Here is a 72,089-nt window from a genome sequence, read left to right on the forward strand (position 1 = left end):
CTGCGTGCAGCAACGAAGACCCGATGCAGCCAAAAATAAATAAATGTATTTAAAATATATATATATATTAAAATGTTCATTCCTTTTGAAACAATAACTCCCCTTCTGGGAATCAAGCCTGTGGACAGAATCAGAACTGCCAGACCAAGATTTATGTAAGAAGATGTTCAGGAAATTATTATTTTTTTTTGCAGTACGCAGGCCTCTCACTGTTGTGGCCTCTCCCATTGCGGGGCACAGGTTCCGGATGCGCAGGCTCAGCGGCCATGGCTCATGGGCCCAGCTGCTTTGCGGCATGTGGGATCTTCCCGGACCGGGGCACAAACCCGCATCCCCTACATCGGCAGGCAGACTCTCAACCACTGCGCCACCAGGGAAGCCCCTATTTTTTATGATAGAGAGAATTCTGAGAGAGCCAGAATATTAAATGATGGTGGAAATTTTTAGAAAAGTATGGTATATCCATAAGACTAAATATTCTGACTCATCAAAATTGTATTTGAGAAGTTGTTATTGAAATAAAGAAATGATGTATGGTATAATGTTAATTTTTAAAAAAAGAAGTATGCCATATTCTATAAACTGTATACTAAATTGCATACATAGTATCATCTCAAATAAATTAATTCCCACCAGAGAAGCCCTGGGTTTTTTTTCTTTAGAATACTTTTCTGTATTTTCTCAGCTTTCTACATTGAGCACAGGTTACTTTTATAACCAGAAAAAATCTGAGTAGTTTCTTCAATAAATGGTGCTGGGAAGACTGGTCATTCACATGCCAAAGAATGAAATTGTACCCACATCTTATACCACTTACAAAAATTAACTTGAAATAGATTAAAGACTTAAATGTAAGACCTGAAACCATAAAACTCCTAGAAGAAAACAGGGGGAAATCTCCTTGAGATGGGTCTTGGCAATGACTTTTTGGTTATAACACTAAAAGCATAAGCAACAGAAGTGAAAATAAACAAGTGGGAATACATCAAACTACAAAGCTTCTCTACAGCAAAGAAAACAATCAACAAAATGAAAAGGCAACCTATGGAAGAGAGAAAATATTTGCAAACCATATATCTGATAAGGGGTTACTATCCAAAATATATAAGGAACTCATACAACTCAATAGCATAAAACACATATAATCCAATTTAAAAATGGGCAAAAGTCCTGAATAGACATTTTTCCAAAGAAGATATACAAATGGCCGTTAGGTACATGAAAAGTGCTCAACATCACTAATCATCTTGGAAATGCAAGTCAAAACCGCAATGAGATATCATCTCATACCGTTAGGATGCTTATTATCAAAAAGACAAGAGAAAACAGTGTGGGAAGGCTATGGAGAAAAGGGAACCTTTGTGCACTGTTGGTAGAGATGTAAATTGGTAAAGCCACTGTGGAAAACAATATGGAGGTTCCTCAAAAAAATTAAAAACAGAACTACCCTATGATCCAGCAATCTCACTTATGGGTATATACATCCACAGGAAACTGAATCACTATCTAGAAGAGATATGTGCACCCCCATGTTCACTGCAGCACTGTTTACAACAAACAAGACATGGAAACACCCTAAGCATCCATCAACAGATAAGTGGAGAAACAAGATGTGGTATATACAATGGAATACTACTCAGCCATAAAAGAGAAGGAAATCCTGCCATTCGTGACCACCTTGAGAGCATTATGCTAACTGAAATAAGTCAGATAAAGACAAATACTGTATGATATTACATGTAGAATCTTTAAAAAAAGCTGAAACCAAAGAAACAGAGAGTAGAATGGTGATTGCCAGGAGCGTCTGTGGGTCGATGGGGAGGCGGTGGCGGGAGGAGAAATAGGGAGATGTTGGTCAAAAGGTACAAACTTCCAGTTATAAGGTGAGTAAGTTCTGGGCATCTAATGTACAGCATGATGACTGTAGTTAACAATACTATATTATATACTTGAAAGTTACTAAGAGAGTAAATCTTAAATGTTCTCACCACACACACACACAAAAGGTAACTATCTGAGTTGATAGATGTGTTAACTAACCCTATTATGGTATTCATTTTACAATATCTACATTATCAAATCATCATGTTGTACACCTTAAATGTATACAATGCTATGTCAGTTATAGTTTAATAAAGCTGGGAAAAAAAGAGAAAAACACAAAAAGTACAATAAAACAAGCTTTAGATTATAAAATAATTTTTTTAAAAAAGAAAAACTTCTGAGTAGGAACAAATCATTCCACTCTGTGAAATCCTTAGTTATAGCCCCGTTTTATTAATCAGGATTCTTGGCACAGAAACTGCCGCTGGCCAGCTTGAGCAATAGTTAATTTGTTGCAAGGATTCAGGAGACAAAAAGGTTTGGAAAAGCCTGTTTAGCACTGGAGTGATGTGATAAATGACCTTTAACTAGTCTTCATATTCTTATATCACTCAGGCTTCAAAGACATGGGAGAGGGTATCCCATGGTCTAGCCTAGGTCACCTGCCCGCATCAGGGTGAGGGAGCTGGCCCATTAACTTCCACCGAAGGAGGCACATATCACCTCTCTCCAAGACAGGACAGAGTGGGAGAAAGGTGAGCACCCAAAACTAGTTAGGGTGCTATTAGGAAGGGAGATTAAATCCTGTTGACCTGAAATGTGACATCACCACTCTCTCTCCTGTTGATAACTTTGCTTCTGAAGTATCTTCTCCATCATTCCTCTCCTATTCATTTCTCATCTCCCTGAAATGAGGCCACTCTCCCCCCATTCCCAACTTTCTCACTCAAGTCACCAATAGAACTGTTAGATCCAATGGATGTTTCTCAGGCCTTATCTTTCTAGATATCTTAGTTTGGGTTCCCCTAAAAGTAGAACGTGGGGCTTCCCTGGTGGTGCAGTGGTTGAGAGTCCGCCTGCCAGTGCAGGGGACACGGGTTCGTGCCCCGGTCTGGGAAGATCCCACATGCTGTGGAGCGGCTAAGCCTGTGAGCCATGGCTGCTGAGCCTGCGCGTCCGGAGCCTGTGCTCCGCAACGGGAGAGGCCACAGCAGTGAGAGGCCCATGTACCGCAAAAAAAAAAAAAAAAAAAAAAAAAACGTAGAACGTGAGGCAAAAATTCCAGTGTAAGTGTTTTATTTGGGAGGGGATCCCCGGAAATGCAGGTAAAGGAGTGAAGAAATGGGAAGGAAAGGGAAGAAAGTCAACACAGTGTGTGTTATCAAACAAGTTACGGCTATGGGCGACCAGACCTTAATCCTGTTCCAGGGAACTCTGGGAAATAGCATAGAACATGCATCTCAGAGTTACATCACTCAAGGGGCAAGGGAGCTGGAGTAGTTGTACACCAGCTTCCGTCAATCATCAGCTGAAGGCTGTTTCAAGGGGAGTGGTATGCCTTAATTCCCTGGCATTTCCAGCCCCCCATATCCATGGACAGAGCAGGTTCTGGAAACCAGAGAAAGTCCAGAATCAAAGAGATGCAGGTTTTGGCAGTTGGAAATCTGGCTGCATACACTGGTAAGAGCTGAGGAAACACGGGCTTGGCACCAACAGCATTTGCTTTATTAGACATTTCTGTGTGCTGTTTCACATTGCTCATGAGCCTTCTTGAAATTCTTCCTTCCCTTGGATACTGGAACATACTACCCCACTGGTTTTCTGCCCTCTTCTCTTGCCACTTCCTTCCATTCTTTTTCAAAGGCTCCTTGTCTTTTTTCCTATACTTAGATATTGGTAATAAGCCAGCTGCTGTCTTCTCATCTCATACAATCTCCTCATCGACCTCAACATATCCTTGCCATGGAGCCCACCTATAGACTGACTGATCCAGATAAATATTTCTAGCCCTCCTCTCTTTTGTGGAGTCCACACTCAACAGCTTAAAAATATCTCCACTTGGATCTCCCATGAGCACCTTAACCCCAACAGGTCCAAAACATACCTCTCCAAATCTTATCTTCTCTCTAAATCTCTCTCTCCTGAGTGCCCTCTCTCAAAATGGCAGCACCATCCATCCAGTTTCCTTTTCACTTCAATTTGCTTCTCAAAAGAAAGGAAGGAAGGACAAAATGAAGGAAGGAAGGAAAAGGTTTCTCTTGTATGACCACAGCGCTGTTAACACAGTTAGAATTATTAACGATTCACAAACACCAGCTATCACGTAGTCCATATTTAAATTTTGAGACAATTGGGAAAACAGAGGAGTACTTTTTTTTTTTTTTTTTGCGGTACGTGGGCCTCTCACTGTTGTGGCCTCTCCCGCTCTGGAGCACAGGCTCCGGACGCGCAGGCTCAGCGGCCATGGCTCACGGGCCCAGCCGCTCCGCAGCATGTGGGATCTTCCCGGACCGGGGCACGAACCCATGTCCCCTGCATCGGCAGGCAGACTCTCAACCACTGCGCCACCAGGGAAGCCCCAGAGGAGTACTTTTTAAATGGTGGGACTTTTTTTTTCTTTTACAACATCAGAGCAGATAGAGTTATAGGAATAAATTAGGGGAGCAGAGATTGTACCCTGTTAGACCCTCTCCAAACATCCAGTTGACCCAAACTAAGGTGGTGGAGTCTTGTTAAGCTGAAAAGGCAAATTTTCTCCTTATACTTCTTCAGTCCAGAAAAAAGGAAAGGCGCTCTTCCCAGTTTTCGCCCCGTGCTCCTATTCACATGATTTTGTAAGGTACTGGGAGGTTACTTCTATCCACCTCCAAGGGCTCCTATCAGTCTCCCGCTAAAACAATGTGAATAAAAGACCCTGTTTACATTCTAAGGGGGAACATTATGGTGTCCACTTGTCGTTCTTTATATCAAAGACTCAGGGAAAAAATGATGAGGATTTGTACATTTGTATATTAGCCAGGAATTGTCCATTAACTTTCTAAATGATCCAGTCATAGTCTACTGAATTTGGAAGAACTGCCAAAGGTGAAACGGCTTTTCCTGCTCAACCGGAACTAAGGGAAAGTGGTTTGGGACAGAGAGTGACAAGTCAGGGAAAGACAAAACTCACCACAACTCCTACCAGCTTGCCTAGAAACAAGATGGCTTTAATTTTATCTGATAGCACTTCTCCTTGCTCGAAATGAGTGTTTTCTAGTTAGAGCTAACATTTAAAATTTTTCCTTAAGTCCCAGGCTCTATTCTCAGGACTCACTATATGAGCTCATGTCACCCTCACAACCCTCTGAAGTAGACCTAATTATTATTCTCACTTTTACAAATGAGAAAACAGAAGTGCAGAGAAGTTAAGAATAACCTGCACAAGATTACATAGCCAGTTATAATTGGAAGAGGTAGGCCTTGAACACAAGGCATCTATCTCTGGCCTGCTTTCATAACCACTATGTCGTATATACCACCTCAGGATGAAAAGCTGTGTTTTTTTGTACACATGGTCTCATCTGATATCATTGCTTAGTTCCATCCCAACACTTCTCACATTGTCCTATGTAATCTCTGCTTACTCTCCCGTTTTTCCCAATAAAGTTGTGAGCTCCTTGAAAGCAAGGGCTGCTGTCCTTAGTAAATGGCAGGCATCCATCAAATGTATGCAACAGGACCAGGACTCACCCCCAGTGCAAAATCTAAGAGAGCTCCAAAAAACTCAGCAATAACACGAGTAACGGTTTAATGAAATGTTTTTTGAAAAATCAGGGACTTCCCTGGCGGTCCAGTAGTTAGGACTCTGCACTTCCACTGCAGGGGGCACGGGTGCAATCCCTGGTTGGGGAACTAAGATCCCACATGCCGTGCAGCTCGGCCAAAAAAAAAAGGTTGGGGGGAAGGAAAATCAAAATCAGGATCAGTCACAGTGCCATGCTAAGCCATAACAGAACCTGAGGCCAAAGGAAAAATCAGCAACAGTGATCCCATCTTTTTTTAAAAAATTAATTTATTTATTTTAGGCTGACTTGGGTCTTCATTGCTGCCCCAGGGCTTTCTCTAGTTACAGCGAGCCAGGGCTACTCTACGTTGCAGTGCGTGGGCTTCTCATTGCGGTAGCTTCTCTTGTTGCAGAGCACGGGCTCTAGGCGCGCAGGCTTCAGTAGTTGTGGCATGCGGGCTCAGTAGTTGTGGCGCAGGGGCTTAGTTGCTCTGCGGCATGTGGGATCTTCCCAGACCAGGGCTTGAACCCATGTCCCCTGCATTGGCAGGCAGATTCTTAACCACTGCACCACCAGGGAAGTCCCTCCCAGTTTTAAAATACTGATGTTTTGGTCATAATAGGCTTTTTGCATTAATTTTGATTTCTTTAAAATATTGCATTAAAATATTACTTTTCTTGATAATTGAGGTTTTTTTGTGTCCTCACCCAACACCCCTTAAATTTTGTTCCCAAGGTGAGCGGCTCACTTGCCTTATCCTAGTTTAGGTCCTGGGTATAACTGAATAAATGGCTGAGTTCACACACCAGTGTCTACATTTTACAGATGGGAAAACTGAAACCAAAGTGCAGAGAAGTGGAACACTTTATTCAAGGCCACACGACTGATTGGTATCAATTCTTTTGGAATTGGAACACAGACTTTGTAACTTCTGGTATCTCAAACTTAGTATCTTAAAAATGGAATTTATGCTTTAGCTAAGAATGATGAATAGCAAAAATAAATGAAGTTCACAGGTAGGACAAAAATGTGAGCCAATGGTTTTAAAGGTTGCACTAAACTGCATTATCAGCTACTCACATATGGTAATATTGAAAAAACATGACTATTGCCATCATTTAAAAAGAATTTATAATCATTAATTCATTCAACAAACGTTTATTCAGTACCTACCATGGAGATTTCTCCTTTTTTATTTTTTATTATTTTTATTATTTTTATTTATTTATTTATGGGCTGGGGGCTACTCTTCTTTGCTGTGCGTGGGCTTCTCATTGCAGTGGCTTCTCTTGTTGTGGAGCACAGGCTCTAGGCGCATGGGCTTCAGCAGTTGCAGCACGTGGGCTCAGTAGTTGTGGCTCACGGGCTCTAGAGAGCAGGCTCAGTAGTTGTGGCACACAGGCTTAGTTGTTCCACGGCATGTGGGATCTTCATGGACAAGGGATTGAACCCGTGTCCCCTGCACTGGCAGGCAGATTCTTAACCACTGCGCCACCAAGGAAGTCCTCCTTTTTTATTTTTTTAAATTTTACTTATTTTTTTTTAAGATTTTTTTTTGATGTGGACCATTTTTAAAGTCTTTATTGAATTTGTTACAACATTGCTTCTGTTTTATGTTTTGGTTGTTTGGCCGCAAGGCATGTGGGATCTTGGCTCCCCGACCAGGGATCGAAACTGCACCCCCTGCATTTGAAGGTGAAGTCTTAATCACGGGACCACCAGGGAAGTCTCCCTTAATTTTCTTTTTAATTTTTTTAAATTGAAGTATAGTTGATTTACAATGCTGTGCCAATCTCTGCTGTACAGCAAAGTGACTCAGTTATACACATACAGACATTCTTTTTTTTAAATTCTTTTCCATTATGGTTTATCACAGGATATCAAATATCGTTCCCTGTGCTATATGGTAGGACCTTGTTGTTTCTTTTGCATTTTTTAATAGAATCCCTACTAGGCCATAAGACGACCCCAAAACACAGGTAATCAATTAATTTGTTAGATTAGCCTCTGGATAAACCAGCATTAATTGAAGTGAATATATATACATGTACATATATACAGTTGCTACTTTCAATGAATAATGGAAAAGACAAATATAGCAACATATGTTAAATCAATAAAGCTTAAAGTCGTAAGAGACATTGTTTCTAGGAAATTCTTTGCATTTGCCTGAGTCATCTGAGGTTGGTTATCTCAATTATTTCAAGCAGGTTGTTAATGAGGTCACGGCCATTGACCAACAGTCCTAAAAAGCCCCTCAAAGAGCATGTCCTGCTAACAATGACTCATTCATTAAACAAACATTCACTGAGCACCTACCATGTACCAGGTTGTGTGTTAGATGCTGGGGATGCAGCGATGTGGAGTCAAAGCCTGTTATGAAGTGGGGTGTAAGTGGGAGGTCAATAGGCAAGAGTTCAGAGGTCTATCAGGAGGGTTCTTGGAAGACTTCTCAGAAGGGCAAGGAGCATGCCAGTTTGGAGCTGGGGTGTTTGAAAGGGCCCAATAGATAACTCTCTCCGACCTGAAATCTGAATTACTTATAAAATAAAACAAAGAAGTTGGCAGGTAGAGACAAAAATATTAACTTTATCCCTGATATAGCGAATATTGGAGAACGTAGCTTATATCTGCTAACAAGAGAGCTTCCCAATCAGAATTAGACTGACCCACCCACCCAGCATTCCTGGACCAGGGCAGACCTTGCCCACTGCATGGAAGAGAATGGTGGCTCACTGGGGCAGCTTGTACCCAAAAAGTTGGGATTAGACAATGCTTGCCCATATATTGTGTGTATGGTATAAACTGTGATGTAAATGTGTAAACGTGTATAAATGAACTTTAATCTAATCCTTAGAGGTGGTTAGTTAGCATTTGAATCCATATTCCAGAGTGATTTAAGCACTACAGATGTCATTATTTAAATCTATACCCAGAGGATTTGTTAATAAATACGTTAGAAACAATTTTGCATTGGTGAAATGACTGGTAGTTGATATATATATGGCAGGCTAGAAAGATTATCCTGGCCCAACTGTCCTCGCATGACAGAAGAAGTGAGGGAGCTCTCTGGGGTCACTTTTATAAGGGCACCAATCCCATTCATGAGGGCTCTACCATCATGACCTAATCACCTCCCAAAGGCCCCACCTCCTAATACCATCACCTTGGGAGTTAGGTTTCAATACATGAATTTTGAGGGGGACACAAACATTCAGTCCATAGCAGGGACACAAGTTTGTAGCATCACCTCCAATTTCAAAGTACACAGGTAGGCACAATTCACAGAGAAGTATTCAATCTATAAATATTTATTGAGCCATTAATATATAAATAGCAAATTTATAGTAGTAACTCTAGGTGGGAGATTGTATTTCCAAAGATACCCACCACAAACACAAATTTCCAAGGGTAAAATCCTTTTCTGTATGCTATGTATATAGTGCCCAGAAATGAGGGGTTCCTTAACATATGTTTCTTATGTTTGGTAGATGATTAACCTCTGCTTAGGCAGTGCTTGGCATGTGGTAGTTTCTCAGTAAATACCTGTTGAATAAATGAGGGGATAAATCTAGAAGCGTAATACCCCCCGTGTGTTAGTAAGCCATTGCTGTGTAGCAAATTACGCCAAACGTTAGCATCTTAAAACAATAAACATTTCTTATTTCACAGTTTCTGCGAGTGAAGAATCAGGAAACAGCTTGGCTGGTTGGATCCGTCTCACAACGTTGCAATCGAGGTGTCAGCTGGGATTACAGCCATTCAAAGCCTGATGAGGCTAGAGGATCCTCTTCCAAAAATACTCACAATGTTGTTGGCCAGAGGCTTCAGTTCCTTATCATGTGGGCCTCTTCATAGGGCTGCTTACACAAGGCAGCTGGCTTGCCCCAGAACAGATGATGATGGTGCGAGAGGCCACACTGCCTTCTATGACTGAGTCTCCAATCACTGTCACCTGGGCCTTATTCTATGCATTAGAAGCAAGTCACTACTAAGTCCAGACCCCATTCCAGGGAAAAGGATTACACAATATCAGGGGATCACTGAGGACCATCCTGGTGGCTACCTACCACACCTTGTGAATTGTTAACTGACTGTGCAAATAGCAACCTCCAAATGCTCAGACAAATGTGTTCTTTGCTGTGAAAGTGGCTATAAATTGTTTATCAACTTTTCTCTCATGGTTCTGCAAACATGGTAACACTATGACCTCTTTTTTCTTCCAATGCAAAGGGCATTCCAGCAGGTACATGGAGAGTGGTAACGACGACATTTGCCCTGCAAAGATTCCAGGTAGGTTCAGATGAATTGCTTTGAGGCAGTTTTTGGTTCGTGTCTTTGAAGCACAAGATTGTTCCTTGACTAGAATGAAAGTTTAGTTTGTATTTCTCAAGCCCATCTTCACCAACCCAGCAAAGCTAGATACCAGTTTGAGCATTAAAGAAAAAGAACTATTGACTCTGATAATCCATTTTATTTAAACGCTTGGTGTAAGATGACCTGTAAAAACAAGCAAAGTATCGCTATAATCAGGAATTTCTGAGTGAAAGTGATCGGTGTTTGCCAAAGAATGAAATGTGGATTTGCTTCAGGGAAGGAGAAAAATTTTTTTTCTTGGTTCTAAAATACACACACTTTCTCATGAAAAAAATCAAAGTAAGAAAAACTAAATGCTTTTTGCTTGTTAGTGAGTTTGCTAAACAGAGATTTTGGCTGAGTTAGCTAGAGGCAAAAGTGGTCTCACGTGAATATTTTCTAGCTGGTAAGCCTATATGGCCATTTGATGGGTTACAGATATGGGCCTTTTGTCTATTTTTAGCCCATTACTTCTGCAGCCTCAGCCAGTGGCTGCGCAACTTCACTCTGTGATGAGTCTCTTCATGCCAGTTCCAGATAAAGCTTCAGAAGAAGCAATTAAATGTTCGTGGTCAGTATACATGGTAAAGTGGAAAAAACAATTTTCCTCTTACAGATCATTTGAATAAAACTTGATAACAAACAAACAAAGATGACTGAAAGGAAATGTTCCCAATTATGCTGTGGGTATGAACATTTTCACAGACTTTCCCTAAAAACAGTTTTGCATGGTGGCTGTCAAACCTGGCCCAGATGTTTCACATCAGATGGTATCTTCACCGAGGCCAGCAGAAACTCTAGCTGAATTTCCCTAAACTCTACACCTCCAAGATCAAATCAATCTTAGTCCTTAGAGTTTTGTACTACCTTGGCCAGTTCTGTGTGGCTGGTAACCTTAGCCACAAACAAAATGCTTTTAAATCATTTCTGTGTAATAATTAGATTAAGATTTGTCCTTTGAAGTCTGCTTCTAGTTGGCATTTTGGATATCACTTAACAAATTTAGATTCTGCTTTGGTGCTCATATGTTGGGCCATGTGGTCATAGGACCTATTAAATTTTTACTTCATTAGTGGATAGGAGCAAGTTTATTAACACCAGTACATCTATGGAGAAAGGTGCTTTTATTGGGTAGTATTTTCTCCTTCTCTTAACCAGCTCTCTTTTCTATCAAATGTTTAAATAACCATTCATGTTGGCCTACACTAGTACTTCTCAAACATTAATGTACATATGAATCATGAAACATCTTGTTAAAAACCAGATTCTGATTCAGTTAGGACTGCAGTGGGGCTGAAGAGTCTACATTTCTAATGTATGCCCAGATTATACTGATATTGCTAATTCCAAAGCTACTCTGAGTCTCAAGGGCTTAGAGGTAAACCAATTAAGGGCAAAAACTGCTTTGCTTTAATGGAAACCCAGTTCTTCTTCTTAGGTGAGGGGCCCTAGGATTGAAAAACAACAGCTTTTTACGTAAAGAATCTCTCTCTCTCTCTCTCTCTTTCTATCTCTGGCACAAGGCAAACTCTTGAATTTCCTTCCAGCTAAATCGGTTTGAACAAAGAAAATACTGTTTGAACCACTTTAGATCGATAAACACATTCCTTGTTTCTAATGACTGTAGTAAGTAATGGAAATTGGATGGACATTTTTAGCAATTGCCTTTTCTCTTTAAAACGTCAGCACATTAGCTGTGGTTTATTTCCTTCGTTTGAAGTGACCTCCAATTCTGCTCAGGAAACACTCTACAAGCTACTTTAAGGTATTAATCATATTGAATTTGTGACTGGTTTTTAAAAGGCTTTCTAAAGTCAGTACATTCTCAAGGACTTTCAGTGTCATTTCACCTCTTTCTCCATGTCTCTCTGTCTCCGTGTTTCTCCCCCCGCCCCGGCTGGTCTCTCTCTCTCTGTCTCTGTCTGTCTCTCCTAATTGGCCCACGACCTACAGACTCCACAAAGCTTCCCACACTACTAATAATATAAAATACACAGACAGAGGACGCCCATTTCTTTAAGGATGCTCCGCCTAGCTTCAAGAAGCAAACTAGCTACATAAGAGAGACAGGGGATGGCGCATCAGCTGTCAGAAGAACAGCAGGCTAGAGTAAAATTCCCTTTGCCTCTCACTGGAGAGTTTCAGGCAATTTCAGAGGAATGGCCACACTCTGTTTGAGACACACTATTTAATTTCACAGAATATGTTCCCTTTTAGGTCTTCCTTGAAGAATGTAGGATCTGCAGAGAGCGAAAAGCAAATGATTCCCACTGAATCTCTCCCTTGAATGGGATTTGTTTGCCAGGATCTTGCTGAGCAAATACCCAGGACAAAAATAATACAATTTCATAATTTCTATCTAAGTTACTCCAACGTCTTGGCAGGTCTAGAACATTTAATTTTTTCATTACTCTATTATTCTTTGAGTTGTAATTTCATGGTTGACTACTTCCCTTACTTAAAAAAAAAAAAAAAAGGTAGTAGCTACCTTTCTGCTACCTTACCCTAGACAGAGGAGCCTCAGGAACCACATTGCCAGGGATCAAACCCTAGCTCCTTCATCATTAACTATCTGACCTTAACTTCAGATGACTTAAGTTGCTTTACCTCAGTTTCCTCATCTGAAAAATGGGGATAATAAAAGTTCCTTCTCGGGCTTCCCTGGTGGCGCGGTGGTTAAGAATCTGCCTGGCAATGCTAATTCCAAAGCCATGGTCTGGGAAGATGCCACATGCCACGGAGCAACTAAGCCCGTGTGCCACAAGTACTGAGCCTGCGCTCTAGAGCTCGTGAGCCACAACTACTGAGCCTGCGTGCCACAACTACTGAAGCCCCCACACCTAGAGCCTGTGCTCCGCAACAAGAGAAGCCACCACAATGAGAAGCCCACGCACCACAACGAAGAGTAGCCCCCGCTCACTGCAAATAGAGAAAGCCTGCACGTAGCAACAAAGAACCAACACAGCCAAAAATAAATAATAAATTTTAAAAAAGAAACATGATACACTCTCTTTAAAAAAATAAATAAATAAAAAACAAAAGTTCCTTCTCTATGAGGAGCTCGAAGGAATACAACTGGCTCAGTAAAAATGCTCAATAAAAGTTACCTATTGGGCTTCCCTGGTGGCGCAGTGGTTGAGAATCTGCCTGCTAATTCAGGGGGCATGGGTTCGAGCCCTGGTCTGGGAAGATCCCACGTGCTGTGGAGCAACTAGGGCCGTGAACCACAACTACTGAGCCTGCGCATCTGGAGCCTGTGCTCCGCAACAAGAGAGGCCACGATAGTGAGTGGCCCCCGCTTGCCACAACTAGAGAAAGCCCTCGCACAGAAATGAAGACCCAACACAGCCAAAAATAAATAAATAAATAAAAGCCAAGCATTTGAAGCCCTTTAAAAAAAAAAGTTATCTATTATTTTAATTCCATTCAACACAATTAGCTGCAAAATGTCCAACATGGATCATCACAACATAACTAACTACCAGGTTCTGTCCAGGTAATTCTAAAAACAACTTGTCAATTGTCTGCATTAAGTCAATCCAATAGTTTGGTGGTATGATAAGGCAATCACATATACCCATAACATCAGATGATAGCAAATGGAGTGGTCTCTACCCACCCTCCCACCCATGAGAACATAAGTGATAAAAACGCTTTGAAAAGTTGAATTCCTTGCACTGAAAAAACACATACACAATAATAATTGCTATAAACTACTAATATATTACAACCCTGGATTTTATTTTTAGTTTCTGGTTTTCTAAAACCCTGTGTGGTACAGGTCAACCAATATGCAAGTATGTATTCGGTCCACTGCCCTGAATTAGGTACAACGAGAACTTCAAAGATGATATAAGACAAGGTTTCTGCCCTCAAAGGTTTGGCAATCTACACTGGAGAGATCAAGTTGTCTGCAGTTCACTGCAAGGACGGAGAGAGATGCTCCAGTACAGATTCAGAGAGCCATGGGGGGTTTCATAATAATCAAATGTCAGCTGAGGCATCCCTATTTAGAACTAAGCTTTACATCTTAAAAAATTCTCTCGTTCATCCCCACAATGGCCATAAAAGTGTGTGTGTGTGTGCGTGTGCACAAATTTGCTGCCATAGTCCAGTCTAAAGCCACTATTTTTCTTTTTTATATTCATTCAAAAAATATTGATTGAGAGCATATCACATGAGCTAAGAATTGTGCCCTATTTATTCTAGTCATAATTATACACACAAGTCCAGAGTCCTTTAGGCAGCGGCCTTTACAAAAATGAATAAACTGGGGTAAAAATCTTTCACTCTTCAATTACACAAAATATCCATGTAGGCCAATTTGAAGGTAGAGGATTTGTTTTAGAAACAGGCATGAAGACTCTGGCGGAGGGCTTCCTTGGTGGCGCAGTGGTTGAGAGTCCGCCTGCCGATGCAGGGGACACGGGTTCGTGCCCCGGTCCGGGAGGATCTCACATGCCGCGGAGCGGCTAGGCCCGTGAGCCATGGCCGCTAAGCCTGCGCTCCACAACGGGACAGGCCACAACAGTGAGAAGCCCGCATACCGCAAAAAAAAAAAAAAAAAAAAAAAAAGACTCTGGCAGAGAAATCCAAAGTTTCGTTATGAATAGATGTGAACCAAAACCAAGAAATGGGGACTTCCCTGGTGGCGCAGTGGTTAAGAATCTGTCTGCCAATGCAGGAGACACGGGTTCGAGCCCTGGTCCAGGAAGATCCCACATGCCGTGGAGCAACTAAGCCCGTGCGCCACAACTACTGAGCCTGCGCTCTAGAGCCCATGAGGCACAACTACTGAAGCCCACGTGCCTAGTGCCTGTGCTCCGTAACAAGAGAAGCCACCGCAATGAGAAGCCCGCGTACCGCAAGGAAAAGTAGCCCCCGCTCGCCGCAACTAGAGAAAGCCGGCACGCAGCAACAAAGACCCAATGCAGCCAAAATTAAAAAAAACAAAAACAAAAAACAAGAAATGATTACAGCAAAAGCAGAGTTGGTTGCCTATCTGAATGTTCCAATGTCATTCCATTGATATTCATTTCATTTTTTGAGTATGAATAGCTACTAAAAGTCAGGTTACAATGAGACCCTTAGTGCAGGAGCACTGTAATAATATCCCAATTTGCTGGATACTGTGAGTAAAACCACCAGGCAGCTGAAGAGATGGGGCCATTTTATGTTCAGCTATAGCACACTCAACCTTTGACATGAGATCTGTTTGTGAACAAAGAAATGTTAGCTTAAACCCCAGGGCCTCTTAAACCCTTGACCTCTCTCAAAAATGCTGCAGGATATATTGAGGCAAATAGTTAGGTAAGTTCAAAATAGAAATAAATGCTCCATGAATGCATTTGAACCCTTGACATTGCAGCGCTGTTGGTCAGGGAAGATCTTGTTATTTTCACAGGGAAATCCTTTCTCCCTTGAAATCACTTTGGAGGTAACATTTTTTCCTTGTCACTCAAAAATTTTTTTTACTTGTCACAAAATAAAGTGAAAAAACTCTGAGCCCTAGTACATAAAAGCCTTAAATGCATGAGCTTATCATTATCTTTCCTACCATAGTTGTTAGTCCTTAAATTTCATGGTGCTGAAAATATTCTTTTTGCAATTCTTTTCTGGATTGTTCCCCCTCTGAGCAATGGTTACCAGAATCTTTTAGAATGACATGTGTTTGCTAATTGGATTAAAGGTGAGATAATGGAAGAGATTTTTTTCAAATATAGCTGTGACATTCTTAATCTGGGACACAGATGTTCCCACATCTTTTTGCATCTTTGTGTTCAGTGATTACACTAAGAAAAGGTTTCAGAATCTTCCAAATTCTTCAAATTCATCTTCCACACAGTTGGAAGCAGGAAGCCATTAAGATGAAGGCTTTGAAACTTACATGTAATAAACAGGAGGTAAAGGAAGGTAGAAAAGGGAGGGAGGAGTCCAACTTGTTCTTAGTTGATGTTTTCTATATTTCAGCTCTCAAAATTGTCCTTTTGTTTAATTCATTTATTGAAGTAGTTAATGATTTTTATTATCCCATGCACACAGATAAAAATATTAAAATGCACTAAGTGGAAGATGAAAGATAATTCTCATTTAGGTGGTTACACTACCTTCACTGTAGGTAGTTCTTTTACCTAAAACACCATAAAAAGGCAGTTTATCCACTAGGGAAAAAATGTGCTAAATTTAAAACACAAATAAAACCTCCTGTGTCTCTTAACTTTCATCTTTCATCCAACAATGTTTATACACATTTTGTAGGCCATTGGCATTTGAGAAAATGGGAGGAAAATGGTTATTATCGAAATAGAGGTCTTAATGAAAAATATGGTTTCAAATGTTCAAATTATGTTAAAAAAAGGCAAAAAAAAAATCTTATTACATTAGCATCCTTGTTGCAAGTTTCAACAAATTTAGTCTTTAAAAAACCTTCAGTGGGCTTCCCTGGTGGTGCAGTGGTTGGGAGTTTGCCTGCCGATGCAGGGGACACGGGTTCGTGCCCCGGTCCGGGAGGATCCCACGTGCCGCGGAGCGGCTGGGCCCGTGAGCCATGGCCGCTGAGCCTGCGCGCCCGGAGCCTGTGCTCCGCAACGGGAGAGGCCACAGCAGTGAGAGGCCCGCGTACCACACAAAAAAAAAAACAACAAAACTTCAGTAATAATAACAAGAAAGATCCTTTGACTGCGTTTATCAGTGAGAGTGATTAATTTGGCGTTATAAAAACCTCACATTTTCCATAACTGTTACTTGGAATCAAAGATGTGCAGGACCTCTGTCTACATTTGAGGTTATACAAAAGCCTTGGTGTACATAAAAGTGGAAATTCTTGGGTCCTGCACCCAGAGATTCCAATGCATTAAGTCTGGGGGGTTTGCCTGTGAATCTGCATTTTTAACAAACAGCCCTAGGTGATTCTGATGTTGGTGGTCCTGGAGAAGGGCAGTTCTGTAGCTCTTTTGAGATTCTAACAATGAACACTGCAAAGCCCTGCCTGCCATCCTCTGCTTGCACAGCTGTTACTAAATATCCTTCAACAAAGATCTTTAGGGAGATGACTTTCATATAGTTTGATATCTTGAAATACATTCTGAATTATCCTCAGTTATGACAAACACCTTTGATTTATTCACTAAAATCCTCCTGAAATTAGTGAACATGCAAGGGCATATCTGGTAACTCTCTATAACCACACTGCACATTTGGCCAGAATCCTCTGGTTGGGTAACAGAGGTGGAGCTGCCTATTCACCCAGTTTTGAAATCCAAATGAAATGTTAGAATTCAAATGAAGGGCACTTAGCCTACCACCATTATATATTGGAGAAGAGATTACATCATTTAGAGCAAATCCTAAAAGACAGTGTCCATACCTTAAAAAGATGTGGAAGCGGTAAAGAGAAGGGGTTGAATTTAGACAAAGACCTGGTTATTTTGACAACTGGTATATAGCGTAATCTGTTTTGCTGAATTTCACCAGCTTCTGCTTCTGTTTATCTTTCTAAATAAATTTAGATGTGTTGATGCAAGCAGAATTTGAGACAGCTTCTGGTGAATTCTAGATTGCCTCTGAGAAGTTTATCCTTCATCACAAACACCTGGAGGTGGGGAAGGAGCCAGAATGCTGCCACACCCACAGAATGGCTTTTCTCTACCTGCATGAATGCTAGACCAGCTCTACAAAGGAGGCTAGACAAGCACTTACAAATGAGGCACAAGGCAGAGTTCCTATGGGAGCTAACTATTTATTTCCTCCCTCCTTACCCATCTTTCTTCTGTTGGCACCCTGCAGAAGGGAAGCTAAGTGTGGTAGAATGTATTGTTTGTTTACAATTCTTCCTTCTATTCCCTTTACTCTGCCATAGCTTCACGAGGCAGATTATGCTCCTCTGTCCCACTGACCTTGAGCTTGGCCATATGACATGCTCTGGCCAAGGGAAAATGGGCAGAAGTGATCGTGAATGTGTTCTGAGCTGAGATATTAAAAGGCACTGCAAATTTCTGCCAGGCTCTTCTTGTACTTGTCATCCACCATGAGAAGTGCATGCCCCAGGAAGCTGCTGATTGCAGAATGAGACACATATGGAAGAGATCTCAATCTGATTCACAGCCTTAAGCAGAGCTGCCCTAAGTGACCCATAGACACATGAGTGAGAACACAAATGATGTTTTAGTAAGCCACTAAGATTTGAGGGTGGGAGTGTTTCCTATGCAGCAGCATCATAGCCTTAACTGACTAATACAGGAAGGTAACTGCCATTTGCTCAGGACTCACTCCTTGCCAAGCACATTAGTTCCTTTAATCTACAAAATTTCCTGCTGAGATCTGCTAATGCTTCCATCTTTCATGAAACATCTGCCCAGAGAGGGCAAGGACTCACAACTAACAAGTGGATGAGTCAGAAATTCACATTCACATGTCCAAATGCAATGATTATTCCATGGCTTTTTCCTATCTTCCTGCAGTTTATACCACCAGTGATAGCAACGACAACATAAAAAATAATTTCACTCTTTTATGAAGGGCTTTACACTTCAATGCTCTTTCATGTATCTTTTTTCATCAATAAGAAAATGTCCAACTACTAATTGGGGTACTTTGTTCTGTTTAGTTCTGCTCTAGATTGAATCATAGCCCATGAGATTTCAAATGGCTAAGTCTTCAGTTCGGAAAGTATTGTGCTTTAGAAACCACAGGAAGACTTAAAATAGACTGGAATATTCTGAGGTTATAGGTATGAGAGAAAATGTACCAGATAAAAACCAGTTGAGCCAGTGTTTGGAGCTTTTCTTGACCAAAGCAGACAGACTCCATAGAAACTACTCAGGATCCTCCCTGTGAGGCCGCTGCAGGAGACAACCACTCAGAAAGCACCACCACTATTGTTGCTCTCCACACGCAGAAGGAATGGTATTTTCCAACTCTGGCTGCACATTAAAATCACTTGGAGAACTTAAGAAAAAAAAAAAATCTGGGCCCTGCTGACAAACTGAATCAGTATTTCTGGGTGAGAGGTTGGGCATGTGTTTTTTTGCTGGGGGGGGGCAGGGAATTCGTATTTTTTAAAGTTCCCCAGGTGATTCTAATTGGCAGCCAGAGCTGAATCCCACTAAGCTAGAAGATGGGACACAGGAAATGTATTTGCTGATTTTTTTTTTTTTTTTTTGGCAGCACGGCACAGCATGCTGGATCTTAGTTCCCCGACCAGGGATGGAACCGGAGTCCCCTGAAGTGGAAGCTCGGAGTCTTAACCACTGAACCACCATGGAAGTCCCTTTGCTGATAATTAACATTAAAAACCAAATCCATTCAATGGCTCACACCTGGAGGTTGGAGTGAGCCGTCAGCTTTGTCTTTGAACTAGCTACCCACTCCCCTATCATCATTCTTTACCATTTCTCTTTCCTCCGTTGAATATTTACTGAATGTATATTTATTTACTGAAATCCATATCTATGTCAATTCCTAAGGTGGTGTTTGACAAGGGTTAGACTGTAAAAGTCTATAGAGTTTGTTAAGGAATTCACTGTTATCGGTTAACAATAGGAGAGATGTCAGTGGCTTCACTAGCCAAATAAATAAATAAAAGCACAGACTGTCATTTGTATTGATTCTATATGTGGTTCACACTCTCCTATGAACATTGTGGAGCACTGACATTCTGGTTTAATTTGCACATTCAAGTTCCCAAGGATTAGCTGTGATTTGCATAGCCCCAGATTGAGACGGGTATGCTAACTTGCTCCTGCATACAGAGACCCCTTGTGGCACTTATCTGATTACCTCCCAGGTTATGTGGGAAACTTTCTATTTCTTTTACAGTAAGACACACAACTCCATTACTGCACTGGTGGCAACTGATTTCAATGCATTTGAATGAAAATAATATCTAAGATTTATGGAGTATTTTCTTTTTTTTAAGTTTTATTTGTCTTTTTATACAGCAGTTTCTTATTAGTTATCTATTTTATACATATTAGTGTATATATGTCAATCCCAATCTCCCAACCACCACCCCCCCGCCCCTTTCCTCTCTTGGTGTCCATAGGTTTGTTCTCTACACCTCTGTCTCTATTTCTGCCCTGCAAACGGGTTCATCTGTACCATTTTTCTAGGTTCCACATATATGTGTTAATATACAATATTTGTTTTTTTCTTTCTGACTTACTTCACTCAGTATGACAGTCTCTAGATCCATCCACGTCTCTACAAACGACCCAATTTTGTTCCTTTTTATGGCTGAGTAATATTCCATTGTATATATGTACCACATCTTCTTTATCCATTCATCTGTCGATGGGCATTGAGGTTGCTTCCATGACCTGGCTATTGTAAATAGTGCTGCAATGAACACTGGGGTGCATGTGTCTTTATGAATTATGGTTTTCTCTGGGTATATGTCCAGTAGTGGGATTGCTGGGTCATATGGTAATTCTATTTTTAGTTTTTTAAGGAACCTCCATACTATGGAGTATTTTCTATGTGCCAGGCACTCTTAGTGTTCTACATGCATTAACTCATATAATCCTTAACTCTATGAGGTAGATGATTTATTATTCCCATTTTACAGATGAAAAAACTGAGGCCCAGAAAAGTTAAGTAAGGTGCCTAAGTTCACACACTTATTAAGTGATAAAGCTGGAATCTGAACCCAGAAAGTCTAGTTCCAGAATCTGGATTCTTAGCCACTAGACTACACCACAGCCCCTAGTGGGTAGGGGATTGGTGGAGTACATTTAGGAGAGGGTGTAGAGTAACCAGTAGTCTCATCACTGCTACTGGAAGTGCAAACTGGTACAACTACAAACAAATTGACAGTATCTGCTAAGGCTGAACATATGCTTACCCTATGACCTAGTAATTCCTGGGTACATACCCCAAAACAGTCCATACTTGTGTTGATGAAAGGCCATGAATTTGAATGTTTATAATAGCACTACTTTTAATAACACTGAACTGGAAACTACCCAAATGTCCATCAACAGTGAATAAATTCTGGTGTATTTATACCGCTATGCAGCAGTGAGAATAAACAATCTATAACTACACAGAGTAATAAGGAAGGCTCTCACAAACATAATGCTGACTGAAAGGAGTCAGGAAAAAAGAGCACAGGCTGTATGATTGTATTTATATAAAGTTCAAAGGCAGGGAAAAAGAATGTCTGCTATTAGGGGTCAGGCTATTGGTTACCATTAGGGGGAGAAGTTGTGTCTGGAATGAGTATTTGGGGGAGGGGCCTTCTGGGGTTGTGGGTACAGTCCTCTTTAGTTATTCGAGCCACAGGGCTTTCAGGATCTTAGTTCCCTGACCAGGGATTGAACCCGTGCCCCCTGCAGTGGAAGCATGGCGTCCTAACTACTGAACCTCCAGGGAAGTCCCAAGTCCTCTTTATTGATCTGGGTACTGGCCACAGCTCGTGTTTAAGTTTTTAAAGTTCAGTGAGCCGTACACTTAGGTTATATGCACTTTTCTGTATGTATACTATATATCAATCAAAAGTTTGAAAGGGTACTATCTGTGATCAAATATTACCTAGAGTTAGGAGATTTCGTTAAATATTTTAAAATAAACAGTGCATATTCACGGAAAGTAGTCATTCCAGGCAATCAAAGAGTAAGTTTCTGCTCTCTCTAGTTCTCCCCTGCTTTCCTACTTCTTATCACAAATGCCAACCTGATGACGTAACAATAATAAGAGAAAATGATCAACTCAGTCAGGTATATGGAACAGGTTCAGTCTGCTCGCCTCCAGACAGGAGTTCAAAGGCAGGGTGACTAATGAGAGTTGTATCAAAGTATGGTTTGGTAGGAGCCATCAGAACAATGGGTCCCTGGCTCACGCCCTTTGCATCTCCTGGAGCACCCACTTCCAGGGGTGTGGAAATAGGTTTCTTTTGTAGAAATCTTCAAGAATGAGGAAACTGAGGTCTAGGGTATGAAGTGACTGACTCCACATGACATTCTGCCAAAGGGCAGTCCCTCTTAGCAGGGACTCAATGGGAGCGGGTGGGAGCGGCTCACCATAAGAATTCTCACTATCCCTGCACACCTGTGGAATCAAATCATCAGCCGCCCCTTACATATTTGAGAGGTACAGCCCAATCCACAATGCCCCATTTATCCCCCTTCCGCCTTTGAGAGACAAAGACTTCATTAACTGTCACAAAGGCAATGCTTTGCCAGGGAAAGCACTAACTTCTGTTTGCTTTAAGAAGCATGCCTATTAAAAACTTTCATCACTACAGATGCCTTCAGCCAAGTTCTTTCCGGTAAGCTTCACAGGGAAGAACTTTTGAATCTAGATCAAAACTTACAATCAAAACAGCCACAAAATTCACTTCTGTTATCAGGCAAGACAATGATTCCCCTCCTTGTCCTAGCCCATGAGTCTGGCCACCTTACCAGGTTTTCTTTCTCTTCCTCTGTGCATGGCACAGAATTATGGATAATTAAATATGAGATAACTTTGGCAAATACTTTTCTTATAATTCTGCTGATTATTCTCAGGGGTAAAATCATATTTAAAGGAACTAGGTTAATTTAATTACTGAATTCACTCATCAATCATTTAGTGAATTTGCTTCCAGGTCTGATTTCCACTTGCATTCTATTTGGTTTTTTTTTTTAATTTATATTTTGGCTGCGTTGGGTCTTTGTTGCTGTGCGCGGGCTTTCTCTGTTTGTGGTGAGCAGGAGCTACTCTCCACTGTGGTGCGCGGGCCTCTCATTGCAGTGGCTTCTTTTGTGCCGAGCATGGGCCCTAGAGTACACTGCCTTCAGTAGTTGTGGCATGTGGGCTCAGTAGTTGTGGTGCACGGGCTTAGTTGCTCCGCGGCATGTGGGATCTTCCCGGATCAGGGCTCGAACCTGTGTCCCCTGCGTTGGCAGGTGGATTCTTAACCACTGCACCACCAGGGAAGTCCTCCAGCTCCATTTTAAATCTCCAGCTATTTTCAGAATCAGATTTATTCCCTCCTCATTCTCCCCATCACCGCTCCCACTCCTTCCCTCCCTCTCCATTATAGACTCATCACTACTCACCTGAAGTCTTTCTTTCCCACAAGGGCTTAGTGGGACTGAAGCTCAGAATTCCAACATGGCTTCTGTGGTGGGAAGAATTTCAAAGACTTCCCTGTAGATGGGTCTGGATATTTAAATATTGTAAAAAGGCCTTCATTCCCTTCTGAACTACTGCTTGGGGACATTGCTCACCACCTCATTCCAGTTGTGTCCTAGGGTTGGAAGTGAGAACAGTCACCAACTTTCAAAGCCTTTTCAATGCCCTTAAGACAACAGAGCTGTGGCTTCCCTTTCCCATCATTTCTGCAGACTCGATTTACTAAGGAGATACCAGGGGTCATGACGCATCTGTAATAGGGAAGAACCTCTTTAGTTAATCACTAAAGGGGTGTTGCCTATAAGCTTAAATTATGCATAATGGCCCATCTCTGGGAACCCTGCCCCCCAGGTAATGAGCATTAAGCTAAAATACCTTTGCTCAGATCACAGTAAACATCCTGACCAGGCCCACCTGGGAATGGCCGCAGGAAGAAAGAAATTAACACATACCCTCTGGAGTCTGGCCAGAACCAGGATTTTACCACCTCCCCTTTCAGTATAAAAGAAGCCTGAATTCCAACTTGCGGAAGGTGGTTCTTTGCGACTCCAGTCCATCATCTTCTCAGTCTAATGGCTTTCTGGAATAAACTCACTATTCTTTGCCCGAGCAACTCATCTCTCCATTCACTGGCCTGTCATGCCGTGACGTGAGCTTCGGTAACAGGTCCTCCTGAAGCAAGGTGTCCTAGCTGAGTCCCCAGCCAAGAGTCAGTGTCAGCAGAACCACCAGGCTACAGGTACCTGCCATCCTGGTCTTACCTGAGTTGATTTGAGGTGTTTTCACTTGGGGGCAAAAAGAGGAGGAAAGACCCCTGGAGAGAGGAGTGAGGGAAGACAAATTCTTGGTCTGGTGTCTGCCCTGTGTCTGATCTGATGAGAGCTCTGAGACCCCAGAAAGGGAAGGGTCAGGGCCTAATGGCTGAAGGGGCTCCATTCATCAGAGGTTGGGCCCAAGAAGGGGTTATGTGATTACTATGCAGAGGAGATAAAATATGAAAAAAAAATTACTCAAGATAAAGTTAAAAAAAAAAAGGGGTTATGCTCTCCAGCCCTACTCTGACAGAGACCATCACATAGCATTGGCACCATAGGGCCTTAGAGTGGGCACTAATGGAGAATGGCAGTTCATAGAAGCGAAATAGGTGGCTACCTGGCAACTATCAGAACTAGGTACTTAATAAGGACAGCTTAGAAGAACGTGGGCAAGTATTTTCTTGAATACCTGTAAGACACTTGCGCTGTGAAGTCCCAGGGACATCAGAGGGATTTCTTAGGGGTAGTTGTATGGTCAGGCCACTCAAGATAGCTGTTACCTCTCTCTCTCTCTCTCTGTTTTTTTTTGGCTGTGCCGCGCGGCATGTGGGATCTTAGTTCCCTCACCAGGGATAGAAGCCGTGCCCCCTGCATTGGAAGTGCGGAGTCCTAACCCCTGGACGGCCAGGGAGGTCCCAAGATGGCTGTTCTCTTGCTCTCTGTACACCCCTGCCCGACCAAGACCTGCTTCACCTACACCCTACTCACAGGACTGACCCTCCTACGTACCTGCCCCAGGCCCCAGCTAATAACTTATCCAAGGGGCGATGAGGGGCGTGCCCCTCTACTGGTTTCCCTGGTAACTAATGAGCCCACCTGAGGTCAATTCCTGAATAATTGGTAATTCCTCCCCCCTCCCCCCGCCCCCAGCCCAGGAGCGAAGGCTGCCGCCTTGTTCTGCCCGCGGGCCGCTGTACACGGTGGGGTGTCGCTCCAGGACCTTGCTTCAGACAGGTAAGCTCCCCCATCCGTTAAAGCATGATGTCTCTGTTGCTGACCCCGCCGGGCCCTTTCTTCGGTCTTAAAGCTGGTCAAGCGCCGGCCTCGTAGGCCTGCGGGGTGCAGCCTAACCGCGGGCAGAGCGGCCAGGAGACCGAGGAAACTCCCGTGAGCGCCGCGATGTCGGGACGGGGAACGGAAAGCCGCGGGGGCCGCCCACTACCACGTGGCACCCGAAAGTTGTGTGGGTGATCTCGGGGCGGCCGTCCACTAGTTTGGGGGGTCCTGTGGTGGCCGTCCTTGCTGAGTGGGGCTGCCGAGAGATCTGGACAACAGTGGCCTCCTATGGCTCTGCTGTCGTATCAAAGTGAGCCTTTTGTAATTGGTTAAGCTAGCTTTCTAGAAGGGGTTGGTATTTCTCTTGTGCCTTTGGGATGTAAATGATCCACCTGGGTTCTCGGGCACTTTAATCTTCTGTGATCTCTAAGAGTAAAGGAGAAGAAAGAGCTTGTAGGTAAACTCTCTGGAAATAATCGTGTTAATAACTGGTAATTCCCTGGCGCCACCGCGCGCCTCCCCCCAGCCCCGGGAGGAAGCCTGCCGCCACGTCCTGCCCGCCGGCCGCCGCACACAGTGGGGTGTTGCTCCAGGACCTTGCTTCAGACAGGTAAGCTCCGCCGTCCACTAAACCATGATGTCTCTGTTGCCGACTCTGGGCCCTTTCTTTGGTCTTGAGGCTGGGCAAGTACAGCTCTTGTAGGCCTGTGGGGTGCAGCCCAACAGTAGTGTGGGGCTAAGAGTCCTTAACAGGGCATAAATGTTGATGTGACATCATTTGTTGACGTAAACCACTGAGATTTTGGAGTCAATTTTTGTTGCAGCATAACCTAGCCTATCCTGATTGATACAGGGATTCAGTAGCCCATTAGCACATTAAAGGACATGAGAAGTTTTTTAGTAGAGACATCTGCTTGATGTTATTTAATCCTATGGGACCGTGGCGCATGTGGGGAGTGAGGGCTTGCATCCTGGCCCACCTTGAGTCTACCTCCTGCCACCTCCTCACCTGCCCCGATGAGTTCTTGACCTCCCCCTCACCTCCATCCACTGGAGCCCCAGCCTTGCCTGGCCTCCGCTCTCTGCCCTGTGAGCACTGCCACCCTCTACCCTGGCAGCGTCCAGGTAGCACTGGGGGAAGACGTGGAGTGGTGTGGGTAGGATAGGATAGGGGTTGGGGGGGACGAGGCTCATGTCCTACCTGACACAAGTGCCAGGAATGTTGCAGTGGGGGTCTGGGTTGGACATGTGCCCCATACGGAGTCTCGAGTGGGGCATGCCAGGCTGTCCTCACCCTGGGCTGGCAGCACCACGGTGGGTTCAGGAGACAACTTGGCAAGTGTGAGCCTCTAGCCCATCTCTGATCCAGGTATGGAAGTTGCAGTCCTTTGAGGGTTGGCCATCTGCCATGGGTTGGGACGGTGGGCTGTGGGAAGGGGGATTGACTTCCTGGCTGGGGCGGGGACCCTGCACAGGGGCCCAGTGGCTGGTGGGAGGGGGAACCTGGCAGCTAGCAGACCACGTGCACCTCATCACAGAATGGGATCCTCAGGTGCCTGTGAGGATTCAGTGTGACGTTAAATAGGAACTGAGAGGGCTTCCCTGGTGGCGCAGTGGTTAGAGTCCGCCTGCCGATGCAGCGGACGCGGGTCCGTACCCCGGTCCGGGAAGATCTCACATGCCGCGGAGCGGCTGGGCCCGTGAGCCGTGGCTGCTGAGCCTGCGCGTCCGGAGCCTGTGCTCCGCAGCGGGAGAGGCCACAGCGGGTGAGAGGCCCACGTACCGCGCAAAAAAAAAAAAAAAAAAAAAGGAACTGAGAGAGAGGAAGGGGAAGTGGGGTGGGGTGGGGTGGGGTGGGAGGGGAGGGAGAGGGGGAGAAAAGAAAGAGAGAGAGCAGAGGCAAGGAAATATTTTATATTTTAGGACCTTAACAGCACTCTTTTCCTGCTTTTTGAACAAGTGGCCCCACATTTTTATTTTGCACTAGGCCTGACAAATTACGTAGCCACCCTAGCCTACAGAATATATTTTCCATAGTTACAGTGAAAGGAAAGGGAGCCATGTCCACCACCTTGCCACAGACTGGCCTGGAGACGGGGGCAGCGCCCACTAGTCTACATATCCGTAAGCGTATAAGCAGCCCCTCTCAGCCCACACTTACATATTTTGCTTCTGTTTCCTATTGGCTGTGGGACCGCCTGTTGCTGCCTGCTGTAGGACCTGGGAGCAAGGATTTGGAGTTGTTCTTGCTGCTGGTCCTGATCCTAAAACTTGAAGTTCTAAATCTCATCGTTTTGCATTTAGAACATTTTGGAGCTTGTACCAGCTCTCTCTTGCCTTCCTGCCTTCAGCGTGTATGTGCCTCGCCTGTCTTCCAAGCCAGCTGGAGCACATGGGCTAACATTCAGGCACAGGCAAAACTTTCTCGCTTTAAATGGTCTTGCCCCACAGGCGGGTGACAGCAGAACGGAGGTGTTCCTGAGACCCCCCAAAGGTTGGAGTAGCGTTTGGTGGAGGAGGAAAAGAAGGAGAAAGGGCACCACATTTGTAAAGCGATGCGCAGTTGTTTTACCGTTTTGCTCCTTTAAGTGTTAAAGTGGAAGTGTACTTACTCATCTAAGAATTAACCAAAACGCACACTTCCGTGGACAAGGCTGAGTGGAACCTGAAGGTGTCAGGCGGTTGGAGAAAAAAAATACCACCTTTCTGCTTTGAGAGGGGTAGAGGCATTTCCCATTCCAGATTAAAAAACAAAACAAAATAAAAAACTCCAAATGAGCTTCAGTTTCAGGATTCATGGGCAGCTCAGGAAAGAACTGTTGGGTCAGCTGTGCTGAACTTTTTTTTCGGTTACGCCCATCAGTGGTTGAGCTCGTCAATTTTGGAAGGCATCCTAGTATGTCTCATTAGGCTGTTTGAAACTATTGATGTCAGAATATAGCACTCTTATCCCTTCTCTTTTCATTGCTAATTAATGAATTAAAAGTCCACTATAAGAGTGTTAGAATCTATAGCCTAGGAAGAAGGTGGTCCTGGACTGTTGCCTAGTTGCATCTGATCACATCCAGTGCTGCCAATGCCTGGCCATAAGTGTGTATTCTGAGGGAGAGAACAAAAACCCACTGGTGAGACATCTGGAATGCTTGCTAAGTTTAGAGGCATCCATTAACAGACTCTTGCTCTTAGCAAAATAGAAGTTTGTTATTTTGAAATTTTGTTTTGAATTACTAATTTATGTAGAAATAAGAAATGCTTGGATTTTTACCCAGGTCGGCTTGGGTCCGCAAAATCATTCTGCCTATTTTAAGGTGAGGAAAGGCCATCTCTTTGTCCGGAAGAGAACTGACCAGCTCTTGAGTACCTTGTAAATTAGCAAATGATGAACCATTTTAAGTGGGTTGGTTTAGTTAAGTCTACAGCCCATTCAGTATTTTAACTGTCTATTTATAGATAAGCCATAAGGTGAAATGAGAATAAACCCTAGTTCTGGTGACATCTGGCTGTTCATAGCTCTTGCTTAGGACCTTTAATTCTAACCATAATAGCTTCTACTTAGTGCTTACTCTAACCCAGGAATCACATTCAGTGCTTTCAATATGCTGGGCTTTTTGTTATTGTTCTGTTTTTTTTTTGTTTGTTTTTTGGCCACGTTGTGCTGCTTGTAGGACCTTAGTTTTCCAACCAGGGATTAAACCCGGGCCCTCAGCAGTGAAAGCTCTGAGTCCTAACTACTGGACCGCCAGGGAATTCCCTCAAGATGCTGTTTTATTTTCACAAAAATCTTAGGAGCTAAATATTATTATCCACATTTTAAAGATCAGGAAACTACCCTTTAATAGGGTTAAGAACCTGCCCACGGTCCTACAGCCATTAAGGAACAGAGGCACGTTTGCAGACTCCTAAATCCAAGCTCTGGGGTTTGAAGAAAAAGGGAAAAGTCCATATAAAAAGTGTTGAATTCTAAACTCTCAAATGGTAAAACTTAGATGATCGTCATAGGACCAGTCCTTCTGACATATTTGGAAACCTGGCAGAATCCACCTTGTTCAAGAGGAAGGACACACACACACACACACACTCAAAGATAGACTTTTATACATATGCACACACACACAATAGCCCTTGGCCATTCACACCAGGGCAATCAGCAAACACCCGTATCCTGGGATCCTCCATGCTCAGAGCCAAGGTAAAAGGCAGACCAAGTGGATAAATGCTCTGAACACCAATCTATAAGGGTAATAACATTCCCAATGGAAATTAGAAATATGGTACCATTTAACTCAGACCTCCACGTGTGACTACTTCTATAACCATCAAATTATAAATCAGTCTCGCTCGTAGAAATGAAAAAAAAATATCTTGGTGCCAGTTCTGCTCCCCCATTAAGAAAATGTTGCATTAATACTGAAAGGATATCATCAGAAGTACACGTAATTCTTAGTCTGCCTTGAGCTCCAACATATCTTGGTCCAGACCTGTTTGTGCTATGGGTGATCTACTCTACTTCTGGCACCAAAGTACCAGAGTCTCGAGCACTATGCCTAGCCTTCCATTCCAACTACACTGTTGTCTTCATCCCTCATGTGTGGTCCAATGCATGAAGTCCAGTGCTTGTTTCTGCACTTGGACTTTCCTTCTGATCCAGTACGGAATTTGGAGAACAGATCTTGGTTGCCTCGCTGGCCTTCAAGCCTCTCCCAAGTTTGACTTTACATACTAGATTTCCATTTTGGCTTGGGGTAAACTACTTTTCTCTTCTTGTTATTTGGGCAGCAGTCATGCTGCTGAGTCCATCAGCCTGGGCCTGGCCTGGCCTAGCCTTTGGCCACGTGGGGCCAGTAGCCTGCTCTTGCTTCCCAAGCATCCCAGGAATGCTCCTGGGGTGCCCCTGCTTATAGAATGTTCAGTATCTGTCCTCTCCTCTGAATGTACACTCTTTGTTCACCACTCTTTCCCCAGCACCTTGCATGGGGCCTGCTGTGTAGAAGGTGATAAATAAGTATTTGTTGAATAAATAAATGAATGGATGTTTATTCACTTACTTTGCAGGTACATGGCACTTACTATGTGCCTGGGAATGTTGTACAGATTTTATACACATGAAACTCATTTAATTTTTTTTTTTTTTTTTTTTTTTTTTTGGCGGTACGTGGGCCTCTCACTCTTGTGGCCTCTCCCGTTGCAGAGCACAGGCTCCGGACGCGCAGGCTCAGCGGCCATGGCTCACGGGCCCAGCCGCTCCGCGGCATGCGGGATCTTCCCAGACCGGGGCATGAACCCGTGTCCCCTGCATCGGCAGGCGGACTCTCAACCAATGCGCCACCAGGGAAGCCCTAATTTTTTTTTTAACTTGCTGTTTACCCCACTAGACTTATTTGTTTCTTGAGGGCAGAATTTGTGCTGATCTCTAGTACAGTGTCTGACAATAAATATATATTAATTACATGAAGACTTTTATAGTTTTAATTGTTAAAATTACATTTCTGAATCTCTTTCTACTGGAAGCAACATGAGGACTCACATATCTTAATTTGTAAATTCTCACATTTAAATGGGATGTCATGGCCAAATTATCTTAATTTGATTTTCCTGCGTGAAAATTTCTGCTGCTGTTAAGTTTCATGTTCTGTTCTTCTCTTTTATTGAACTCTATTTGTCAATATCCTTTGCTTTGAGTCAGATTTACTTTGAAAAATGTAAAATAAAGGACATTTTTTGGGGGAATTCCCTGCAGGTCCCGTGGTTAGGACTCTGCACTCTCACTGCCAAGGGCCTGGGTTTGATCCCTGGTCAGGGAACTAAAATCCCATAAGCCCTGCAGTGTGGCCAAAAAAATAAAAAATAAAATAAATTTTTTTTTTGGAAGGAACTTCAGCAGCTGATTGTAAATGATGTGGACCATGGAACTTCAAAAGATGCTATGTTTTCTCCCATTTTTTTCCCCATGATTGTTATATATAACTTCTAGATCCCATCAATCTGGACGATTCTTTTTCTTAGAGAAATTTCTCTGCTGGCAGGACACACTCTGCTTCATCACAGGTCAGGTGTGTTCAAAATGTGTCCAAAAAATGTAATAATTTAGGTGGGTCGCTCAATGAAACACCACTTTGCTTCCCCTGCAGCATGTTTTGCTAGGATATTCAAACACTATTTTATTCAATTGAAGTTAGGTGTTCCCTTCCTACCCTCAAAGTGTGATTTCTGAGAGAATATGAGGGTGTTGAATTAGTCCTTGGTCACTGCTTTGAGACATTGGAAGGAAGGTAAAAGCTTGAAATCAAGGGCTATGATTTTGGAAGATCAGCTGGAACCTGCCTCTTCCTCTTGAGGAAGAAAGTTTTGAAAGGGTAGTAATATCTTATGGGGCCAGGAGCCTTTTAGTTTTTGCTGGAAACAAAACTTCTGAGCTTTTTTTTTTTAATTTAAAGGTAGGATTATAAGAAAAATAAACATGACGAATTACCCTCAAATTTAGGGTTATTTTATACATATTAAAATTTCATTTTGCTCACCATTGTGTGAGTCAGTCATTTAAGGAAGGTTCAGCCATACAGTTCTCTCTGGGATCTCTCACACAATTACAGTCAAGTGTCCACTGTGCCTACAGTCATCAGAATCTTGACCAGGCTGGACATCCATGGCGGCTGGGCCACAAGTCCTGGCTAACAGCTAGGACTGCAATTAGGACTGTCCACTTGAGTACCTATACCTGACCTCTGCATGTGGCCTGGGCTTCTCAGAGCATGGTGGCTCTGAGAGAGAGAGATCTGGAGAGCAGGTATTAAGAGAGAACTAGCCAGAAGCTACAAGGCCTCTTCTGACAAGGCCTTGGAAGTCACATAGCATCACTTCTCCTAAATTCTGTTGCTTCCAAATAAGGCCAGCCCAGATTCAAGACAGTGGAAAGGGAGAATTAGACCCTACCCTACCAGTTTATGGGAGGAGTGTCAGAGAATTTGTGACCATCTTTTTTTTTTTTTTTTTTTTGCGGTACGCGGGCCTCTCACTGTTGTGGCCTCTCCCGCTGTGGAGCACAGGCTCCGGACGCGCAGGCTCAGTGGCCATGGCTCATGGGCCCAGCCACTCCGCGGCATGTGGGATCTTCCCGTACCGGGGCACGAACCCGTGTCCCCTGCATCGGCAGGCGGACTCCCAACCACTGCGCCACCAGGTTAGCCCTTGTGACCATCTTTTAAAGCTTCCACAAGGTTAGCACTGGACAGATGAATGAATGAATGAATGTATGTGCTGCGCGGCTTGTGGGATTTTAGTTCCCCGACCAGGATCAAACCCAGGCCTTTGGCAGTGAGAGAGTTGAGTCCTAACCACTGGACCGCCAGGGAATTCCCTGCATTTATTCTGAAATATTATTAGGTCCAAAATTAAGACAGTGTTTTTATCATTAGAAAGGGTCTGCTTATACTAACTTCTGGGCATAACATAAAAGGAAGGAAAGAAGAAAAATAGAATGAAAGGCAGAGCTGGCATCTACTCACCTGGAAGGATCTACCTCCCCAGATATCTCCTCCTTCATCTATTTCCATGCTTGAAATCCCTCCAATGAAGGCTTTTCCTTCTACTGGATCTTGAGGAATTTGTCTCTATAGAAAACACTCATTGTGATACAACACTTAGAGATGAATAGCATGTTAGTCTTTTAAAATATCACCCCTTGGGGGTTAGAGTGGGAGTGAAGAGGAAGTGGAAACTTTGGGTGGGGGAGGTAATGAAGACGTTCGAGATTTTCCAACTGTGATGACTGAGAACAAGAGCCTCCATACTGTGGAAGTGGAATATAAGACAGACTAGGAGTAGGAGGAGAAAAATGAATGGTGAGGTAAAAAGATTCTAAAGGTTAACGTCACATTTCAAAATGCCCAAAACTGACCCTGTATGGTAAGTTGACAGGTTGTCAAGAGAACTTATCCTGACCCACTAGGGAACGCCTAACAATACTGATCCTCCTGTGTACCAGGCATATATTCACATATTAATCATTACAGTAGTGCTTTACAAGAATAGTGTTGTTATATTCATCTTACACATGAGGAAGACAGAGCCACAGGGTCGAAGGAGTCTGGGCCCCTGGATAGCCATGTAGGAGGCTGTTCAAGCAGAACACTCCTGTTAGACTGTGATGAGAGTGAGAAATAAATCCACTGAGTATTCAAGGCTTATTTGTTACAAAACCATTGCTACCTTTAACTAATACAGCCTTGGTTAATTCTGCATCTCCACTAGTCACAAAGATAACATATTCCCATTGGTAATAATACTCTAGAGGTGGGGGGAGACCTGGAGAGGAGGAGGGGTGCAGAAGAATGTCTTAGGAAAGGCATATGTATAGTTTTAAAGTCTCCCACAATGCACCCCTCCCACCCCCACCCCTACTCCCCAGGTAACTTGTCTTCTCCTCACCCCTAGGGTTACAAACCATTGCATTGAAGGTTTTAGAGTAGGAACACCACGTGAGCAGAGGTGTGCAGTTAAGAAAATGAGCATGGCAGTGCGACGTTGGATGTATTGGGGTGGTGGAGTGGTGGGTGGAAGCAGAGTGACAAGTAAGGATTATCCGGGAAAGAGTTGTAGGTAGCTCTACAGTGCCAGATGAGAGAAGGCCATGAAGAGTATGGGTGCAGTAAGGATCGGGCAGTTAGAAACATACACAGGAAGACATGGATGGACTGACTGGACGGGGGGCCTAAGGAGAGAGAAGAGCTTTTGAATTTTGGGGACCGGGAAAATGGTAGTGTAATAAACAGATTACAAGAGTCAGGCTTGCTCAATATACTCGTTATATCATATACGTGAATGATTTTGGACAAAGATTTTACAAATCATTTGGCTAAAAAGGAATGCAACAATCAGCCTCTACAACAGCTGAAGGAATCCGGTTAATCTCTTCCACTAAAAAGCTGAAAAAAAAAAAAAAAGGCTCTTGGGCTTCCCTGGTGGCGCAGTGGTTGAGAGCCCGCCTGCCGATGCAGGGGACACGGGTTCGTGCCCCGGTCCGGAAAGATCCCACATGCGGTGGAGCGGCTGGGCCTGTGCGCCATGGCCGCTGAGCCTGCGCGTCTGGAGCCTGTGCTCCGCAACGGGAGAGGCCACAACAGTGAGAGGCCCATGTACCGCAAAAAAAAAAAAAAAAAAAAAGCTCTTTTCCCTCTAGGGGGCCCAATAGACAGGACTCAAGGTGAGCCACAAGACCCTCATCTGATCCCCGAGAGATACTCCTATATCCCTTGACAAAGTCTGGACTTTAAGCTGGTCCAACACAGTAGCCCCCTCCTTACCGGGCCCCAGAGCAGTGGACCTGCCCTTCTTGGATGCTCTGGATGCCCGGGCCCGAGCCCTCCACTTCGGCTTTTCATATCTCTGCAGGAAACACTTTCCAAAGCTCCCAAGCGGCCCTCCAGAAGTCTCCCCCACAAGGCTAAAAGTGAAGGAGGTTGTGATCCTTCCGCCCTCAAAGCACAGCAAGAGTTCTCTCCAAAGAAACTTCTTCACAGATCTCCTCCCCTCCCCACACCCTGACCTCTTATGATGCCCTTGTTCTGGTTGAAGATCCCAGAGCCTTAAAACAAAGCTTGAACACTTCCCCTGTAGTTTCTGCTTCTGGGGTTTCGTCTCCTGCTCACTCTCGTATCTGTTATCTGCAGTTCAGACACCTCAGCTGAAACTGTGGTGGGAAAATTCCATTCTAACCTGCTGTTATATAGATTACACTATTGTATTAAAGCTAGACAATCATTGATTTTTTTTGAATTTTATTTTTTTATGTAGCATGTTCTTATCATCTATTTTATACATATTAGTGTATATATGTCAATCCCAATCTCCCAATTCATCCCAATCATTGATTTTTTTTTTTTTGGTGGTACGCGGGCCTCTCGCTGCTGTGGCCTCTCCAGTTGCGGAGCACAGGCTCTGGACGCACAGGCTCAGCAGCCATGGCTCACGGGCCCAGCCGCTCCGTGGCATGTGGGATCCTCCCGGACCGGGGCACGAACCCGTGTCCCCTGCATCGGCAGGCAGACTCTCAACCACTGCGCCACCAGGGAAGCCCCAATCATTGATTTTTAAAAATCATAATTCCTGCCTTCAAAAAAAAAAAACACCTCAGCCTACATTTTACAAAGTCCAATGCCATTTAAGACTCCAGCTTCTTCAACTGAGTTGTATCCATATGCCAACAGTCAGTGTAATTTTTCTCTGATCCTCGGCAATTTCTTAGCCAGAGATCACTTTTCATCATGTAACAGTCATTTCCAAGCCATCTCTGAGATTTGTAGGGCCAAGTACAGTGGCTTACATTTTTGCATTTCTTATTCCAACCAGATTAATCTAAATGGAGAAGTCCATTGGGAAACAAGTTCAGAGGAACAAAAGCAATTTCAAGTGGCCTGTCTGAATCAGTGCCAGTGCTACTTTGTGTAGACTCCTTTACCAGTGGAATGTTTAATATAAATTGTGGTGTGTTCATAAAAGTCATGCTTAAACAGGCATTTTAATTACAAGAAGGAAGAATGTTTATCTCGGTATTTCTTAGTGGTTTTTACATAGTCTACTTCTTTTACTTTTTGGCCGCACCGCGAGTTGTGTGGGATCTTAGTTCCCCGACCAGGGAGTGTTAACCGCTGGACCGCCAGGGAAGTCCCCCATAGTCCACTTTTTAAAAGAGACCATATCTTACTTTGATAATCAGAATATATATTTACACATGTATAGGTTTACATACAACACACAGACACATATAAAGAGTGAGAGAATGGGATAGAAAATTCAAATGGTTTTTACAGTGCTGTCCAATAGAAATATGCGAAACACAATGTAATTTTAAGTTTTCTAGTAGCCACATTAAAAAAGTGAAAGAGGTGAGCTTAATTTCAATAATATATTTTATTTAACCCAATGTATCCAAAATATTATTTTAACATGTAATCAATATAAAAATTATTAATGAGATTTTACATTCTTTTTTTTTTTCATACTAAGTCTTTGAAATCTGGTGTGTATAATACACTTAGGGCACATCTCAACTTAGAGCAGCCTCATCTCAAGTGCTCAAGAGGCACGTGGGGACCTCCCTGGCGGTCCAGTGGTTAAGAGGTCCAGTGGTTAAGACTCCGCGCTTCCACTGCAGGGGGTGTGGGTTCGATGCCTGGTCGGGGAACTAAAGAGGCACGTGTTTATATTGGCTACCAAATGGGACATCACAGCTCTATAATCTCAATGATGAGCTCCTTATCATACATGAATATTAAAGATCTTATTACGCCTTGTTGACTGAACATGGATTTGTTTTTATGTGCTTGATCAAAATTCTGGGAAAATCCAAAAATTTGCAAAAAAAAAAGAACTCAGTTATTTCAGTAGAAAATTCTTGTATTTGTCATCCTAAGAAAGTTATATTTATGAACTGAACCTCCCATTCTCTTTAGTGATTTGGTAAATCCCAAAGCAGTGTCTAGATAAACAATAAATTGCATCTCAACCCTAAAGGAGAATGTATTCGTTCACATCATCATCTAATGTATGGAGACCACTGCTCTCCAGTATTTATTGGTACTTATCTCTTGAGGTAACAACTTCAAATCAATGGTTCTTTTCTATTTTTAATGTCCTTTTGCCATTAATCTGTTCTTATGTCCATTTTTCTTACTCAACAAAGATTTGTGCAGAGGCTTGAGTGTTTTTCTAGGTTTTTTTTTTTTCTTCTGTAGGAGCAGATTGTATTTCATTTGGAGTGTGTTGAGTCAGATCAGGCATTAAAGACTGGCAGTGTACCTTCATTTTAGAAAAAAGGGAAGTAATTCTCAGGTCTGCTGTATGAAAAATAAAACTTGGGTCTTATGTCTCTTTTTATATTATTGTGGTAAAAAACACATAACGTTAAGTTCACCATCTTAACTGTTTTTAAGTGTACAGTTTCAGTAGTGTTAAGTATGTTCACATTGTGATACAGCCTTTTGCATCTCTGTGTACTTTTTTTGTGTACATCTTGGTCAGAGAAGCAAGTAGCCTCTTACCGTCTGTAGACAGACTGATCTGTTGTCTAAGACCTCAGACATGGTTGAATGGAGACTTTAGAATTAGGTCATGGGCCTCTAAGAAACCAGGGAGGCATTAACTCCATCTTACCCACTATGCAATGGAGGCAGACAAGCCATCCTCTCTCGTCGTTATGAGGTTACAGGATGGGGTATTATCTTTACTACATTACTGCTTGAGTTTCAGAGCACTCTGTGCAAGGGTCAAAGTGATCACCTGTGCCCCTAATGTTTCTCCTGTGATACTCTCAGTCAGCTAGCATCCTTTAGCTTTTAGCCGTCAGTAGATTGGTGAGACTCATCTGATGGTGACAAAGCCAGAATATACACATGTAATTTCAAAAGCTCAGATCCTTCAGTTAATCCACATCTTAATACCAACTGTACAGAGGGACCCAATAAATGTGTTTTTAGGTACTGATGTTCAGAAATTTGCATGTTAATAGGTTCCCACGTTAAACAACGTTGGCTTATGACTCTCCTAAAGAGTAATTTTCACTGCTAGAAATCTTAACCGGCCAATGAAGTAAGAGTTGCTCCTATTTTTGACAGCCAGTGATCAAATGATAGATATGAAACTGTATGAATTTTAGATTGCAACTGGTGGCCTCAATTTTGCAATATCACTACATGATTTCTTAGTTTTCTAGAGATATTTATTGTTATTAACTTTTTCTTTTGAAAAATTTTAAACCTAATAGAAAAGTTGCTCGAATCATACAATGAATTCCTGATGGTCTGTACCTAGATCCACCAATTGTTAACATTTTGCTACATTTGTTTTTTTCTCTCTCACTAGACATGTATTTTATTTATTGAGGTGAAATTTACATGACATAAAATTAACCATTTTGAAGGGAATAATTCAGTGACATTTAGTACATTCACAATGTACTAATCTCTATCTAGTTCCACCTCTATCTAGTTCTAAAACATTTTAATTACCTCAAAATAAAACCCATATCCAGTAAGCAGTTACTCCTTATTTGCCTTCCCCCCAGCTCCTGGCAACCACCAATCTGCTTTCTGTCTCTATGAATTTGCCTGTTTGGGGTATTTCATATAAATGGAACCATACAATATGTGACCTTTTTGTCTGGCTTCTTAGCATAATATGCTGGAGGTTCACCCACAATGTAGCATTTATCAGTACTTTCACCACAGATACTTTTCATTGAGTTGTCAATTGAGTGTGGGGCAGCCTTCTATCACCTATGCTCTCCTGGTCCCACTTCTCCCCACAAACAGACTGGATAGGATCTAGTGGTCTTGAAACTGAGCAGGATTCTGTGGGACCTTCCTGGGGACAGACCCCCCCCCCCAACATGTCCTCTACCTCTTGTTTGTAAAAAAAAGCTTTAGCCTCCCAGGCTGTCCCTGCATTCCAAAGAGCAAATTGAATCAGAGAAGTGAGAAAATGCAGAAACAAAAAAATAACAAGCAAGACAAAATAATAATAGTTTAGCCATAAAATAAAGTCAAGGACCTTTAGTTCCTCCTTAAGGGTTATAGATAATATCCTGAGCCATATCCTTGAGTTGTTTTGCAGTTACTAAAACCCCACCAAGTAGAAGAACTTAACTGCTTGCTGACCACAAGCAAGTAGACCCCAGACTGGTTGGAACCAGAAGGTTGATTTTTTTTTGTTTTTAATACTGTGAAGGTTGATGATGTTAACTCTGGAAATGCCACCCAGTGACCTCATCACCAACCAATCAGAAGAATGTCTACGAGCTGATCATGCACCCTACAACCCTCAAACCTAATGTTGCCTTTAAAAACCCTTCCCTGAAATCCATCAGGGAGTTCAGATCTTTTGCGCATGAGCTGCCCATTCTCCTTGATTGGCCCTGCGACAAATGCTGTACTTTCCTTCACTACAACCCAGTGTCAGTATATTGACTTTGTTGCAAGTCAGGCAAGCAGACCCAAGTTTGGTTCAGTAACAGTCTCTTAAGTCCCATAGTTCCTTTTAAATCAAGTGCCTCATTGGGGAAAAGGTGGGTGTTTATTCAAGTATATGTGTGTCACATTCCATAAACTTATTTAATAGTTTAAATGGGCATAAAGAAGAAAATACCCAAAGATAACCACACTAAATAGCTATATCACTCTGGATATGTCACTTAATCTCTCTTACTCTTAGTTTCTTCACAACCAGACTGGATCCAAGCCCTAAGAGTCATTGTAATGAAAATTGTATGATTCTATTCCCCAGACATGCTGGCTTACCCATTCCTAAATCTATTATTCCAGAGAGCTACTTTTCCTCTGTGGTATATCAGAGTAAAATTGGTATTGATGAACCACTGGGTGTGTGACCCTGAAGGTTACAAACTATGGCTTCGATGAGTTTACAATTCAGTTGGAGCTAAGAGATAGATGAGCATGTGACAACAGGGGTATTTATAATTGGAGGACAAGTCTTGTTAAGAGAGATTAAATATTCATTGTTGAACCACATACATACCCTGTAGAAAACTGGTAAAAATGACAACAAGAAATATCAGACTGCCCTTATCTTCACATGTCACTACCCTCTTTGATTTGATTGGTCATCTGTGGGTCAAATGGCTACAGAATGCTTCTGGAAAGCAAGTGGCATTTTAAGATTAAAGTTTACCTAGCTGGTACTCCAGACAGAACATTCTCTCTTGAGTTTTAGTGCTGGGTTTGTTTTTATTTGTTCCAAAATTTTATTATAAAACTTTTCAAACACACAGCAAAAGTGAAAGAATTTTACAGTGAACCCCTATATACCTACCTCCTAGAGTCTACCATTAACATTTTCCTGTACTTGTTTTATCACATATTTATCCGTCCTTCTATCCATTCATTGATCCATCTTATTTTTTGAAGGATTTCAAAGTAAATTACAGACATCAGTATGCATGTCATTAATTAGAATTTTTGTATTTGTTTATCGATTTTTTCTTTTGACGTAAAATGTGTATACAATGAAATATGTACATCTTAAAGTATACATTTATTGAGTTTTTAAAAATTAATTATTTTTTGGCTGTATTAAGTCTTCGTTGCTGCAGGCGGGCTTTCTTTAGTTGTGGCGAGCGGGGGCTACTCTTTGTTGCAGTGCATGGGCTTTTCATTGAGGTGGCTTCTCATTCCGGAGCTTGGGCTCTAGGCATGCGGGCTTCAGTAGTTGCGGCACACGGGCTCAGTAGTTGTGGCACGTGGGCTCTAGAGCACAGGCTCAGTAGTCGTGGTGCATGGGCTTAGTTGCTCCGCGGCATGTGGGATCTTCCCAGACCAGGGCTCGAACCCGTGTCCCCTGCATTGGCAGGAGGATTCTTAACCACTGTGCCACCAGGGAAGCCCCACATTCATTGAGTTTTGACAAATGCACACACCTGGGTAATCCAAAATCCTATCAAGCTAAATAACATAGCACTTATTTTTAATTTAATTTTTAATATAAATATGTTGTTTTTAAAAATATGATGGTGGGCTTCCCTGGTGGCGCAGTGGTTGGGAGTCCGCCTGCCGATGCAGGGGACACGGGTTTGTGCCCTGGTCCGGGAAGATCCCACATGCCGCGGAGCGGCTGGGCCCGTGAGCCATGGCCGCTGAGCCTGCGCGTCCGGAGCCTGTGCTCCGCAACGGGAGAGGCCACAACAGTGAGAGGCCCGCGTACCGGAAAAAAAAAAAAAAAATATATATATATATATATATATATATGATGGCATGACTAGTCTTAAACTAAAAGACTGCAGTCACCTGCCCCTTACTCCCAATCCCATTTTCTGCTTCTCAAAAGCAACTACTTTCAAATCTTTTACATGCTTCTTCTGGTAATTCTTTATATATTCCTGTATAGAATGTTATTACTTCTATTTCTTACGTTTTCAAGTTTAGAATTATCTATCAGTTAGCTACTATGGAAGAATAGGATTTAGCTATCTCAGACAATTCCCTAAACATACTCTTTTTCTTCCCTCCATCCCCAATGTATTTATAGCATAGATTTGGTTAAGTTAATATTGAGTGTTTATATTATTTTAACTATATAAATATTGTTCATAGTTGATAGTAGATACGATCACATTCTATATCCTATGTAACTTTGGTTTTTCCCCAGTTACTTATCACCTATTTTTTGTTTGCTTTTTATATGTCTCATCAATTCATCTCTAAACTCTCTAAGAAAACTTAAGAATTCCTTTCAGTGTGGTTTAACACATTAAATAGTGCATCAGTTCCATTTTCTCTTGGAGGCATTGCTCCAGTCTGTATTATTTGTTCCCTAGGCCCATAGCAGGGCTGCCCCCAGGACTCTCCTTCACCTCTTCTAGCCTGTGTTGGATTCCTTATTTCTGGGTCCTACATCTTCCTCATGGTTTCTTCCCTCCTCTTTTTTTTTTTTTTAATATTTATTTATTTGGCTATGCCAGGTCTTAGTTGTGGCATGCGGGATCTTCATTGTGGCACGCGAACTCTTAGTTGTGGCATGTGGGATCTAGTTCCCTGACCAGGGATCGAACCCGGGCCCCCTGCATTAGGTGTGTGGAGTCTTAGCCACTGGATCACCCGGAAAGTTTCCCAGGTGATTTTTATCAAATAAGTTTGGAAAATGCTGCTTCAAGGACCGGTGGACACTAAACACTGAGCTTTTGAGCCATTTCGATGGCCTCACAGATCCATATGTAATGTTGGAGGGGAAGACGCCTTGGAGGTTGTGTGGCACAATTTCCGCCTTTTACTGATGAGAGAACAGAAGTAATTGATTTGCCAAAGTCGTGTGGTCTGCTGGAGTCAGAGCTAGAACTAGAATCCAAGTCTCCAGATGTTCTATTTTTATTCTTTCCACTGCATTTATGTGTGTTCTTCAGACTGAATGGGTGGGAAAAAAAAAAAAGTGCAAGTGATATCTGGTGTACCTACCTCAATCCACATTTGATTTTGAGGCAATAAAAAGTACCACTTACTGAGTGCCTACTATGTACCAGGCACTGTACTCTGTGCGACTTGCATGTTAAGTTTAAACCCTCACAACGAACGTGTAAATATTATGCCCATTTTAAGGATGAGAAGAGTAGGAATATGTTCAAGTTCACAAATGGTAAGTGGCAGGGAGGGGATTTGAAATAGGGTCTGGCTCCTAAGCCATGTCCTTCCCAGCCTGCAGTCCTCAAAGACAGAATGTCCTGCCTACACATGCTGCTGAGGCAAGGGCTGGGGGTTCTAACACTGCACCAAAACAGAGTAATGAGCTTCCACTGGCATGTGACCCAGTCACTGCTGCCATGGCTCTTCCCGATGCTTGGGAGCATTTCTCCACCACAGCCCCCCTCTTCTGAAGGTTGCCAATCCCCTTCAACCCCCTGCTGTTTACATGATCTTCTGGTTCTTACAGCCATCATAGCAAGGATGGGAAAAGTCATCCTGCCCTTTGCCTCTACCCTAGCCAAATCTCCATCCATAGCTCCAGTGTCTAAAGCTCTGCTGGTTGGACTCCCAGGTTCTCTGTTCGAATTGCAGCTGGGAAAGATTCCTCACATACAAATTTGCCATTCGTTGAATTTGGAAAGTACATCCGCTGGAGGAACATGGTGAGGTGGCCATGCCTCTGTATTTGGCTTGGCAAACATCTGGGAGACCTTTCAAATATTTGGGGTTGATATAATCTAGAACCTAGTCACTAGTTTGGAATTCAGTGAGTATTTTCAGGAAAATGAAATTGTCATGTTCTGATTCATATACACACACACAACTCAGGAAAATGTGTGTGTCTGGAGGGGGTTGATGAAAGTCTTAGAATTGGTATTCCGTGTTCAGAATAGGCAAGGTGATCCCACTTCCACTTCCTAGAAGGATGGGGAGCTTAGAGCAAATACAATTTCTAACCTTGACCCACACCCGGATGTTTTATAAATGGGTAAAAATCAGGTCAAAATCTACAAAAAGTGATCATGGAAATTAGCCTTATGAGAGAAAGTCAAGAACAGCATGCAGAGGGGTAAATACCAAAAGTGGGGGCAACCACAGCTCTTTGCCTTTGGGACTGGGTGAATGGATTGACCACGGGGATAGTCTCCAGGACAGACGAGCAGCACCAGCATCAGCATGTCTTGGGAGCTTGTTAGGAATGCACATTCTTGGGCCTCACCCCAGACCTACTGCACCAGATCCTCTGGGGTTGGAGTCTGGCAGTCTCTGATTTCACCAGTCCTCCAGGTAATTCTGATAGTGCTTTTGGACAGTAGTTCTCAACTACTGGTATATTAGCCTTGTACCATGGGGCACTTTGGGGAAAAAATGGCATTCTGATTTAATTGGTCTGGAGTGGGGCCTGGGCATTTCTAATGTGCAGCCATCCTCGATCCGAGGCCCAGCTCTGCCCCAGCTATGTGACCTCAGACACTTCACATATCTGCATCTCAGCTTTTTTCTCTCTCAAAAGGCACTGGGAAGCCAGTTGTTGTCATCTCTAGGACATTGTCCAGCTCTAACAAGCTTGGGAGCACTAGCTGGTGGTGACCCTTAAAGCTTCCTCCTAAATCCCTGCCTAGTGCTGCTAACTGGGGAGTCATGCCCCTAATGGGTGGCATCCAGGACTGAAAGGGCTGACTGACCGGTGGCTGAATAATGACATCCCCAAGGAGTTGATATGATCTGTCCAGCTTTCAGAAATGACCATCTAGAAAGGCCTCAGTCTCTTATCATCTGGAATGATACATCAGTGGGAAGAATTTCACTTTATTTCTGTAAAATTGTTCAGAGGCCAAAGTTTTTTTTTTTTTTTAATTATTATTTTGGGGGAAGGCTTTGCCTTGCCAAAATGTGCTCCATGGATGGGCGGTGTCAGCATTACCCGGAGCTTGCTAGAAATGCAGTCGCAAGGTCCACCCTAGACTTATTGAATCAAAATCTCTCTCTCTCTCTCTCTCTCTCTCTCTCTCTCTCTATATATATATATATATATATATATATTTTTTTTTTTTTTTTTTTTTTTTTTTTTGCGGTATGCAGGCCTCTTACTGTTGTGGCCTCTCCCGTTGCGGAGCACAGGCTCTGGACGCGCAGGCTCAGCGGCCATGGCTCACGGGCCCAGCTGCTTTGCGGCATGTGGGATCTTCCCGGACTGGGGCATGAACCCGTGTCCCCTGCATCGGCAGGCTTACTCTCAAACACTGTGCCACCAGGGAAGCCCCAAAATCTATATTTTATCAAGATCCTCAGGTCATTCGTCTGCACATTAAAGTTTAAGAAGTGATACTTAGAGCAGGTAGGAGACCTCTTAGTTTGGGGCCTGTTATAGACTGAACTATGCCCCCCCAATTCATATGTCAGTGCCCTAACCCCCAATACCTCAGAATGTGACTGCATTTGGTAATTAAGGGTAACTGAGGTCCTAAGGGTGGGCCCTAATCCAATATGACTGATATCCTTATAAGAAGAGGAAAAGACACCAAGGAAGCTAATGCACAGAGAAAGGGCCATGTGTGGACACAGCAAGAAGGTGGCTGTCTTCAAGCCAAGGAGAGAGGCCTCAGGAGAAACCAAACCGCAGGCCCCTTGATCTTGGACTTCTAACCTCTAGCACTGTGAGAAATAAATTTCTTTTGTTTAAGCCACCCAGTCTTTTGTTGTGGCAGGCCTAGCAGACTAATGCAGGGCCTCTGCTAGAACATAAGCTTCAAGAGATTTTGCTCAGTGATGTGTATCCCCAGTATCTGGCACATAATAGGAATTCAAAGAATATTTATTGAATACAAAATAAAATGACAAATTCCCACTCATTTGGCATAATTAATCCAGGGACATATTCATAGAACACATCTTTGAGAGGGAATGATTATAGGGTGTTCTGTTCATCTTTTCAAAGAAATAGTATAAAATGCCAAGGGCTATTCTTTTTCCAAATAAGGCCTTCAAGAAATCTGGGAACTTGCACAAAATCTCCAGTACTTATCTTCTTTTCTCTACGCTAACCTCTGCAGCACGTTTTGCTGTGTGACCAGTATCTTTTTAATCTCAAAGAGGTCTCTGCATTCTCAAATTTTTTTCCAGCTTCATTGAGGTATCATTGACAAAAAAAGGTTTTGTATATTTAAGGTGCACAATGTGATGGTTTTATATATGTATACATTGTGAAATGATTACCACAGTCAAGCTAATTAACATAGCCATCACCTCACATGGTTACAATTTTTTGTGTCGTGAGACCACCTAAGATCTACTCTCTTATCAAATTTCAGGTATCTGATACAGTATTATTTTATTTATTTATTTTTTGCGGTATGTGGGCCTCTCACTGTTGTGGCCTCTCCCATTGCGGAGCACAGGCTCTGGACGTGCAGGCTCAGCGGCCATGGCTCATGGGCCCAGCCGCTCTGCGGCATATGGGATCTTCCCGGACCGGGGCACGAACCCGTGTCCCCTGCATCGGCAGGCAGACTCTCAACCACTGCACCACCAGGGAAGCCCTGATACAGTATTATTAGCTATAGTCATGATGCTATACATTAGATCCACAGAACTTATTCATCTCATAACTGAAAATTTGTACACATTGACCAACATCTCCCATTTTCCCCACCACCCCCCAGGCCCTGGAAACCATCATTCTACTCTCTGATTGTACGAGTTTGACTTTTTTATTTTTTATTTTTTTTATTTTTTTTTTGACTTTTTTAGATTCCACATATAAGTGAGAGCATACAGTATTTGTCTTTCTCAGTATTTGTCTGGTTTATTTCACTTAGTATAATGTCCTCCAGGTTTATCCATGTTGTCACAAATGGCAGGATTTCCTTTTTCATTGCTGAATAATATTCCTTTGTATATGTATACCACTTTTCTTTATCCATTCATCCACCAGTAGACACTTAGGTTGTTCCCATATCTTGGTTACTGTGAATAATGCTGCAATAAACATGAGAATGCAGATAATCTCTTAAAGGTAGTGATTAAATTTCCTTTGGATGTATATGCAGATGTGAGGTTACTGGGTTATATGGTAGTTCTAATTTTAGTTTTTTGAGGAAACATCATATTGTTTTCCATAATGCCTGTACTAACTTACATTCCCACCAACAGTGTACAAGGGAATTGTACTCTTTTCTCTGTACCCTCACCAACACTTATCTATTGTCTTTTTGATAATAGCAATCCTAGCAGATGTCAGGTGATACCTCACTGTGGTTTTGATTTGCATTTCCCTGATGATTAGTGATGTTGAGCACCTTTTCGTATACCTGAGGGCCATTTGTATGTCTTGTTTGGGAACATGTCTATTCAGGTTCCATGACCATTTTAAAATCAGATTATTTGGTTTTTATGCTATTGAGTTGTATGAGTTCCTTATATATTTTGGATACTAACCCCTTATCAGATATATGGTTTGCAAACATTTTCTCCCATTCCATATGTTGCCTTTTCATTTTGTTTATTGCTTCCTTTGATGTAGAGAAGCTTTTTGGATTGATGTCGTCCCCACTTGTCTACTTTTGCTTCTCTTGCTTGTGCTTTTGGTGTCACATCCGAAAAAATCATTGCCAAGACCATTGTCAAGGAGTTTTCCTCTAGGAGTTTTATGGTTTCAGGTTTTATATGTAAGTCTTTAATCCAGTTCAAGTTAATTTTTGTGTATGGTGTAAGATAGGGGTACAATTTCTTTCTTTTGCATGTGAATGTCCAGTTTTCCCAACACCTTTTGTTGAAGTGACTATCCTTTCTCCATCGTGTATCCTTGTCTCTCTTGTCAAAGATTAGTGACTATATATGTGCAGGTTTATTTCTAACACTTTGATGGAGTCTTTAGGGTTTTCCATATATGAGATCATGTCATCTGCTAACAGATAATTTAACTTCTTTTCTGATTTGGATGTCTTTTATTTATTTTCCTTTCTAAATTGTTCTGACTAGGACTTCTAGCACTATTTTGAATAGTAGTAATGGAGTCAGGGCTGCTTCAGCATGCACAGACTGAGGTCAGTGGGCCTTCCTCTGAGGGCATGGACAGTCTCCCACTAGGTCCCCGAGCCAGCAGGACTGCTCCTCAACCTTGGCTGAGAGGGGCTAGGGGCTGCTTCAGGGTCCACAGCCAGGATTGAGACTGGGGGGCCTGTTATCCAAGGCATGGGCTGTATGGCTCCTTCCAGGTCCCTTAGTGGGTAGTGCTGATGGCAGGACCAAGGCCAAATAGGACTGTGGCCAAGTCCACAGGGAGACAGGGCTGTTTCTGGGTCTGTAGCTGGGGCCACAGTCTGCAAGTCTGCCCTGGTGGCGTGGGCCTTCCTTCTCAAAATGGCCCTCCTCAGTCTGGGGCTCCACCAGGGTTTTGCAACCTCCTACCTGGATCCCAAAGCTGCCATGAAGGCACTTTTGTCGGTGGATGGCTGCCAAATTATTGTTGCTGTGGGGGAATATGTGTAGGGGAGATCTCCCATTCTGCCATCTTGCTGACATCACCCCCTGTTACTCAGAAATTTTTTACAAGGATGGTTAATGCCTCCCCAGGGAGAAAGGTAAGCCTTGGAACTATTTGCTCACCAAATGCCAGGTTATCTGAAATTATGGAGATAGAAAACATATACAATACATGGAAGCAAATAAAGACTGTTTAACTGTAGCTGAAGCCCACCCGGCTTAAATGTTCTCTTGGTGAAAGGCTGGAAAAGGAAGGAAGGTACTCCCAAACTCAAGTGTAACAAACTTGTTCAATGAATTAATCCCATTCATACAATGGAATACTACACAGCTGTGAAAAAATTGAGGCGGCTCTAAATATCTTAGATGTTACAACTTACTAGATCTAGAAAAAAACCAAACTTTGGGGGCAAAAAGGGGACATATGAACTTATATATACTTGTATATATATAGAATATACCTAGAAGGAGAAACAGGAGTGGTTTACCTCTGAGGATAAAGTCTAGGGTTCTAAAATAGAAGGAAGAGTTACTTTTCATTACATGCCCTTGTGATCCGTCTGCACATGTTACTTTGAATTTGTATTATGTTTTTAATTTAAAATTTACTTACGTGAAAAGAAATAAAAATTTGACAAGTTATTCCAGAGCTTGAAGCAAAGTACAGTTCCCAAGCCCTCCCTGGAACAGAAAGAAAAAAAAGATACTTTCTTCTCCTCTGTGGCGCCTGCCTTATGATACTCAATCCCAAAGCCATAGTTAGTGCCACAGTGACACCTGGCCTCTGCGTCTTGTTAGTGTTGCAGGAAGGGAGACCCCTTCCAGGGCCCACTAACAATAGTAGCACCTTTCGGTCAATCCTTTGACCAAGATTTTTGTTTGTTTGTCTTTTGCGGCACGCGGGCCTCTCACTGTTGTGGCCTCTCCCGTTGCGGAGCACAGGCTCCGGACGCACAGGCTCAGCAGCCATGGCTCACGGGCCCAGCCGCTCCGCGGCATGTGGGATCTTCCCAGACCGCGGCACGAACCCGTGTCCCCTGCATCGGCAGGCAGACTCTCAACCACTGCGCCACCAGGGAAGCCCCTGACCAAGATTTTTTAAATGTCCAAATATCCATGACTGGAATCATTAAAAAGAAATCTGAAACTAACCCTTCGTCCACCTGTATGGTCAGGCCACTCAAGATGGCTGTTCTCTTGCTCTCTGTACATCCCTGCCCGACCAGGGCCTGCTTCCCCTACACCCTACACACAGGACTGACCTTCCTAGGTACCTGCCCCAGGCCCCAGCTAGTAATTGTTCTTATCGAAGGGGCGGTGAGGGGCGTACCCCTGGGCTGGTTTCCCTGGTAACTAATGAGGCCACCTGATGTCACTTCCCCTATAACTGGGAACCTCCCCCTCTCCTGGGGAGCGAAGCCTGCTGCCATGTCCTGCCCGCCGTCCACAGCACACAGTGGGGTGTCACTCTAGGACCTTGCTTCAGACAGGTAAGCTCCCCCATCTGTTAAATCACTAACCCATCTGTTAAATCACTAATGTGTCTGTTGCTTTGGTGCAGCTGAACACCACCCAAAGTCCCTCCCACCCCATCCCCACCCCTAGCTTGAGAAAATGTTATTTTTTGTTCATATTTTCCCTCTTCGTGAAATCAGTATGTTTAGGCACTTCCTTTTCAGAAGAGATGCAACTCATCCCCATGAGGGTTCGGAGGGCAGCTCCTTGGAAGCCATACCCCCTAGAACACAGGGCCCTAAACTTTGAAATAAGCAACAACTAAAAAGGCTCCAGAACACCTGAAATAGCAGTTGTCACCAAACCCTATGTTAACATTCTGGACTTTGTTCCTTAAACCAGTGATTTTTAAACTTGAGTGTGTGTCAGAATCACCTGCAGGGCTTGTTAAAGCGCAAATTGCCGGGCCCCAGCCCCAGGGTTTCTGATTCAGTAAGTCTGAGGCAGGGCCCACTTCTCATTTCTACCCAGTTCCCCGGTGAGGCTGCTGGTCTTGGTCTGGGGACCACACTTAGACTCTGGAAATTGTAAGGAATTAGCCTAAGGTACTGATCTTCATTAAAATCTTTACTAACTGAAATGTATGTATTCTTAACATCTTTATCATAAGTATAGTGCATATTCATTAGAGGAAAGTTGGTTTAAAAATGAAAAGTAGAAAGAAAAATATATCACCCATGATGCCAATATTCCGACCTAACCACTCTTGACTTTTTTTTTGGATCTACAATTCCTGATAAGCCTGATTATCCATTTCACCAGGCCACTGCAGATTAGAAGCTGCTACCCAAAATGTCATGGGAGTTAGGAGGCAACTGATAATGTGCCCAAAGATGGCCTTGGTGAGAGGCCGCTGGGAGACAAAGCAGGGAGAGGAAAATGTGAGTGGACTGAGCTATATCATCACGCGATCAAATTAAGCATGGGCTTCACGTTGACCCCATCATATGCACAGGACACTATGGGACCTCAAAGGAGGAGCATCCATCTCAGCCAACAAGCATGGGCAGGGAAGGAGGTCTTTCTGAAAGAGGGGACTTGAGCCTCAGCCTAAAGGGAGAGTTGGAACTGAGGTGGCAAAGAGAAGGAGGAAAGGTATTCCAGGTCCAGGAGTCAGGAGGAGCGAGGCCTGGAGGCTCCTGTGTGCAAGAACTTAATCAGAGACGAAGGGAAGGTTAGAGGGAAAAGTTTGAAACTCGGAGGCTGTGTCACTGAGGGTGTCGTATGCTCTTTTGTCAAGCTTGGGCTTTATCCTTCAGGCCACTGGAAGCCATTGAAAGATTTTCAAACAACAACATGACATTAGCAGGTGAGTATTTCACATGGACCATCAGTGAATGCAGAGTGGAGATGCGGCTTTGCCAGTAGTCCAGGTAGAGGGGGTGGTGAGCTCCAGAAATGGGGCAGTGGGAATAGAGATTGAAATGAAGGAGAGAAATAGGTGACAAAATCAACAGGGTTTGAGGGCTGACTCAGCAGGGTTGGGGTGCGAGAGATGGCGCTGTGGAGGCTGGTTCTCTGAGGGGCTGTGTGGTTGGTGGCACCTCCACCTGGGACAGAGGAGGATGGAAGCAGAGCCTGCTCTGCGGGGAAGAAGCTGCGCTCAGGCTGAGCCACGGTGAGGAGAGGCTGGAAATGATGTCCCCCTGGATGAAATCATTTTCCATATTCTCTTTTAAAGAAAGCAGCAGTGTAGATCACACTTCGAAATCATTTCATTTTTTTTTTAGAAAAAGAAAAGATTTGGGCACCCAAAGGAACTAGCTCCAGTAGTTTTCAGAAATTATGGTCTGTGAGTGTCCTCATTCCCTGAGAAGTCAGATAAATGAGACATTGCTATGATATAAATATGCCTGCACATGAAGTGAATTACATTAGATGGGCAGCTTGTCCATCAATCTTTTCTAAGACTCTTTGGGACTTAGAAGTTGAGTATTTTATGCATCTGAATCTCTACAAAACTGTTTTGGAGAAGCTTTGGCCTTAGCTCAGCTTTTCAATGACTTGCTTGAGGGCAGAGGTGAATGTAATCATCTTCTTAGAACACAGGTGGATTTCCTAGAAAAAGAGCAGCAGGGAACACCATGAACAGAATTGCCTCATGCTCTTGGGACAATCTATTCACCACCCAGGTCACTTGAGGAAAGAAACCCAAATCCATGTCCAGAAAGTGAAAGGGGAGGGAAAGGCAGAATTATCGGAGCCTCCAAGTGCTTCTGCTGGTCGAGTCCACTTCAACCTTCACCACAAACCACTGATAAATGAAAATGGGGCTTACACACTTCTATTTGCAATATTATGGGATGTAGAAAGTCTAAATGAGTTTGTTAGCATCCTTATCAATGGTTTTTTACATTTGGTGACCTTCAGTGAGGTGTTTGAAAAATCAGTCTACCTGTTAGGCTTGCTGCCAACATGAACCCCCAAATCAACCCAACAGGATGTGTAGCAAGCGCCGAACACATGTAAACTCCCTGCTTGTGCTTTCCTTTTGTTAGGTGAACTGAAATTGAACTAGATTTCAAAAAGTAAGATTCCATGTAACTGTCACTAGGGTGTATTGAGAACTAGTCACTGTTGTAAATCCTTTACGTTTGCAAACTCATTTACTCGCACACACAATCCCATTTCACAGATGAGAGTGTGGAGGTGCAGAGAGGGTCAGTGAGTTGTCCAAAGCCACAGCCGAGAGGTGGAAGAACTGAGATTCAAACACAGAACTCTGGAGCCTGCATTTTTAACCCCCATAATATACAGCCTCTGCCACAGAGCAGAGACCCCGAAAGAGGAGAATGGGGAAGGGGATAACGCCATGCATTCATACTGGGGGTTCTGGCAGGTGCTGGGTGGGCATGGCAGGGGATACAGCGGTGAACCAGGCCATGCCTCCAGGAGGTCACTGGTTTGTAAGAAAGGGTGAGGCAAAGACACAAAGAGCGCCACCAAAAAGTAGAGCAAGGAAAGCGCCGTGAGAGAAGCACAGATCAATGTGGACGTGGGAGCAAATGAGGAGAGAGTTCTTTTTTCATCAGTAAAAGCTCCCTGGAGGAGACAGTGTCAGGCAGTAATTCCTTCCGGCTGCAGTGCATGCCAGAGGCAGGAAAGCAGCAAGAGGAGAGGTGGAAAGAGGGGCTGGGGCCTTGTTTTAGGGGGCACAGCCCTGTCCCCGCCCTGCGCTCGAAGCCAGCACGCCCGCCCACGGAGCGGGAACTGAGCTGAGCTCCAGAGGGCGAGTTTCCAGGTGGGAGAGTCGCCTCTGCTGTCTCCTGGCCCGGAATCTTACCCCTCCCTCGCACTTTTGTCTCGTTGATACATGTTGCTGCTCCTGGCCCAGCCCCATCTGTGCCCTGACGCTTCTCCTCCTTTAGAATTCAGGCCAAGCATGGAGAAAAGCCTCTTTCTTGGCTTCTTTTGTCAAGTAGGGGCAAGCTGTCACTTTGAAGAACTGCATGTCCCAATCCCAGGGTCCTCTGAGTTTGAGTTTCATCTCTAAACTCGGGATAATGAGTAATGACTAAATGGGTCTTGTGTATAAAGTGCCTAGTACGGTATCTGGCACATAGTAGATACTCAGTACATGGTAGCAGTTATTAAGGTGATTTAGGAAGATAATTCTGAGCAGCATAAGGATAGCTAGTGGGGGAAAGGGAAGCGAAAATAGCACACTTATCGAGAGCTTACTGTGTGCCATGCACTGTTCTGAGGACTTTATATTTAACTCAAATCTTATAGCAACTCTCCAAAGTAGGTACTATCTTCCCATTATATAGGTGAGGAAAATTGAAGCACAGAAAGATTAATTTTTTGAGATCACACAAGCTAGGAAGCTGCAGACGAAGAATATGAACACAGGCAATCTGGCTCCACAGCCCTTACTCCTTATTTTTTGTTGAGGTATAATTGACATATAACATTACAGTTGACTCTTTTAAAAAAAAAATTATTTATTTTATTTATTTACTTTCGGCTGCGTTGGGTCTTCGTTGCTGCACGTGGGCTTCCTCTAGTTGCAGCAAGCAGGGGCTACTCTTCGTTGCGGTGCACGCGGGCTTCTCATTGAGGTGGCTTCTCTTGTTGCGGAGCACGGGCTCTAGGTGCGTGGGCTTCAGTAGTTGTGGCTCTTGGGCTCTAGAGCACAGGCTCCGTAGTTGTGGCGCACAGGCTTAGTTGCTCCGTGTCATGTGGGATCTTCCCGGACCAGGGCTCGAACTCATGTCCCCTGCATTGGCAGGCGGGTTCTTAACCACTGCACCACCAGGGAGGTCCCCATTACGGTTGACTCTTGAATAGCATGAGTTTGAACTGCACGGGTCCACTTATATGCAGATTCTTTTTCAATAAATATATGCTACAGTACTACACAATCCGCAGTTGGTTGAATCCAAGGATGCAGAACCTTGGATACAGAGGGCTGACTGTAAAGTTATAGGTGATTTTCAACTGCATGGGGGGGGTTGGGGCCCCTAAGCCCTGTCAACTGATTAGTTTCAGGTGTACAACATAATGATTTGATATTTGTGTATATTGTAAAATGATCACCACAGTAAGCCTAGTTAACATTTATCCCCATAGTTACAAATTTTTTTTCTTGTGATGAAGACTTTAAAGATTTACTTTCTTAGCAACTTTCAAATATGCAATACAGTATTATTAACTGTACCCACCATGGTGTACACTACATCCCCACGACTTAATTATTTTATAACTGGAAGTTTGTACATTCTGACCTCCTTCACCCATTTAGCCCCTCCCCCAGCCCTTGCTGTTAATCACTAGGTGTACCACCTCTAAGCAGGGAGGCCTTTTATTTATTTATTTTTTTGGTGTGGTACGCGGGCCACTCACTGTTGTGGCCTCTCGCGTTGCGGAGCACAGGCTCCGGACGCGCAGGCTCAGCGGCCATGGCTCACGGGCCCAGCCGCTCCATGGCATGTGGGATCTTCCCGGACCGGGGCACGAACCCGTGTCCCCTGCATCGGCAGGCGGACTCTCAACCACTGCGCCACCAGGGAACCCCAGGGAGGCCTTTTAGAAAGGAGGATGAGGAGTTCACATGAGCCAAGAAGGAGACCTGGACTAATCTAGTGCCCAAGGGCATGCAAAGTGGGAAACAATGAAAGACACAGCGCAGACACTATAATCTAGCAAGCTAACTTGGTAACCAACTGCAAATAGTGAATGTTGGATGAAGAGGCAGACCTCATTTCTACCGTGTATGATTTTCACAAATCATGAAAAGATGAAAATCAGTTGTATGTTACCAGGGGATGGGGGGGGGGGATAAATTGGGAGATTGGGACTGACATATACACACAGTACTATATATAAAATAGATAACTGATAAGAACCTGCTGTATAGCAAAGGGAACTCTACTCAGTACTCTGTAATGGCCTATGTAGGAAAAGAATCTAAAAAAAAAAACCAGAGTGGATGTATGTATATGGATAACTGATTCACTTTGCTGTACACCTGAAACTAATACAACATAGTAAATCAACTATACTCCAAAAAAAAAAAAATCAGTTGTATGTTCTAAGAAATTACATCACATCCTGTTAAGTTTTCAAGAGATATTTGAGAAACTTGAAACATCTTATACAGTGGATGGAGAATCAATCTGATTTTGGACTGCCATTGTTGAAATATGAGAAGACAAATGAACCTCTACTTCCTCCTCGTTCAACCTAGAGATTCTACTTCTTCTATGGTTATGCCAAAGCCATCCATGTCAGAAGTGTCTTCTGTGTTCAAGTCTTAAGTAAGTGAAAATTAACAATATGCACATCTGACTCCAATATGGCATGTCTGTCTGAAAGTCAGTCACAACTCTCCACATCTTCCAAAGAATGACTCCCTCACACGCCCTCCACCAGTATCACTCACCAACAACTCTTCTCTCTTCCTTTCTTATATTACGAATTCAAAGTTATTTGCTTTAAAATTGTTGTTTATTACACATAGAGACATGTTTTCACTGTACAATTGATCTATTTTTCTATCTGCAAAAAGTTGTTTCAGTATCTCGGGTTGGGTTAGGTATATCATGATTTTTTCCATTGAAATTAATGGAAACATTTTTTTATTTAATAACTTTTCACTTAGCAGCAGGGCTTTTAGGATAAAATGAAGAATGATTTATTTTGGTCATGTAGTAGAAATTCAGTATGTGTTTGAATGAATAGAATGGGTGCATGCATCAGTGAAAGTCACAGGAGGAAGGAGTTTCTAGATGGAGAAAGAGGGCTGGTGCTACTCCCTATGGCAAGAGCACATAAATGGTACATTCTTTTCTTTCTACTCTCTTATTTCAGTCTCTTAGTAGCTATTTGCAAGACTTATTTTTTCTCATTTGGTCCTTTGAAAGCTAAGATTATGAGATCTAGAGATCAATAATCTTTGATTTTTATAAATAGTCTCCTTCTGAAATGATAAAGTCCTACTACGTTCATCTCCAGGTTCTACTAGGCTACCCTCCCTCGTGAACCAGGCCAGTCCTCAAGACTAGGGATTATGCTGTGAAAAGCCTGTGTTACAATGTGGACATTGCCTTGGAAAGGTAGAAAATGAATCCATTAGAAGCCATTAGTTAGTGCCCTAAGGGGTGAGCTCTCCTCTGCCACATTGTCCAGAGGTTGAAACTTGGCCAGAGAAATGTAGATGGCTGAAAAGAGGCCCCTGAAAAAACCAGGAAGGCCGTGTGTAGGTGCTGGATTCCTGGACCTGAGAATGGGTTGATGGGGAAAGCTATAGATTGAATGTTTGTGTCCCCCCCCAAATTCATATGTTGAAATTCTAAACCCCAATGGGATGGTTTTAGGAGCTAGGGCCTTTGGGAATTGATTAAGTCATGAGAGTTGAGCCTTCACAAATGGGCGTAGTGCCTTATAAGGGACACGAGAGAACTTGCTTCTTTTCTCTGCTCTCCGCTGTGTGAGGACACAGCAAGAAGGCAGCCATCTGTAAAGCAGGAAGAGGGTTCTCACCAGAACCCGACAATGCTGGCACCCTAATCTCAGACCTCCTAGCCTCCAGAACTGTGAGAAATACATTTCTGTTGTAAGCCACCCAGTTTCTATGGTACTATGTTATACCAGCCCAAACTAAGATAGGAAGCCATCAAAACAGAGAACAAATATGCTAAAAATAAGCAGTCAACTTCGTTAGTTTCACTAGAGTTGGCTGTACTCGTTGCATTTAATATTGTTTAGAATGTGTTATCCATTGGCCGAAGATTAGACATATGGTCATGGAGATTTTTCATTGCAGTGGTATTTGTTAGAGTGAGCTTTGAATTCTTTCTTAAAAAAACCAAGCAGTGCCCATGTAAATTAGAAGTCCAGCCTTGGACATTGCTTGTGGCAGACACTCTTGGCTGCCTACCCAACAGCCCTGTTACCTCCTTTCTCTATAACAAATAGAACTCTGATTTTGTTCAAGCTATGTGTTTCAAGGAAGGTCAGGACACTTCCTAGCCTCAGAGGATGAATCTTGAGTAGTCAAAGGCAATCACTGGTGATTGGTTTGGGAACACATTTGTGACACACAATTCTGGTCAGTTGGACATAAGGGAAAGTCTTCTGGGGGTAGAGTGCAAAGTCTTCTGGGAAACTCAAAGAGATACATAAGGTCTTTCTGCCTCTGTCTTTGGCTGGGTGAGTAGGTGATAGTAGGTCCTGCTGCAGCTATCTTGCAACCATTAGGGGGCAAACGTGGACCAATGCCAACATGCTGAGGATGGCAGAGGGGAAAGAGAAAAAACCTGGGTTCTTGATGACATCATTAAATTTCTGAATGAACTAACCCTAGAATGTCCTTCCTTTGGACTTGTTGCATGAGGTAATAAAGGTTTTTTCTGTTTAAGCCCCTGCTACTCAAGATGCAGTACGATTACCAGTAGCATCAGCATGCTTGGGAGCTTGTTAGAAATGCTGCAGACCTAATGAATCAGAAGCTGTGTTTTTTTTTTTTTTTTTTTTTTTTTTGCTGTACGTGGGCCTCTCACTGCTGTGGCCTCTCCCGTTGCGGAGCACAGGCTCCGGACACACAGGCTCCGCGGCCATGGCTCGCGGGCCCAGCCGCTCCGCGGCATGTGGGATCTTCCGGGATCGGGGCACGAACCCGTGTCCCCTGCATCGGCAGGCGGACTCTCAACCACTGCGCCACCAGGGAAGCCCAGAAGCTGTGTTTTAAAAAGAGCCCCTGGTGATTCCTAGCCACGTTAAAATTTGAGAAGTGCTGGTTTAAGCTGTTCCTAGTTAGATTTTCTGGTATTGGCAGGTAAAAAGCAAAGTGACATGCTGTCTTACAAAGCAATAGCAAAGAGCTTGTTTCTTAGCACCAAGAAGAGGATGCAAGGAAAAGACAAGTGTTTCTATCTATGCAAGTCTTTGAGACCTATTAGAAAAGTTCCCTTGCTCTTTAAACTGCTGTATTTCTAATATCGAGAGGAAACAACTTATCACATAGTGGCTGTACTTTTTAGCTTCAAAAGGCAGTGAAAACAGTTTTTTTTTTCCATCTGTTTATTTTTTTAAGGGAAATTTAGTTTTTTTTTAATTAAAAAAATTATTTTATTTATTATTTATTTTTGGCTGCGTTGGATCTTCGTTGCTGTGCGCAGCTTTCTCTAGTTGCAGCGAGCAGGGGCTACTCTTCATTGCGGTGTGTGGGCTTCTCATTGCAGTGGCTTCTCATTGTGGAGCATGGGCTCTAGGCACGTGGGCTTCAGTAGTTGTGACACACAGGCTCAGTAGTTGTGGCTCGCGGGCTCTAGAGCACAGGTTCAGTAGTTGTGGCGCACTGGCTTAGTTGCTCCGGGGCACGTGGAATCTTCCCGGACCAGGGCTCGAACCCATGTCCCCTGCATTGGCAGGTGGATTCTTAACCACTGGGTCACCAGGGAAGCCCTGTTTTGTTTTCTATGTTTTTTTTTTGAAGTATAGTTGATTTATAATGTTCTGTTAATTTCTGCTGTACAGCAAAGTGATTCAGTTATACATATATATACATTCTTTTTCATATTCTTTTCCATTATGGTTTATCACAGGATATTGACTATAGTTCCCTGTGCTATACAGTATGACCTTGTTGTTTATCCATTCTGTATATAATAGTTGGCATCTGCTAATCCCAAACTCCCAATCCATCCCTCCCCAACTGCCCACCCCCTTGGCAACCAGAAGTCTGTTCTCTATGTCTGTGAGTCTATTCTCTGTTTCGTGGATAAGTTCATTTGTGTCATATTTTAGATTCCACATGTAAGTGATATCATATGGTATTTGTCTCATTCTGACTTACTTCACTTAATATGATAATCTCCAGGTCCATCCATTTTGCTGCAAATGACATTATTTCATTCTTTTTTTATGGCTGAGTAGTATTCCATTGTATATATGTACCACATCTTCTTTATCCATTCATTTGTCGATGGACATTCAGGTTGTTTCCATGTCTTGGCTCTTGTGAATAGTGCTGCTATGAACACAGGGGTGCATGTAGTTCTGTCCAGATATATGCCCAGGAGTGGGATTGCTGGATCATATGGCAACTCTACCTTTAGTTTTTTGAGGCACTGCCATACTGTGAAAACAGTTGTTACAGTCACTAAAAATGCAGGCTGTGTGAACACCTCTTGAGTTCACATCTCCAGGTAAATGAAGACTAAAAGGGGCAAGAAATGGAAAGAGAACAAGACACCAAAAGAAAAAGAAGTTCTAAATCAATTACTGGGTTTAGATCAATAAGACGTCTCAGATTTCCTCATATATATAGTTACTCAAGAGTAATTGCAGTGTCCATCCAGATTGCAAATATATTAATAGCACAAAATGAAATAATTCTGAGTTGTTAAGAGAAAACAAGATATTCTCATAACATTATTCCTGAAAAGACTACTCAAGTTTTCCAAGGTTGTCCAAAACAGGCAATTGCACAAGTCATTCTGTGTTTATCCTGAGTTTAAACAACTGTTAAAATACAAGAGGCCACTAAATATGATTACTTAATGGTCTATTGGTGGACTTTTAATTTCAACAACAAAATTTCAACAAAACAAAAATTCTGCAGCTTTTTTTAGGGAAACTACTCTGTTGTGATTATCTTTCAACAACAAGCTATTGGGAAATCATTTAGGTTGGTGCTTATTGTGAAAACACTGTTATTAACATTATTTCATAGCCTGCATTCCTGAAATCTCATTTATTATATTTGAGAAGGAAACAGCTGAGCAAAAATTATGCTGAGGATTTAGAGATTAAACCAATGTAATATTTAGTGATAATCTTTAAAAAATTAAGGCCTCAGGTTCCCAAATTTCATTGGCATTTCACATTATAAAATCACCCTATTTATACCATAGAATTGCTGGGAGAAGAAATGGAGATACAGTATTCTACAGTGTTCCTAAAAGCTGTCATGTGGTATGATACAAACCAAAAGAGACTCCAAAAGAACAAGCAAGCAACTTCAAAACCTTGGTTCGATCAGTTTAAGGATCTGTGGAATATGATAGCCAAAGCCAATCAGAAATAACTTCTGAACAGGATGTTTGCACATTCCCCATTAAAGAACTGATAGAGACAACTTTTCCCCAATAAGTCACTTGGAAGTTCATGGCTCTATTTGTACTTTTGCTTCATGATCCTTTCCCTTCCGGTTGCCTGCTTTGCTTTCCTCTTGAGCATCTCCAGGGATGGAAATGTACCTGAGAAAGAAAAGGAGAAAAAGTTGAGGCACATCTTTGAGTGGTTTCAAGGTTTAACTGAAAGATTTGCCTCAAGAGAAGGTGGCAAGACATGGACGGGGTTTGTGCACTGTGCATGGAGCTCACATATCGTGTCCTCCTGGACTCTGTTCTCGTGGGAACCTGGCTCTATTTCTTCTGTCGGTTGCATTTATAATCCTCAGTATTCAGACAAAGATGAGGCTGAAGAGTTTCACGTGGAGTTATCAGATACTTGTATCTACTGTATATCTGCCGTGAGACCCTCTAGCCTGTGCGGGATGTGGGGATGCAGGTATATAGGACTTGTTTCCCTACCCTGAAAACACTTAGAGTCTAGCTAAGGAATAAAATACTAAGTCATACTGAAGTTTTCACTTTTGCTTCTTTTCTTCCCAAATTTTATGGCTTAGAGGAAGCCTTTTTTTTTTTTTTTCGGTGGCCCTGCGCCTCCAGCAGTGAAAGCGCAGAGTCCTAACCACTGGGCCTCCAGGGAAGTCCCTTAGAGGAAGCTTTTGGGTCATTGAGTTTAGCTGTCCCCTTACACCGATAAACTCTCTGGGCCTCAATTTTTTTGAATTAATTTATTTATTTTGGCTGCGTTGGGTTTTCGTTGCCTCATGCGGGCTTTCTGTGGTTGCGGCGAGCGGGGGCTACTCTTCGTTGCGGTATGCAGGCTTCTCATTGCAGTGGCTTCTCTTACTGCAGAGCACAGGCTCCAGGCACGCAGGCTTCAGTAGTTGTGGCGCACGGGCTCAGTAGTTGTGGCTCACAGGCTCAGTAGTTGTGGTGCACGGGCTTAGTTGCTCCATGGCATGTGGGATCTTCCCAGACCAGGGCTCGAACCCGTGTCCCCTGCATTGGCAGGCGGATTCTTAACCACTGTGCCACCAGGGAAGCCCCTGGGCCTCAATTTTATTAAGAGACGTACTTAAGGTCTCATAATTGATAAATGATGGCAATAGCACCCTGGGCTTTTTGGTTCTCAGAGTTGTGCTCCCTTTCTGTCCCTCAGTGCCTGTCGGTGAATAATCTTGAAATACTTTGTTCACGAAGCTTCCAGGATGCCAAACTCTCTTGGCTTTCCTCCTACTTCACTGAGGGCTTTTTCTTGGTTACCCCTGCTGATTCCTCTTCAACTGCCCAAACTGTAAATGTTGGAAGGCTCCAGGTCTCTCTTCTTACAGCACTTCTCTGTTTACCCTCCCTCCCTTCCCTGGTGATCTCATCCAGTTTATAGCTTTATATTATCTGTGTGCAGATGCATTTCCCCCTTCATTCTAGGTTTACATATCCATCTGTTCCTACCTGGCATCTCTATTTGGATGTCTACGAGGCATCCTCAAAATTAATATACCCCCAAATTAACCCTTGCTCTTCCCCCAAACCTGATCTTCACAGAATCTTCCCCAATTCAATAAATGGCAACTCCTTTCTTCTCTATTCTCATTATGCTTTTATTTTTCTCCATTGCATTTATCCTGTATGACATTATCATGTTTTACATATTTATTTGTTTATTATATTAGTTAGGGTATTGTCAAATGACTATAAGCAAGAAACCCCAGAGTACCATGGCTTGAAGAATATAGAAATGAACAGTCTACACCGGTGGAGTATCTCTGCTCCAGTCAGTCAGAGGTCTGGGATCCTCCCACTGTGTTGCTCTGCCACCTCCTACAGCACTTTTCTCATATGCATGATTGAAGCTGGGTTACCACCAGGTTCGGGTCCCTGCTGGCTGAAAAGGGGAAGAGAACGTGAAGGAGGCACAGCCAAAGTCTCAAAGCCCAATTTAAGAAGTAGCGTAAGTCACTGCCACTCACATTTCATCAGGGAGAACTTAGTCACATGACCACACCGAACTCTAAGGGAAACTGGGAAATATAGCTTAGCATCCCATTTTCCGAGGGACAGGTGGAAAATGGATTTTTGGTGGACAACCATCAACATTTCTTTTTTTTTTTTTTTTTTGCGGTACGCGGGCCTCTCACTGCTGTGGCTTCTCCCGTTGCGGAGCACAGGCTCCGGACGCGCAGGCTCAGCGGCCATGGCTCACGGGCCCAGCCGCTCCGCGGCATGTGGGATCCTCCCGGACTGGGGCACGAACCCACGTCCCCCGCATCTGCAGGCGGACTCTCAACCACTGCGCCACCAGGGAAGCCCCTATCAACATTTCTTAATCTGTATCCTTTCTCCTCATTAGAATAGGAGCTCAATGAAGGTGGAGATTTTTGTTGGTCTTCTTCATTTCTGTATTCTGAAAACCCAGAATAGCTCCTGGCACATGAAAAGAGCTCAGTAAATATTTATTGAATAAGTGAGGGAATTGCAGCTGTGAAGGCTTTCCTCCTGGACTTTACAGGAGAAAACATATCTCCCCTAGGACAACCTGGCATTGAATTTTTTTACTTTTATCACATGAGAGCTCAGTAGAATACTTCCCTCAGGGAAATGGGATCTAAGATTTCTCTTCCTGCATCTCACTAGTGAAGCAGTTGCAAATTCTTCATCCACTAGTATCATACAGAAGCAGCCCCACAGACGGTCCCCCTGTATATTGAAAGATGGCCGGGGCTAAAGGAAGAGGAGTATTCTCCTTGGTTCAGTAGGGAGTCCTAGAACTAAGTCCTACAGTGATTCAGGATGGCAGGAGTCAGAAGAAATTTTTGCATCAATTAAGGACTGTTGGTTGAAATCTTTATCTGTTGCATGTTTCTGAACTCAATAATTTTGTATTAACAATACAGCTCCCTGCCCCTAACCATGGGGGATGTTTGTGCTAATTAACCAAAATTGAAAGGATCCAAAGAGCCTGAAGAGTGGCCAGAGAAAGTCTCTGATGGTCTGTGAACTCAAGCTCCTGTCGCTCATACTGCCCCCCGTCCCCGAGCAGACAGAACCCTTCCTCAACTCACTCCCATTCACAGACAGAGCATATTCCCGCAACACTTGTCCTTCAAATGTTCAAAATATAGCTTTTTAAAACTTACTGAGTAACCCAAAGCTCCTTGCAATAACCTTATAGGGCCAGTCGTATTTTACCAAAAGTTTCCTAGTGCAAACAGATGCCTCTGATGTAAGGGTTGGCTCTGTCAGGCTCCAACAGTGGAAGAGAGGAAATAACTATGAAGCCCAGGAACAGAAAAAAGTTTCCTTCCTTCAGGAGAAAAAAAAACCCCAACACTATTTTCAGTTTAAACTGAGTAATGCAACAAAACATGGGACTGCAACATTTGTCTCTTTAACAGCCTTTATTTATCTGTGTTTGTACTAACATTCTCAATGGGTGTTGTTTTAGCTATCAACTCAAACCCAAAGAATTAGGCTCTAGTGTTAAGCTAGCTAAAGTCATTTAAAACAAATAATAGTGAGGTGTTTGGGGGTGTGATTTTTGTTTTGCTCTTCACATCTCAAACTGCAAAGATTGAAACTCCAAACCCTCCAAGTGATTTTTATAAATAGAGCCAAGTGTGAGGCATCATCCCCGCCTCCTTTTCAGAGAATATGTTGCTAAGTCACAATATGTTGATGAGCTCTGGTGTGGAATCCATCTTACTAAGAAGACCAATGGCAAATTTGTTTTTGGAAATTATTGAGTTATTTATCTATGGTCCCGAAGCCTTTTTTTCAGGTCTTTTGGAAAATGGTTAAATACTTCAAAACTCTTTAAGGATACTGACAATTTAATTTGTATGCCTCCCTTGTTGAATATTCTGGGGGCACTGCACAAAACTATTAGAGAGGAAAACAGCAGTGAATGAATAGAAAGATTCAAGACAGGGTTTTTTTAAAGAAAGGAGAAATTAAAAACGCACACAAGAGGGAGACGCAAGAGGGAAGAGATATGGGGACATATGTATATGTATAGCTGATTCACTTTGTTATAAAGCAGAAACTAACACACCATTGTAAAGCAATTATAGTCCAATAAAGTTGTTAAAAACAACAACAACAACAACAACCCACACAAGTCAGCAGACCCATTATCTGTGGTTAATGTTTGCTTCCATCCATTTCCAAATGATTTGATTATCTTTTGGCCTGTTTTTATGTTATGCTTTAATAATTTGATTATTCTTTTTAATCCATTCTTTCAAATGTTAAAAAAGATATGCTTGCATGAGAATGTTGTTTCATTTGTCTTTGTGTTTGAATTCCATGAAAGTCCTGAAAAACACTACTCAGTTTGGGGGAGCTGAAGGAAGAATCTGCCATGCAGACCCAGATCTGCAAGAAAGAATACACTGGTTCCTTGTTTAGTTAGAAATTTGTTAGGACAATTTTGAAGGAAAAAAAAACTAACAGCTGGGCTTCCCTGGTGGCGCAGTGGTTGAGAGTCCGCCTGCTGATGCAGGGGACACAGGTTCGTGCCCCGGTCCGGGAAGATCCCACATGCCGCGGAGCGGCTGGGCCCGTGAGCCATGGCCGCTGAGCCTGCGCGTCCAGAGCCCGCACCGGGAGAGGCCACAACAGTGAGAGGCCCGCGTACAGAAAAAAAAAAAAAACACCGAAAACCTAACAGCTTCTATTGAACATATTGTATTTCTGGAAATACAATTAGCATTACCCTTTCTGAGTTTCCTTTTCGTGCTTCAGTTTAGATATTGGGTGGTAAAGGCTGTATGTTAGCCATGAAAGGAAAGTCTGTGTCCCCAATTTCCAAAGAGCACCTAAAAGTTGAACCTTAAAAAATAAAGTATCAATCATGAAATGTCCAGAATGGGCAAATCTATAGAGACAGAAAGATTAGTGGTTGCCTAGACCACGGGATGGGGGGTGAAGGGAGATGGGGAGTGACCACTAATGGGTGTGTAGTTTCTTTTGGAGGAGAAGAAAATGCTCTAAAATTAGATTGTGGTGACGGTTGCACAATTCTCTGAATATACTAAAAAACATTGAACTGTACACTTTAAATGGGTGAATTCTATGGTATGGGAATTATATCTCAATGAAGCTGTTTTTTTTTGTTGTTTGTTTTTTTAAAACATGAGCCATGACAGGCTTAAAGCAATGCTTTGGGCAATGCCAAACACACAGACACACATACACCTTTCCTGCCTCCTCCCCTTACCAACTCCATCCCTGGCTCATGAAAGCAGGACAGACCTAGGCATCCACTAGGCTGGCCTAAATGGAAAGAACAGACTTTCTTCAGCAAGAGAGAACTGAAAATTAAAAAAGGAAATTTGGATCATCATTGTTTCCATTTGTGAGAAAATCCATTGTTTACCTCACTCACCACGCACATTTCTTAAATGCTGAATGCAAAAGTCTGTGAGTCCCCTCAGAAACATGGGTGATAGACAAAGCCTCACCCTATACACCTTTGTTCACACTGCTGATTGGGCAAGTGACAGTGTGTCATTTATCTCCAGGGATGGACAATAAAGGATTTCAAAATGTTGGAAGTATGTTTTGAGTTTTATGAGAGAAGCTAGCATGTGAGTAGGGAGGACTTCTACAGACGCCATAGAACTACCTGGGTATGTGGAATTCCCTGGTGGTCCAGTGGTTGGGACTTCGTGCTTTCACTGCCGAGGGCACGGGTTCAATCCCTGGTCAAGGAACTAAGATCCCGTAAGCCTCACAGGGCAGCCCAAAAAATAAATAAATAAATAAAAAGAACTGCCTGGGTATGAAATGAAGAAAGTTAAGAAGGAAGCAAAAGGAATCCTCAGTATTTGATCTGCCTACAGTTGGTCAGAGTTAAAGGAAGGTACAATGGCCCTGTTCCCCCCTCATCCTCTTTGTGGGATCTTAATTCCAGAAATGAGGAAGGTTAGCTGCTTTGGGGTACAGGAGGGTTTGTTTGTGTGTGTGTGGGTGGTGTTTATGATGGTGTGTGTGAATACATGTTAATTCTGCACTTACCACTTCTGTCACAGCCTGCCTCAGGGAGGAAATGAAAATCACAGACTGCTCAAAATGTTCAAGGTAGGATAATTAAAAAAAAAAAGAATTCCTTGAATATTGACTGGACATTTGATAAGGAATTAGTGTTAAACATTTTTTTTTTTTTTTTTTTTGCGGTATGTGGGCCTCTCACTGTTGTGGCCTCTCCCGTTGCGGAGCACAGGCTCCGGACGCGCAGACTCAGCAGCCATGGCTCACGGGCCCAGCCGCTCCGCGGCATGTGGGATCTTCCCGGACCGGGGCACGAACCCGTGTCCCCTGCATCGGCAGGCGGACTCTCAAGCACTGCGCCACCAGGGAAGCCCAGTGTTAAACATTTTTAAGAAGTGATAATGGTATCATGATTATATTTTTGAAAGAGTTCTTATCTTTCTGAGATATATACTGGAATATTTATGAGTAAATATTCATAAATGAAACATATTATATTATAAAATATAACAATATTATATTTTGGATTTGCTTCAGAAATTTAGGCGAAGAGGAAGTAGGTGGGTGTAAAGGATGAAACAAGACTGGCCAGGAACCATTAATTGTTGAAGTGAGTGCAACAAGTGAAGGGGTTCATTATAATGTTTTGTCTACTTTTATAAATGGTTGATGTTTTCCATGACAAAAAGATTAAAAATTTAGAAAAAATAGATTTTCACAAACATTCATAACAAAAGTTCTAAAGAGGCTAAAGTTGCTAAAAAGGGGGCATTTAGTAGAAATGAAACACTTGCCAAAAGAATATTCTAACATTACAATAAAAGAACAGTTGCCAAACATGAATGGTAATGCTACTTTATAATCAAGTTCAAGTGGATGACAGTATTTTAGCAGTGTCTCCCTCTGTCACCCATTGAGAAGGGAGTTGACCCAAATAGGAAGTAGCCCCTCTGAGGCTAGGTGGGAGTAGCAGGCTGACGCCGGACAGTGCAGAGAGCACTGGCCTGGCGGCCTCTTGGACTGCACATGCTGCCAATCCAAGAGGAGTTTCCCAGCTGAGAGCAGGAAGAAGGGATTTAAGAAGAAAAACAACCTTTTTTTAGGCTGGAAATTATTCTGTTTTTTTTTTTTTCTTTGACAGGAAGGAGAAGAATTAAAGTTAAATTCTTGCCTACCTCAACAACATAAATGTCCTCCCTCATAAAATGTTTTATTCCTTCACTTCGCATTCATGCAGTTTGACCTTTCTATAGTGTGATACACATTGGGATTTCGGCTCACTAGCATGAAACTGATGAGGGCCTTCTATTAACTGGAATTTTGCTACATTTTCTGTTCAAGAGAAATTTTAGACTACTAACCAAAAAAAAGGTATAGGAGAATTTGTTATTTTTCTCAAAGAAATTTTGTACATTTTTTACACCTAATTTGCATCCAGTTATAGTGTTTTATCTATAACTATACTGTACATCAGGGGTCTCTTTCTATAAATAGTTTGGGCCCTGAAGGCCCAATGGTCTCAGCTGCAGCCACTCAACTCTGCCAGTATAGCAGCCTTGGACAATACGTGAACTAATGGGTGTGGCTGGGTTCCAATAAAACTTGATTTACAAAAACAGGTGGCAGGCCAGGTTTGACCTGCAGGCCATTATTCACTGACCCCTGATAAACTTTATCAATAATGGGCCTGTATTAGTTTCCTATCACCACTGTAACAAATTACCACAAACATAATGACTTAAAACAATACAGATTTATTATATTACAGTTCTGGAGGTCAGAAGTCTGAAATGGGTATCTCTGGGCTAACATCGAGGTAGTAGGAGGGCTGTGTTCCTCTGGAGTCTCTACAGGAGTGTCCTTTTCCTTGCCTTTTCCAGTTTCTTCAGGCTGCTGGCATTCCTTGGCTCATGGCCCCTTCCTCCATCTTCAAACCTAGCAATGGCCGTCAGTCTTTCTCACATCACATCACTCTAAAACTTCTCTCTTCCCCATTTAAGGATCCTTGTGATTACATTGAGCCCTCCTGGATAATCTAAAATAATCTCATTTTAAGGTCTGCTGATTAAGCTACCTTAATTCCATCTCAATCTTAAGTCTCTTGCCATGTAACATAATGTATTTACAGATTCTGGGAATTAGAACATGGACATCTTTGGGGGAGTCACTATTTTCTCTATCACAGGGCCTAATAGGAAATAACCCATCAACTAATCACACTCTGGTTAGGTTTTTGCTCATTCTTGGCAGTTGGCTCATGTCATTGGCAAGGATGAGGGTACATCAGCAGAGGAAGAGTAACACTTCCAGTTTTAAAAACAGGACAGCTAGTTCACTGTGATACAGAGGACTGTGTGTGCATCAGTGTGTATCAGAGCACACTGGGGAAGCAGCATGGGACACAACTGAAAGCATGGACTCTGGAGTACAGTGATTCACATCCCTGCTGCAGCACTTATGAGACCTTGAATCAATTACTTTCCTTTTTTGTGGCATCAATTTCCCCATGGATCAAATGGGAATAATAACACTTACCTTACAGGATATTGTGCATATTAAATGAGATTAAATGGGAAGCAACCAGCACAATGCCTAGCCTATAATTTATTGCTATTTCTGCAGAACAATGGGATTCTACTTTGAGTCGAACCCTGTCCCTTTGAACACAATAACCACTTGGAGAAAGCATGCTATGGCCTAATTTCCCTGCAAGGCCAATTTTGGTTCTGCCCCCACTATAGCATTATAATTGGGTCCTAATTATGAAGTCCAAAGCAACATTCAGGACTCCCGTGGTGGTGCAAGTGGTTAAGAATCCGCCTGCCAATGCAGGGGACATGGATTCAATCCCTGGTCTGGGAAGATCCCACATGCCGCGGAGCAACTAAGCCCGGGCGCCACAACTACTGAGCCTGCGCTCTAGAGCCCCTGCTCCGCAACAAAGAGAAGCCACCTCAATGAGAAGCCCACGCACCACAACGAAGAGTAGCCCCCGCTCTCTGCAACTAGAGGAAGCCCACGTACGACAACGAAGACCCAACGCAGCCCAAAATAAATAAATTAAAAAAAAATAAAGCAACATTCAGAGGGCCTTAAAATAGCACTATACATAAGCACCTAGTTCATTAAAACCTTCTCAGGGTGATAATACCTCAAAATATCTACTCTCAAATTACTCTGGCAGATCATTCACTGGGGACACTGCTGAAGGCTTGCCAAGTACAGCGTTCATCATATGTTAAAAATAGATGTCAGAAGGCCATTCAATAAATGCAGCAGCTTTTATAGACTTAAGAAATGACATTAAATTGGTTTAGCCAGGATATAGGATAAAGCTTGTTCAAATATAACAGGAGAATTATTGTTCTCATTTTGAGAGTCAATCATGAGATGTTTTCAATAAACAAAGTTTCAGCTATTTTGGTGCATAATACATGTCCTCTGCCAGTAAGGTGTTTGTAAAAATCTCATTGGCATCTCAATTATTTGTGTCTTAGCATTTTACAGGACCTGAAAAAAAGGGCAAAATTTGTTGCCCAAGGCTACCAAAAAAAACAAAAAACAAAAAAACAAACTAATGGCAAACCAGAGAAATGTTGGCTTGCAAACTGGCCCCAGACACAGAGGGCAAGGAGAGACCTAAGAGAGGCAGCCTGCTCCAGATTGGTAGGTGGCAAGTTTAAGCAAGGGAACTTACCTACAAGGCTTGTCTTGGGCAGTCACAAGACAAGTAGATCTCCACAGCTGCCCACCAGAATATTAAGTTTATAGAGGACTTAACTGGATTTAGTCACATACACAATCCAGATGGTCTCATCACCACATGGCTATCTCAAGGCTGTATCCTTGGGGCAGCTTCTGGGAGCAGGGAAGGCAAGTGGAACACACATTCCAAGGGCAGGGGAGGGAGTGAGGAGCTTCCAGTTGCCCAGATCCAGCTGGAGGGTCAACCACCGGTCACATCTTCTTGACTACCTCCCCCAGTAAGAAAGGAATCCTAAATCCCATTTTGATGCCCCGACCACTAACATACTCACTTGTAGCATTAAGTGAAAATAAATCATTCCCTCATGGAGAACTTCCATAATCTCAGGAGAAATATTGACATTGCATCTGAGTCATTTTTCTGTGATCTGTCTGAATATCAAAATCTGAAGCCCTCCGAGCTGCTCCAGATGCACACCTATTTTGTTTTTATCCCGAACAGCAGCTGGAATGAAGAGATCATTCTCAAATGCAAACAATTTCAACATTCAGATGGTTTTCATGGCAGTTCATATAGAAAGGAATTTTTTTCTTTGAAGAAAATTATTCCAACTACTAATAGCTTTCTCCTTCCTCATCCCTACGGCTTCCCATGTTTTTTGAATTCTCCACTTCAGAGTAAATCCTTAAAGTGAAGCTGACTCATGTACCCCATGATTAACTGTAACTTCTTTTCCTTTTTTCCTTCAGATCCTTTCCACAATGTGAATATTTCCTGTGGCAGCTAGCCAAAATTCCTCAGCCAGCCAAACTAAGCGAAAGATGATGACCAATTTTTAGTAAGTGAAAGGTCTTTGAAAGCAATTTCAGGATCTCCAGTGAACTTGGAGATAGGCTACTGTCTAATTATATTTTTAAAAATCTGCTTATACTAGCAATAAAATGAGGACAGGGCATGAATGGATAAAGTGGCTGTTGACTGCTTCACCTAGCTATTTAAATCAGCATCAATGGTTTTGATGATTTGTTTATCAAAATAGATTTATAAAATATAATCAAAAGTTATCTTATGTCCAAGGAATGTATGTAATTCAACCAGATTCCAAAATTTAAGCCCTTGGAAGAACTGGCCACAGGCATAAAAGGATGTCATTTCCATGCTGTGAACATTGTATTTGTTCCTTCTTCATATTTACCACTATCATTTCATAACCATAACTTAAGTCTTGTTTCTCTTAGGTGACACATGAATTTAGAAGTATGCAACTCTCAAAAGAAAAACACATTTTTTAATGATAATACCCATTGGTAGTGAGAACACGAAATGAGCCCCAGACACTTCTGATGGAAACTAGAATAGCCTCTCTGCTTTTTGGCAACAGTGTGTTAAAAGCCTTAAAACTATGCATCATCTTTTTTGTTTGTTTGTTTTTGTTTTTGCAGTATGCGGGCCTCTCACTGTTGTGGCCTCTCCCGTTGTGGAGCACAGGCTCCGGATGCGCAGGCTCAGTGGCCATGGCTCACGGGCCCAGCTGCTCCGCGGCATGTGGGATCCTCCCGGACCGGGGCACGAACCTGTGTCCCCCACATCGGCAGGTGGACTCCCAACCACCGTGCCACCAGGGAAGCCCTATGCATCATCTTTGATCCAGGTATTCCATTTCTTGAAATTTATTCTAATAAAACCATCAGCAAGGCATGGGAAAATGTATACTTTTGTACAAAGAGGTTCATCACAGATTGTTTATAATATCAAAAAAAAACAGTCCATCCCAAAACAGTTAAATACATTATAACATGTTCATATCATGTGATACATCTACCCAATAAAAATTATATTTTAAAAGAATTTGGTAAAATGATTTAAGGTATAGTATTGAGTTAAAAAATAAATTACACACAACATGTACAGGTCCCATAACTGCAGGGAATGGGGGAGTGGGTCTTAGGCATTGGCAGAAGGCCAGTTACCAGAAATAGGACATAAAGTTGAGGCTAAACTAGCAGCCATGGTGACAGGCTGAGTCGGAGAGAGATAGGCTACATTTCCTTAAATCTCTCCTGAAGATGTCAGAATTGTTCTCATTATACTCCCGAATTCTTGTTCCATTCTTTTTTTCCCCCCTCTAAACTTATTTATTTATTTATTTATTAATTTAGGCTGCATTGGGTCTTTGTTGCTGTGCACGGGCTTTCTCTGGTTGTGGTGAGCGGTGGCTACTCTTCGTTGCGGTGCACAGGCTTCTCATTGCGGAGCACGGGCTCTAGGCGCACGGGCTTCAGTAGTTGCAGTGCACGGGCTCAGTAGTTGTGGCTCACAGGCTCTAGAGCACAGGCTCAGTAGTTGCAGTGCACGGGCTTAGTTGGTCCACCGCATGTGGGATCTTCCTCGACCAGGGCTCAAACGCATGTCCCCTGCATTGGCAGGAGGATTCTTAACCACTGCACCACCAGGGAAGCCCTTATTCCATTCTTAAATAGGCCAATTTATCATCTCTTTAGTGCTTCCTTCCAACCTATGGCTTCAGGGCTTCCCTGCCACCTGCATAAGCTTATCAAAGGCCTTTCTCAAACAAAGACATTTCCTTCTTTTAGAGAACTTGGGTACCAGCTGGAAAACATATTTTTGCTTTCCCCACAGCACGTAGATACCTTTTGTGTCAAAACCTGCTAGAAACCCCTTAGAACGGCTAAAATGAAAATGACTGACAATTCTAAGTGTTGACAAGGCTGTATAGCAATTAGAACTCTCATAAGCTGCTAGTGGGAGTATAGAATGATAAAACAATTTGGAAAACTGACAGTTTCAATAAATTTTAACACACATGTGTCTTTTGACTCAGCAATTCCACTGCTAGATATTTATTCAAGAGAAATGAAAAAACATATGTTCCCAGAAAGATTTGTACAAGAATGATCATAGCAGCCTTAATCATAATGGCCAAAACTTGAAACAGCCATGTGTTTTTCAACAGGAGAATGGATAAA

At 42.9% G+C, this 72,089-nt stretch overlaps 1 long non-coding RNA gene across 1 annotated transcript; it reads left to right on the plus strand.

Annotated features, from left to right (window-relative positions):
• Window positions 1–24,747: 24,747 nt before the first annotated feature.
• Window positions 24,748–56,989, plus strand: LOC309796760. The gene is made up of 3 exons (XR_014292498.1): window positions 24,748–24,826; window positions 25,395–25,478; window positions 56,691–56,989. It is a non-coding gene; the product is annotated as an uncharacterized lncRNA (long non-coding RNA).
• The last annotated feature ends 15,100 nt before the right edge of the window (window positions 56,990–72,089 follow it).

Source organism: Mesoplodon mirus, assembly GCF_964341445.2.
Source record: "Mesoplodon mirus genome assembly, chromosome: X".
Classification (NCBI taxonomy): domain Eukaryota; kingdom Metazoa; phylum Chordata; class Mammalia; order Artiodactyla; family Ziphiidae; genus Mesoplodon; species Mesoplodon mirus.